The sequence below is a fragment of the Ruditapes philippinarum genome, unplaced genomic scaffold (genome assembly GCF_026571515.1).
Source record: "Ruditapes philippinarum isolate M1 unplaced genomic scaffold, ASM2657151v2 ctg5224_1_1_1_1, whole genome shotgun sequence".
NCBI classification, from domain to species: domain Eukaryota; kingdom Metazoa; phylum Mollusca; class Bivalvia; order Venerida; family Veneridae; genus Ruditapes; species Ruditapes philippinarum.
In genome coordinates, this window is record NW_026860392.1 from 226 (window position 1) to 69,000 (window position 68,775).

Below are 68,775 nucleotides of genomic sequence, written 5' to 3' on the forward strand. Positions count from 1 at the left end.
CACGAGATACTATGTCGTGGCCACGAGTTACTAAGTCTTGGTCACGAGATAGCTAAGTCGTGGCCACGAGATAGCTAAGTCGTGGACACGAGATACTATGTCTTGGCCACGAGTTACTAAGTCGTGGCCACAAGATAAATAACCAATCAGATTACACCATTTATATGAATTTCCCTAAATAACTATACATGTGCTATAGTACAAGGATGCCCCTAATTCACCAGCCTGTAAAAGTGCCATTTATACAACTTATTGACTGGCCAATAATTTTACATTTAGCGTCACTGTGACCCTGATTTTTGACCCTCGAAATTATTAGATGTCATCTACTGATCAGGTGCAATGATCTTTCTGGGCTATATAAACCTTGACTTATCCATTCTAAATTATTCACCAGACAAGGATTTTACCTTAATTATAGGCTATCTACTGTCCATGGGCAATGTCCCTTCCAAATAAAATAAACCAGGACTTATTCTATTTAAAAAAGGTTAACAGGTCATAGTCCGTACAATTTACCAATTCGATCACAAAATTGTCCCAACAAAGGGCAATAGTCAAAATTAATGTCTGATGGGCCCTGGAAGGTGACTTAATAATATGATCCTAAAGACAAGTTCAAAGTGAATATCTTCAGTATTTTCAAAGATTAATGTTGCATGTAAAAGTAAATTTTTAAGTTTTAAAAAATTCATAATATATGTAGTGTATTCTGATTGGTTAATTATCTCGTGCCCACGACTAAGTTATCTTGTGGCCACGACCTAGTAACTCGTGGCTACGACATAGTATCTCGTGGCCACGACTAAGCTATCTCGTGGGGCCCCACGACTTAGTAACTCGTGGTCACGGCATAGTATCTCGTGGCCACGACTTAGCTATCTCGTGGCCACCACTTAACAACTCGTGGCCACGACATAGTATCTAGTGGCCACGACTTAGCTATTTCGTGGCCACGACATAGTATCTCGTGCGCACGAGATACATGTCACCTTTGTGCCACCGTACGGCTTGCAACGAATATCATCTATTTATTGCGAGCATGGGCCGTTTGGTTGAGGTGTATGTTATGGCGATGTAAGAAGGACGTCATCACACTTTTTGTACTTGATTTCGTTCGTCATCGCAAATAGTGTTATAAATTGCGTTGTCTATTACCACGACAGTGTGTTCCTAAAAAGGGGCCGTAAAACAGTGAGGTTACTTTATTTAAAGTAGGGCGGGCAAAAAGTTCTCTTTTCAGTCAAAGTAGTACATATTATTGCATTTTTAAATTCGTAGTGTTTTTGTTTTGTTTTAAATACTGACTTACACTTAACACCTTATTTTACTGTCCCCAGTACATGTTGCTGAGGTTGTAGTTGTTGATGGTGAAGTCGTAGTTGTTGATGGGGGTTGAAGTTGTTGATGGTAGGGTTGTAGTTGTTGAATTTGGTTGTTGTTGATGAGGTTGTAGTTGTTGATTCTAAGGTTGTAGTTGTTGATGCTAAGGTTGTAGTTGTTGATGCTGAGGTTGTAGTTGTTGATGCTGAGGTTGTAATTGTTGATGCTGAGGTTGTAATTGTTGATGCTGAGGTTGTTATTGTTGATGAGGCTGTGATTGTTGATGCTGAGGTTGTATTTGTTGATGAGGTTGTAGTTGTTGATGAGGCTGTAGTTGTTGATGAGGTTGTAGTTGTTGATGCTGAGGTTGTAGTTGTTGATGAGGCTGTAGTTGTTGATGCTGAGGTTGTAGTTGTTGATTAGGCTGTAGTTGTTGATGCTGAGGTTGTATTTGTTGACGAGGCTGTAGTTATTGATGCTGAGGTTGTAGTTGTTGATTAGGCTGTGATTGTTGATGCTGAGGTTGTAGTTGTTGATTAGGCTGTAGTTATTGATGCTGAGGTTGTAGTTGTTGATTAGGCTGTAATTGTTGATGAGGCTGTAGTTATTGATGCTGAGGTTGTAGTTGTTGATTAGGCTGTAGTTGTTGATGTTGAGGTTGTTATTGTTGATTTAAGCTGTAGTTGTTGATGTTGAGGTTGTAGTTATTGATTAGGCTGTAATTGTTGATGAGGCTGTAGTTATTGATGCTGAGGTTGTAGTTGTTGATTAGGCTGTAATTGTTGATGAGGCTGTAGTTATTGATGCTGAGGTTGTAGTTGTTGATTAGGCTGTAGTTGTTGATGTTGAGGTTGTTATTGTTGATTAAGCTGTAGTTGTTGATGTTGAGGTTGTAGTTATTGATTAGGCTGTAATTGTTGATGAGGCTGTAGTTATTGATGCTGAGGTTGTAGTTGTTGATTAGGCTGTAGTTGTTGATGTTGAGGTTGTAGTTATTGATTAGGCTGTAGTTATTGATTAGGCTGTAGTTATTGATTAGGCTGTAGTTGTTGATGAGGCTGTAATTGTTGATGCTGAGGCTGTAGTTGTTGATGCTGAGGTTGTAGTTATTGATTAGGCTGTTATTGTTGATGAGGCTGTAGTTATTGATGCTGAGGTTGTAGTTGCTTTGATTAGGCTGTAGTTGTTGATGTTGAGGTTGTAGTTATTGATTAGGCTGTAATTGTTGATGAGGCTGTAGTTATTGATGCTGAGGTTGTAGTTGTTGATTAGGCTGTAGTTGTTGATGTTGAGGTTGTAGTTATTGATTAGGCTGTAGTTTTTGATTAGGCTGTAGTTATTGATTAGGCTGTAGTTGTTGATGAGGCTGTAGTTGTTGATGCTGAGGCTGTAGTTGTTGATGCTGAGGTTGTAGTTGTTGATGAGGCTGTAGTTGTTGATGAGGCTGTAGTTATTGATGATGAGGTTGTAGTTGTTGATTAGGCTGTAGTTGTTGATGTTGAGGTTGTAGTTATTGATTAGGCTGTAGTTGTTGATTAGGCTGTAATTGTTGATGAGGCTGTAGTTGTTGATGAAGCTGTAGTTGTTGATGAAGCTGTAGTTGTTGATGCTGAAGTTGTAGTTGTTGATGAAGCTGTAGTTGTTGATGCTGAGGTTGTAGTTGTTGATTAGGCTGTAGTTGTTGATGCTGAGGTTGTAGTTGTTGATTTTAGGCTGTAGTTGTTGATGAGGCTGTAGTTGTTGATGAAGCTTGTAGTTGTTGATGCTGAAGTTGTAGTTGTTGATGAAGCTGTAATTGTTGATGCTGAGGTTGTAGTTGTTGATGCTGAGGCTGTAGTTGTTGATGAGGCTGTAGTTGTTGATGAAGCTATAGTTGTTGATGCTGAAGTTGTAGTTGTTGATGAAGCTGTAATTGTTGATGCTGAGGTTGTAGTTGTTGATGAGGCTGTAGTTGTTGATGCTGAGGTTGTAGTTGTTGATGAGGCTGTTGTTGTTGATGCTGAAGTTGTAGTTGTTGATGCTGAGGTTGTAGTTGTTGATGAAGCTGTAATTGTTGATGCGCTGAGGTTTTAGTTGTTGATGATGCTGTAATTGTTGATGCTGAGGTTGTAGTTGTTGATGAAGCTGTAGTTGTTGATTAGGCTGTATTGTTGATGCTGAGGTTGTAGTTGTTGATGAAGCTGTAGTTGTTGATGCTGAAGTTGTAGTTGTTGATGAAGCTGTAATTGTTGATGCTGAGGTTGTAGTTGTTGATTAGGCTGTAGTTGTTGATGCTGAGGTTGTAGTTGTTGATGAGGCTGTTGTTGTTGATGCTGAAGTTGTAGTTGTTGATGCTGAGGTTGTAGTTGTTGATGAAGCTGTAATTGTTGATGCTGAGGTTGTAGTTGTTGATGAAGCTGTAGTTGTTGATGCTGAGGTTGTAGTTGTTGATGCTGAGGTTGTAGTTGTTGATGCTGAGGTTGTAGTTGTTGATGAGGCTGTAGTTGTTGATGCTGAGGTTGTAGTTGTTGATGCTGAGGTTGTAGTTGTTGATGAAGCTGTAGTTGTTGATGCTGAGGTTGTAGTTGTTGATGCTGAGGTTGTAGTTGTTGATGAGGCTGTTGTTGTTGATGCTGAAGTTGTAGTTGTTGATGCTGAGGTTGTAGTTGTTGATGAAGCTGTAGTTGTTGATGCTGAAGTTGTAGTTGTTGATGCTGAGGTTGTAGTTGTTGATGAGGCTGTAGTTGTTGATGAGGCTGTAGTTGTTGATTAGGCTGTAGTTATTGATGCTGAGGTTGTAGTTGTTGATTAGGCTGTAGTTGTTGATGCTGAGGTTGTAGTTGTTGATTAGGCTGTAGTTATTGATGCTGATGTTGTAGTTGTTGATTAGGCTGTAATTGTTGATGCTGAGGTTGTAGTTGTTGATTAGGCTGTAGTTGGTTGTTGTTGATAGGATTGTTGATGTGGTTTGTAGTTGTTGTAGATATATTGATGAGATTGTAACAGTGGATAATGTGGTTGCAGTTATTGATGAGATTGTAGTTGTTGTTGAGGTTGAAAGAATTATTGACATTTTCAAACATAAATAATTATATATGTACAATGTATATTAGTATAAAATATTAATATATAATAAATTTTCAATCATAAAGACTTTTATATGTAAATTAGTACAAAAAAACTATAAACATAAAGAATTTTATATGTGTACTAGTATTTAAAACTTTCAAACATAAAGAATTTCTATATGTACATTAGTATAAACTTTCAAACATAAAGAATTTTTTATGTAAATTAGTATTAAAAACTTTCAATCATAATTTTATATGTATTTTAGTATTGAAAACTTTCAGGCATATGTCAACGTAGACAGTAGACAGTAGACATTTTATTTTATTCCAATAGGCTATAAAGCCCATGCGGACATAAATCATGCACAATAACGAACAGTGTAATGACATAAACATATATACATAATATCAACAATCATGAAAAGAAAAAGACAAAGTTTGGAGAAGATCAATTTTGATTGATAAAGTCATTACCAGCCGAAAATATTCTTAAGTAGTTACATAATAAACATTTCCAAATCAAAATTGATCTTTGAACCACTAACTTATAGATCTATTATATATACATATAAACATACATACACACATATACATGCACATACATACAAAAAACAAAATATCAATTACATGAGCCATTTATGCAAAATTTGTTGTAAATTAATTGAATTTTAATACATAAACGCATTGCCATATATTTATACACACATCCTAAAATTTAAAGTCCCTTCGCATCAATTGCAGATTTAATAATTGTAACAAATCTTTATCTTTCATTTTGGATTTTTGAAAACTTCGAAAGTCCAATTTCAAAAGTGATTTGGCTATTCATGTTAAGTTGCAAAGAGACCTTTGAGCTGACTTAATTGCTAACCTTATCATATAAACATGACATTCATATCAATAGAAAACATATTATATATAATTATGTACAAACGTTTTAATTTTCTCCATAATTATATCTGTCTTGCCGAAACGAAAGTGCAAGACAAATCATATGGATATTATGTATTTTTTTTTTTAACATGAACATTACAACTGGACAAATTTGCATTGTTAATCATGTAGCAAAGTATTTCTAATAATAAATGCTTTGTTTATATATATTCCTAAGTTTTTAAGTATGTTCTTATTTTCTGAGTTCATAAGATCTACAAATTTATACATGCTAGGCCGTATCCAAATATTTTCTGGCAATATATTTTTTCCTAATATCAATGTACATTACACATTCAATAATAAAATGATATTCATCTTCTACCTTATTACATGTTATACATTTTCTATCACTAATAGGTGTTCTGGTGGGTCTGGTCCATCGACCGGCTTCAATGTGTAATCTGTGAGATGATACCCTTAAACGAGTAAATGATTGACAAAATTTATGAATATTAAAGCATTCCAAATATAGTTGAAATCTAAATGATGCAATTGTTTTATAAAATAGAGCCCTACTTGATTGGTTAAGTCTTGCATTCCAGTTCTGTATAAATTGATCACTTAATCTTTGTTGAACAACAGAAAGAAACATTTCGGTATTACCAACGCCTTGAAAAATCCACGCATCAACAAATCCAAGATAACATAGTAAATCTTTCAATAATGTACACCAGTTTGTTTTATTTGGACACAATTCTACATCCGTCTTCAATAAATTATAAACAATAAAGATATATTTGTTTTGTTTTGCTTGCAAAATTCGTAACCAATATTTGATAGCCTTAAACATTTGTATAGTTTTAAATGATACTCTGCCTAACTCGCCATATATGAAATCATTCTGTGTAGACTTTTTTACACCAAGTAATTTTTTGCAAAATTGCAAATGTACTTTCTCAATAGCTAAATTATTTGCAAAAACAACAACTTCACAACAATAGTTCAAGATAGGGGATACAAGCTTATCGAACAATTCTAGCTTATGTTTTGGAGGTATATAGGTAAACTTATGTAAGTATTTATTCAAAGTAAAAATAGCTTTTTGTGCTTGCCCAGCTAATGTATTTTGAGCAGTAAATAGCGAACCTCCTGTAGTAAATACCACACCTAAGTAACAAAACTTACTAACAATTTCAATGGGATCATTATTATAATTAAATATCATGCTACCAGGAATAGTACCACCTTTTCTAAATATCATAATTTTAGTTTTAGAAACATTCACTTTAAGCTTCCATTTAAAACAATAATCATATAAAATATCTATACTACGTTGCAATTCTTCGGCTGAATTTGCAAAAATCACAATGTCATCAGCATACAACAACATAAATATTTTGAACATATCAACATCTATTCCATCTGCCTTGTTATGAATGAATATATCTTCTAGATCATTAACAAACATGGAAAATAAAAAGGGAGATAAACACTCCCCTTGTCTCACGCCCAGCATACATGTGTATTCATCACTTAACTTATTGCAATACTTAACTCTAGACTTAACAGACTCATAAATTGATTTTACAATGTTGAAAATATTACCTCTAAGCCCTAACTGTATCAACTTGAACCAAAGATTTTCACGAACTACATAATCAAAAGCTTTGTATAATCAACAAACAAAGTAAAAAGTTGTTTCCCTTGATTAAGAATATGGGTTATTAAGCCATTAAGTACAAAAATATTTATCTACAGTGCTCATATTCGCCCTAAATCCTGCCTGTGCTTCTATATATACATTATATTTTTCGGCCCAAAGTTTTCAACCTATTATTTATAATTCGTGTAAAGAGTTTACCAAGACTGCTTAATAGTGTAATACCACGATAATTATCCACATTGTTTACACTTCCCTTTTTATGCAGTGGAATCACAAAGCCTTCAGACTACCTTGTCGGAAAATAACCAATTTCAAAAATCTTGTTAAACAATATATAAAACACATTCTTCAAAACATCTTTGCCTGTAGTAAAAAACTCATTTATCAAACAATCTGGACCCCCTGACCTATTATTTTTTAGTTGTTTAATGGCTGTTGTTATTTCAGTAACAGATATACACGTGTTTAATTCATTGAACATAATTTTAAATTCATCATTTTCATATCTTTCAACAAAATATATAGCATCTTCATCAGGTGAAAAATAACATCATCTAGATTGTTAACAGCTTTAAAATACTTCTCAAACAACGACATTGATATATTAGACTGTTTAATACCGCAGCTTCCTTCAACATATTCCAATATAAACGTGCATTTTTGTGTCTATTACTTAACAATTTATTTGTTTTTTCTTTATCGTAATTGTATCTACATTTTCTAATGGTTGACTTATAATCTGACCTGGCTTTTACCATATTTACTCTCGTACACTCGTTTTGATTCATTCTGTATTGATTAAGACATATATAAAAATATTTTTCTTTTTCAAAACATTCTTCGTTAAACCAGGGCTGCGTGCTTTCAGAGTTAACATAACTGTTATTATTGAACAAATGTTTTTAACAAAAAGGGGAGGCTACTTTATTAAAAATGCCTTCAAAAACATGTATACAATTATCGATATCATCATGTGACGTGCTAGCTATTATATTGCTCGTTAAATCATGTAAATCTCTTAAGCTGTCATCGCTCTCTAAATTCTCAATATATGTATTTTTTAAATCGTGTTTTCCATACATACTTATGATTTATACTCTCAAAATTGTTTTCATCACAAATATCATCATTATTTTCCGTTATATAGTCAAATGAATATGTAACTGACAATAAACAATGATCCGATACAATATTTGGTAAATCAATATAAAACATAGAAATATTATCAAACATACTACGCTTGCATAATAAATAATCCACCACACTACGTCCTCTGTTACTTACAAAAGTATATTTCCCTAACATATTATCGTTTCCTTTTCTACCATTAACAAATCTGTAACTTGTTTGCCTACAAAAATCTAGCAAAAGCCTACCGTTATTGTTTACATGACCCTTATCTTTCAGAAAACCTCTGCATAGCAATATCAGACTGGTACCCTTCAGGCAAATAATCAATATTAAAATCACTCATAGTATCATTTTCCACATAATCAGGTAAAGTAGATGTACGTGCATTAAAGTCTCCAAAATGGCATAATAATTTTCGATTTCTGACATACTTTCAACATATATAACTGAGTCAATTAACCTATCAAAAATATTACTCTCATTCATAGATTGTCGGCTTCTGTCATCTGGAATCACATAGCACAACCCAATAAAAAAGTCTCTTTCTGTCCCCAACTTCATCTTAGAAATTTTAACCCAAATAATATCGTCTTGTGAGGTAAAAACTAAAGTATCATCTGTGACTAAATTATTTCTTAAATAAATTATAATACCGCCTGAATTACGTTTCGCTGAACTTTTAATGTCAGTTCTATTTAAAAACAAAATATTCGAAACCATCAACATGTAAATTTGATAATGCATCTGTCCATGTTTCTGTAAATAAAATACAATCATTATTACTAAAAATTTCCTTTAATATAGTCAGATTTTTAATTTGTCAGTCTTTTACTACATAATCCGTTAATGTTCATATACGCGCAACGAACTGTGATCTTCTCCGCTCCGTCCTACCTTTTAACCTCGCGCACGCGCTTTTGTGCAGCCGTGTTATTGTCGCTTCTATTATTAGAAATAGGGGAATTCCATTTCTGACAGCTGTCAAATCGCGTCTATATGGCTTGCGGAATGTTTTCGTCGCAAAGTACGATCTTTTGAACGGGGTATATGTGATCCACTGCTTCTATACTTCTTTTTATAAAATTTTAAATATCTGAACTTTAACTGTATGATGATTGCATTCCGAAAAGGGTTTCACCCCGATTTTTAGAAGGTATTATTTTCAATCGGGTTTACAAAATTTTGGCACTAAAATATAAATTTTTCCAAATAAGATTTCGAAGTAAATTTTTTAACAAAACAGGCAAAACTTCCGAAATGGTTCCCCCTTTCTTTCCCAGTTCACAAATTTTTGTTTTGGGGCTGCTAACCCAAAGTTTTGGGGACCATTTAGCTTTTGGGCTCACTTCCTTGACAACTGCTTGCATTTAACAAGGCGGGAAAACCGTTAAATTTTCATCATTCCCGGGATAAATTTTAATTGGGGCCGGTTTCTTTTAAATCAGCATGGTTTAAATTTTGGGGTTTAAAATTTTCCGCAGATATATTCCATTCAAAGAATTTTTTATATGGGACATAATTCCCCCGTCGGACTCAAAAGTTCTTACCACATTTGATATTGATTTATATGATCAATTAGAATTAGACATAATTAAGTATGGGTGTTTAGGGAAAGTTTACATTTCTGGCGATTTCAATAGCAGAACCTCTGATATGTTAGATTATTTCATATTTGATAAATATATTGACCACGATTTTCCGTCAAATGATATTGTTGACATTTTGAAACGTGTAAATAAAGACCACGTGGTCGATAACAGTGGGCGTCGCTTAATAGATACCTGTATCGCTACCGGGCTTTTAATAGCCAATGGCCGCTTGGTAAATGACCGTGACGAAGGTTGTTTTACATATTGCTCGTGTAGAGGACAAAGCACGGTGGACTATTTGTTACTAAATCAATGCGACTTCGAAACTGTTACACATTTCGCTGTACTGGAATTTAATGAACATTCGGATCACGCACCGTTAACATTTAGCATAATGACTAAACAAATTCAGTCGCAGAACAACGACGCGCAGGAATACGAAAATAAATCGACTAAAATTATATGGGATAGCGAAAAATCCGAAATGTTCCGCACACACATTATGAATAATCATGAATACATTGAAAGGTTAACCAATGATGCATTAAGCGGTCCGATTGACCAGACGGTAAACAACTTTACTCAATTTTTATATGACAACGCATTAATCATATTTGGGAAAACTTGTAAAACAAATAGATATGAATCGAATAAAAAAGCGAGCTGTAAATGGTTTGATGTTAATTGTTACAATGCCAAACGAGAATTTAAAGCAGCTCGAAATAATTTTAATAGAACAAAAAATGACGAAATGCGACATAATTTTATACACTCCCGAACTAAGTACAATAGGATAAAGCGAAAGGCAAAACGTGATTTTAAAATAAAAGAAGGGTATCGTATTAATAATTTAGCAAAAAAAGAACCACGTAAATTTTGGAAAAATATAAAAAAATCTTTAAATAGAACACATACAAAGGCTGAAACGTTAACAGTTAATGAATTACATGACCATTTTAAAAGTCTGTTTGGGGAGTCATTATTGAATAATCAACCGGACCCGGACTTTTCCCAAAATACAATCAATGAAGACTTAGATATGAATTTCACAGAAGCAGAACTCCGTGCAGCAACTTTTTCTCAGAATAATAATAAAATGCCAGGTATCGATAATTTAACTAGCGAAATCTTTAAATCGACATATGACATTATCTCGCCATTATTACTAAATTTATATAACAGAATTTTTAATACAGGAGAATACCCGCGCTCGTGGGGGGAAGGGATTATTACTCCAATTTTCAAAAAAGGTAATATAAATGATGCAAAGAACTATCGTGGAATTACTTTAATTAATGTTATAGCAAAAATTTATTCACAATTATTACTTAACCGTTTAACAAAATGGACTGAAAAACACGAAAAGATTACACAAAGCCAATTCGGATTTCAAAAAGGAAAATCGATAATTGATTGCATTTTTATCCTAAATTCTATAATAGCTAAAGTTTTAAATTCTGGTGAAAAACTATATTGTGTGTTCATTGATTATCAACAGTGTTTTGACAAAATTGATAGAAACTTTTTGTGGCGAAAACTTTTGTCAGATAATGTCAGTTGTAAATTTTTTATGGCCATAAAATCAATGTATAAAACAGTAAAGTCTTGTGTAAGGTATAAGTCAGATACATCTGCATTCTTCAACTCAGACGTGGGCTTGAAGCAAGGTGACCCCAGCTCACCTCTGCTCTTCATGCTCTTTGTGAACGACATTTTAGATAATATAAATACTGATCTTGATGGCATTTTTACTATAATGAATTAAAACTGTTCATTCTTATGTATGCAGATGATCAGGCAATTTTTGCTAAAACACCTGAAACTTTACAGTCTATGTTAACTGATGTGGAAAATTATTGTAATTTATGGGGTTTAAAAATAAACATTTCAAAAACAAAAGCGATGATCTTTGAAAATGGGAGGCACACCATGTATAACTTCAAAATTTATAATAATATTATAGAAACAGTAACCTGTTTTAAATACCTAGGTATTACATTATTCAAAAATGGTAATTGGTACCGTACGCAAAAATGCATCGCCCAACATGCATCATTTGCTATGAATAATCTATTTCGTATATTTAACGATGTAGAACTACCAATGGATCAGAAGTGTAAGTTATTCGATACACTAGTATCTTCAATTCTAAATTTTGGATCCGAAATATGGGGTATACATGAAGCAAAGGATATTGAGTCTATTCACACTAAGTTTTTAAGACGCATTTTGGGTGTCAAAAAGTCAACAAATTTATCTACACTTTATGGAGAATTAGGAAGAATTCCTTTGTTATTCATTCGAAAAATAAATATGATTAAGTACTGGATAAAAATCTTAAAACAGAATGATACTGCTCTGGTTAGAAGAAGCTATTTAATTTTAAAAGTAGATGCAGATCGTAATTTAAAATATAATGGGAAAAATTGGGCTTTTCAAATAAAAAATATTTTACAAGAACATGGTTTATTGTATGTATGGAATGATCAATTTGAAATCGATATTCCTTTTTCATTGATTAAACAGAGAATTATTGATAACTTTTTACAAAAATGGTACTCTGATATCAATAACTCTAATCGTTTACAGTCATATTGTGTCTTTAAGTATGAATTCGAACTAGAAGAATATCTGAAAGTGATTACTGATAAGAAATATAGAATTGCTATGTCAAGATTTAGAACTTCATCACATAATCTTTTTATAGAATCTGGAAGATATAATGATACTCCACGAGAACAGAGACTCTGCAAATCGTGCAATTTCTTGCATAGCAGACTGGCGTTTCCGTTAGTTTTACCCATGCCGGAAATTTCATCTGGCATGGGGGGTTCCAGATGAGTCGCGTGCTGTACAATGGCACGCTTAGGATGACGTCATTTTACCGTTATGAATGAAGTTGCAATTTCATACGCTGTTGTAAGAAAGTAGTTACGGTTGTCATGATATAAATTTCTATTGAAAATAAAGATAAAGAATTTAAAATATAATGGAATATGGTAGAATATGCAAGAAAAAATATCTGACATATGTTTGCGGTTCGGATCGGAATATCCGTCCCTCGGTTACCCGCCCATGGGCGGTAACTCGGCAAGCCTCGTTACCGCCCAATGGGCGGGTCACCTCGGGACGGATATTCCGATCCGAACCGAAACATATGACAGATATTATTAATGAAAACCATTGAAAATGAGTACCATTTTTTGCTAGTATGTCCATTTCACCGTGACTTAAGAAGTAAATTTTTTAAACAATATTATTGTCGTTGGCCAAATATCACTAAATTCGAAAAATTAATGTCATCAAAATCTAAATCTGTTCTACTGAACTTAGCAAAATATATTTATTTTGCAATGAAAAACCGCATCTCATAATACACTCTCTAAATTTAAATATCTTTATTACTAATTCTATTTTTTCCTTAATAACTAGAACTTTTTTTAATATATATATGTAACAATATATTTAGTTTTTTTTTTGTATATCTAGACAGTTTGTGAGAATTGTTTATGTAATTTGAACTACTCTCTTCGGATAAAATTTCATATCTTTTGTCATGTCTGTCGCTGAACATTTTTGTTTGTATTGGCTCTAAACATATGTTTATGTTTTATGCTGAATAAAATTTTGTATTGTATTGTATTGTATTGTATTGTTATTATTTTTGTTATTGCTAATTTGATCAATTTGCTGCATTCCTAGTTTACCGTTTGTGTAATGTGACCCACTTTTGTCAACGTATCACTGCGACGTGATTAATAGGTGACTGACACCTTCGTATAATGACCTTTCCTCGAAAACTGTTGTGACTCTTCTGTACAGTTTGTAATTTGCAAACCATTCCAAGAATAACATTTGCATTAATGCATTTAATTTCTGTAACAACGAATTTAAAGAATTATTTTATACAACGACCTTAAGTATTGTCTAAAAAAGCGAGACATTTACACTATAAAAACATAACAAACAAACAAAACAAAAAAAAAACAGAATTATTCTTAATGGTGAGTCTCCCGTTTAATAGTGAGTCTCCCGTCAATACTTTCATAAAAAGTAAAGGGTAACAATAGTAGATGAAAGACAAAACAAATAGCCACAACTGTGACAGTACTTTCAAAGCTAATGGCATAGTGTTTTAATGTCACAAGCAAAACATTTTTGTATCAACTAAGCAGGCTTTTAACAACTTTACAAATGCCATTGCTATTGTCGTTATCGCAGCAAATAAGTCCCTTAGATTAACAAAAAGGTTGAATTACTTTTAAGAGATTCAAGGCGATATTTAAGCGTCTTAAATTAAAATAGCTTATCACTTGAAATAGTTCATGCAGTCTTTAAATTTGATTTTCATGAGTGTTCACTTAAAAAACTTCGTCTGCTCATGAGAAGTAATGAATAGTTAAGCATCTTTTTTTTGCCGTATTCAAGTCTTCAATTTAATATCCCTAAATTATTCATTGAGTAAACTTAAACAGACCTGCATTACTCATTGTAATAGCATTGTATCATCTGAGAGAAATAAAATCCCACTTGAAACCCATCAGACTCATGACATAACTTGTATTTATCTTTTTGATCTGACGAATTATTTTAGAACGCGGATGTATTATTTTAAGAATCAATAACCAGTGTCTTGATCTGATCATTTCGACATTTTTTTCTAGTATTTCATTAACTTTAATAAAATAAGATTTAAAATCGTTTAACCAATTTTACAATTCGACTCTGAAATACATATGAGCCGCGTCATGACAAAACCAACATAATGGGTTTGCAACCAGCATGGATCCAGACCAGCCTGCGCATCCGTGCAGTCTGATAAGGATCCATGCTGTTCGCTATCCGTTTCACTACTTGTTATAGGGTTTAAAGCGAACAGCGTGGATCCTGACCAGACTGCGCGGATGCGCAGGCTGGTCTTAATCCATGCTGGTTTCAAACCCATTATGTTGGTTTTGTCGTGACGCGGCTCAAATATTTACCACAAAACTGTCACGATTTTAACCAAGTTAATTTTCTTATATCTTTAAAAACATTTTATGTTTGTATGTTGCTTCTTGTAAATATGCTGTCCTCAAGAACAATCTTCAAAATCCTATTGAAAATATAAGGAGATGCTTATTAAAACTATACATGTATATTCGTGAAAGGTAAAATACACCTAAACACTTTTTCATATACATGTACTTCTTAAATGTCTTATATTTCAATAAGGAAGACTATTAGCCATGTTATTTTACAAGGCTCTGTATGGCAGACGACAAGGATCAATGCAAGCTACCATCGGGGCTTCTTAGCAGCACTATAAGCAGTCTTAAACACAGTACACATAGTGAAATCAAGAATTAATGAGATCTGAAAATGTGTTTATACGTGATTGTAACACTTGTGTGCTATTCCATGAAAGATGTTGTATTGTCATCAAATTAAATAATGTTTTGCAGCAAACGAGAAATCAATTGACAGATCCTTAGTGAATTTACCTGGTCTGGAAAGTGCAACATCTTTACTCTCATATAGAAAAACGTATTTTTATATATTTTTTTAAAATAAGAATATGCAAGTAAAAGAGTAATTAAAAGTACAAAAGACTTTTTGTTGTTGTTGTTGCTTCTCTGTTGTTTTACAAGTTTGAGTTCTATTTGATCAGCCCTAATGACTGTGATTTCGTAAAGGATTTTGAAATCATTTTAGAACAAGCAACCTTGTTAGCTCTACTAGGGTGCCGGGTTGTGCCTAAAATAATGCACTAAGCAGCAGCTGAGTTCTTCCTTAACCATTTGACATATAAAATATCGATGTGACGTCAAACACAAAAATGCAGACAAAAAACAAACAAAATCAAATAAACAACAACAAAATAAATAAAAAACAGGCTGATGGATAATTCTTTATTGAGTTGTAAACTCTGTTATAATAAAGAAATTGATTCGGAGAAAAAAAAACCTCTAATGTTTGTCAGATCACATGGCATAATTTGATTTCATAGGTTTTCTAAAGAGACATTGACATCAACATTTCTGTAAAAAATTAAGAGTGATAAAAAAAGCAATGACATATGTAAAACAAACTACAGATTAGTCTTATTAGGTAATTACACATATATAGATCAAAAGAATCATGCACTCTCGCGTGTACATAAGCAATGTCTATCTAGTATTTTCTTCCGTCATTATATCACTAAAGAAATGAATACAACGGATGTTGTTAATCTTTTGAAAGTAAGATTTATTTGTACGACTTTAGTGGCGGTGGAGGGGGGGGGGTACTATGCCGTAGTGCTTTACTGTCAATGTTTCACATAAACATTTACAACAAACAAAATAATCACTTTAACTTGTATTTAACTCATTTTATTTTGTGAAAATAACATTGTTTGCCATTGTGATTTTCTTTCAATACGCTTGAGTATATTAAAAAATATAAGTTTTATATATATTTGTCCAAGCACATTGTTACAAGAATAGATTGAAAGAACCCGTTGATTCCGGATTAATTCCGTGTTACAAAAGGATCCAACTAATCCGGATTACTGGGGAAATGTTTAGAGGTACACTAATCTGTTCTTTGCTACATCTTTATTGTGTCATAATAGTGTTTGACCTGCGATTATTCCGTAAAAGTACATAATGTATGATTGTCAAAGAATCTGGCTGATCATTGTTCCATCTTTACTCACATCACATCATAGATACTGTTTTATACTGTTTTTTAACCTGACTAAAAATTTTACCTTCTGCACAACAACTTTGTCTCTATAAATGTATATTATAGTTTTTTAAGGGCATAAGGTGCTAGGTACACACATGAATGTTGAAGAAGAAGAAAAAATAGACGAAAAAAGATGGCTTATTTATGATGATTTATTTATTAATGTATTTTATCATTTTTAATTTATTTGCACCGACAAGTGTAAATATAATTATTATATTTGACTTCATCTTTTGCATATAGATGATACATTTACTATTGAATTGTCAATCATGATCCGAATACTTTTTCATAGAGAAATAATTAAAAAAAATGGCGCTTATGTTATTAAACATTACTAATTTTGATTATTTTTAATAGAAAATATGTATATAATGATTTTTAACAATTATTTTGACATGACTGAAAGTAATAATATAAAGTTATTCCAGCAATAAACAACATATTACATGTAGATACTAATAAAAACTAAAAGAAATAGTATAAAACATAATATGAAATAGAAAATAATGGCATTGTTTCAAAGAGTTTTTTGTTTTTCTTTTGCAATAAAAAAGACCTTTGCAATAATGTTTGGTAAAATTCGTAGTGATGACATAATTTTATTACAAAGTCGTTCCAACCATTAATGTCATAAAAGCGACGAAATTGGATATACATTACGGCATAGTTATCTCATATTTCAGGAATATATAATATGTAATTAATAATTTCATAAAATAAACATTGATTGGTATAATACTATATGGCTTGAAAACCAAACAACAACAAAAGACACAATAACTGCAACAATAACTAATGAAATCAATGGAAGAATAAAGGCAATTGAGAGATAGCAATAAATATATGATTTCCAGTCCATAGCACTTAATTAAGAAGTATTTTCTGAAATGAAATATCAAGGTAGAACTATGATGGCCGATTTGTGCCGTTCGTGTTTTCACCCAGCGACCCCGCCAAGCAAAAAGTCGAGAATTAACAAGTTAAAATTTATTATTTATTAAACTTTGCCTCGCACAACGCATATTAGCGTGTTTCGCACCCCCCCCCCCCCCTATTTTAACTTGACAAACGAACAAAATAGCTTACCTTCAAAATTGATAAAACATAGTTATGTTGATTCTGGAAACAAAATTAACTTAGATATGTAATATCGCATAATTGCTTTGTTATAAACGTAAGCGCACCGATTTTGATACATTAAAGTGACATTATGCTAATTTTATTGCTGTCAAGTTGTATTGAATTAGTAAAATATTTCATATGATTGACTATTTATATGGTGACTTACAAACTATTGATAATGAAAAAAAATGTTTATGATACAATATTACAATAACTTAAATTATAAAAAAGATGCCACTCTTGTTTAAGAATTGAGCATTAAAGATACATTCTCAATAAAATTTCTATAAATTTGTATTGGTCACATGTATTATTTCTTACTATTTCAAAGTAAAATTTAAAATTAATACATTCAGTTACTTTGACTTTCACATGTTCACTGACCATTTACTCCAGGATGGGCATAATGTCACTTCAACAAATATCATTTTTGAATCAATATAGAATTGAATAACAATGTCATTATCAAAGGTGAGGCTAAAAGGATCACTAATGGTCCAGGATATCTGACAAGCAGCCTTATTTGTTATATGTGCTGCATCGGGTAATTCCAATAATATAGTCATAAGATATTCTACAAACACGACGCTTTTATTCCGGTGAAATTTATGAATACTGTCAATTAAGCCCGACCATAAAAGGATGGTTCTTTTTGTATCTTTTCTCATCCAAAATATGAGAAAATGGTTTTCTTTGTAAGTTTTTTTTAGTAATATCACATTTGAAACCTTTATTTAAAAAAGAAATTCTAAAAAAGAAGATTCGAAATAATCTTGACTGTTTGTTTGATGTCATAAAGCAATTAAGATTTTATATTGACTAAAATGATTTACTTGCAGTCTAATGTATTATTGTATAACGTGTATGAATACTAGTTGCTAAATTATTTCTAATATTACATCAAATATGATCTAAGGTTATTAATTTTGATATTTTGTTTGTTTGTTTTGGGTTTTACGTCACATCGACACAGTATAGGTCATATCGCGACGTTCCAGCTTTATTGGTGGAGGAACACCTCAGGTGCCCTTCAGTGCATTTTTTCAGACACGAACGGGCACCTGAGTAGAACCACCGACGTTCCGTAAGCTAGCTGGATAGCTTCCTCACATGAAAGAATCCAAAGTCCCCGTCGGGATTCGAACCCAAAGCGGTGAGGGGCAAGTGGTTTGAAGTCAACGAGCTTTACCACTCGGCCACGGAGGCCCCAATTAATTTTGATATGCACGTGAATATCTACCTAGTTAGAGCATGACAATCTACGAATTAACAAAAATTGTTTTCTTTTCTCAAGCGACAGCTCTTTTGGTTTGGATAGTTTAGTAATTTTTCTGTTTCGTTGATTGTCATTTTTTTGCTACAACTGTTTGCATATGACATGATACTATTTGAAATTTATTTTTTATTATTTGAATAAAGTTGTGATAAAGTATTTATTTGAGATTAAACACTTCTTGCAGTGTCAGACACTGTCAACAAACTAGCGTATTTGTATTGGCCCAATTATAGACTGATTATGACACAAATTGACAAAGAGCGAAATATACCATGGTATTAGTCGATATTTGCATAATATTGATGGATCAACGCCAACAAAGAAAATAGAGAGAAATAAGAAATCTCTTGAGAAAGCCCAAAACGACAAAACTGAAGATGTTGCAGATTCGATTTGATTGACGGTAGTGGAGAGTGCAAGTTACCGATCACGCCCCTAGCACCGACTTAAGCAGAATTAAACATTTAAAGATGAAAATGGTGACATTTTGAATTGAGAAACATAAGTTAGGTTTGATGGTAAACTATTGTCAAGAATATTTGTTTAGGTTTGACTAAACCATATATGGAGACAAACTGACATGGAATAAAGTCTTTCTTTCTAATTGGCATGTGTACGTGAATGTTTCATAAGGACTTTTCTTGATGAATTTAGATGGAGTATTTATAGATTTAAATTCAACCTCTTGTTTAACGGAAATATGTGTTTTTTAATCGTTATCAACAAGAGTTCCTCCAATGTAAGAAAATTCTTCTCCGAAATCTATCATAAACTTTTGAAATGTTAATTTCGTTGGTTATTTTTTTCAAAGGTCTTTACATTTTTGATAGTTTTATTAAGCTTAATAAATATCTTATCACTTGTCAGAAATATCAAGGCTAGTTTTTATTATTACTACCATTGTATAACCGGCTGACTTTCTTTAATTGATAACCCTGCTCTAAATTCAGAACATCCTTTCAAAGGGTTTTCAGTTTTAAAATAAAACCCAAACAAACAAGAAAGCAACAAACAAACCACAGGCTGGCCTGGTTTTATACTGATGACAAAGTCTAATCACAAACTATCGGGTCTAAGCAGGGTAATAAGGTATATTAATGATATCGCGATATCTCACCACAATAAATTTCACAATATGTTCTATATAAACATTAAACCATGTACTCTCCAACCAAATCAATGTCACTTGTGCTTACAGTATTATCCAAGATATATAATTCCAGCTATATCAAACTAAGGGTCATGCGGCATTTTTTCACAACATTTCAGTTCAAAATACACCAGTTCGACAGTTTTCAGTAATCGGCTGAAACCATGTGAATTCTGCCATGTAGAAAAACACTCAAAAATACTTAATCACATTAAAACTGGATCAAAGTTGGCATTTACCAGCTATTTGAAATGAACTCTGTCGGAAAATGTTCTTTTTTCTATCTCTTGCAGTCAATTATTCATTTATATCTGGCATTAAACACAGGCTGCGGATTTAGTTTCTTACTGTGGTCAACGAAAGGCAAATAACTTGGGACTATTTCAAGGGGTCATACCATGCGCGCGCATCCTCAAATTTCTGATACCGCGAACATTTTTTCAACCGGTATTTTGAACAAAATCGAGTCATGATAAGCAATTAAAATAAATTTGAATTCAATTTCTTTTGCAAAGAAGATGTCCTTACTTCTAGTTTTAATATTCCAAATGCTTTGACACAAGACTTAACTGTAGAACCTGTTTCATAAATATATTTTAATAATTTTTCTATGTAAGAAAAATGTCTTAAAACGTTGCGTTTCATGAAGAATCTTAGATCTAAATTTAGTCGTAAGTGGAAAACTTGAATGAAATTTCGTTTCAAGAAAAGTCCTTAGCGTAATTTTATTCCAGTCCAAACTTTAGTCTTATGTTATACACTTACGCTTCTTTATGAAATGCACCAAGATGTACACAACAATGTCATTAATATCTGTTAGTGTCCCTTGTCCTAAAATGACATTCAGTCAGACTATTATAATTAAGTAAAATATAAAAATGTTGTTATTTTTTTAACTGTGCACTTATAACTTCATTAGGACCAGTGTTGTAATTCAAACTAATTAGTTACTTATTGACACAACTTACTTTTCTGTTTAATTGATCAGCAAATGTTAATTTTCAGCAAAATAGTGCTTCGGGGAAATTAAGACCCGACCGGAATTCTTTTATGAGATAATATCAGTATTTTCTAGAGACATTGACATCAATTATAACATTTTTGATGTGCGCAGACCTAGTTTGATTTGCGTCAGCAAATCTATATTTTTAGATGAAATTAAAGTCAGCACGTTCAATAAGTACCAGAATTAGCGTTTATTACACATACATACTAACATGCAAAGAAATGGTTCATCGGAAGGACCAGAAAAAAATGACGTAAGCTTTCGCGATTCTCTATATATATGAGTTTTACTAAAATGTAAATAGATATTGAACTGCCGTACACCAAATGATCACACATAATATATCAGTCAATTAAATGTATCAATTAATGGAGAATTAGAGTAAATTTTTAATCGTTGCTTTATTAATAATGTATAATTCAAGTTACAGTGATAAAATACAGACCAATATAATTATTTAATTATACTTATGATTTACCTCTCAATTAGGCTAAACAACACAAGAATTATGCATTTACATTAGGAGATCAGCGAACTTTTGCATACTTAATCCAAAATATATTGATACTTATCGGATTAAAATCAAAATGTTTACCGTAAAGAAAAGCCAAGCATGTGTTACTATTTACTTTAAGTAACTAATTAACTAATTAAGTAACTTAGTAATGATGAATTTACGAAGAAACAATTGGAATATGTAAAGACTGTATACAATGATTCAGTCCGTGGCCGAGTGGTTAAGATCGTTGACTTCAAACCGCTTGCCCCTCACCTCTGTGGGTTCGATTCCCGACAGGGTCTTTGGATTCTTTCATGTGAGGGAGCTATCCAGTTAGCTTACGGAACGTCGGTAGTTCTACTCAGGTACCCGTTTGTGTCTGAAATAATGCACGGAAGGGCACCTGAGGTCTTCCTCCACCAGTAAAACTGGAACGTCGCGATATGACCTATACTGTGTCGATGTGATTAAGTCATTTGTTTATTAACGTTACAGAAAGTCGTCTTCATTTTTGTAATTGTTAAGTTAACAAATGTGTTTGGTGGAGAATGATGGTAATCTGTTTTAAGATGGCTTTTCCGAAGAAATAAAGATAAAAATAGCTCTCAACAATGGATGGTAGGAAATCGTTAAATACATCGAAACGGCGGCTTAACTTATACTAGTTTATACAGAAGTGTGGAGATGTTAAGTCATTTAGTTATTATAGCTACTTTTATAGAATATAGTGATTGCTGACAGCCAGCTGATGTTTTTAAGAACTTTATGATATCATTGTTTTGCGGGTCGTTCACTTTCAATCTATTTTATTTAGTGTTTGGCTACAAGAAATTTCTTACAATAAATCAAGTGCGTAAAATGTAAAGTACATTAATGTCTAAGCTAAACTATGCAAATAAATCCCCAATGACAGTTTTCTTTACCTAATAATTTCATTGAATTTAGTATCATATATTCAATGACATAATTATTTGAATAAACATGTATTATTATGAGAATTAAAACGTCATGTTTGTTTGTTGCTTCTTTCTTTTTTAAGTTTTTGCTTATTTATTAAATTGTACAGTTTCGTTTATTTCAAATGCAATTAGTTTATTGCTAAAGAGTATTGCTAGAAAGCAAAAGGACTATAAATATTTGTAATACGCCGATCCATATATGACAAGTCTGTTTAAGGAGTTGTTAACAAATAAGAACACACCCTTTGTGATGATAAATACATTTTTTCAGTAAAGGTTCATTTTCGTAAGGAATCAAATGAGCCGCGTCACGAAAAAACCAACATAATAATTGGTTTGCGACCAGCATGGATCCAGACCAGCCTGCGCATCCGCGCAGTCAGATCAGGATCCATGCTGTTCGCTATCAGTTTCTTTACTTGTTATAGGGTCTGTCAGCGAACAGCATGGATCCTGATCAGACTGCGCGGATGCGCAGGCTAGTCTGGATCCATGCTGGTCGCAAACCCATTATGTTGGTTTTGTCATGACGCGGCTCAAATGTACTCGTAATATACTTTAGTAGCACTCGTTTGTTTTCATTTAACATTAAAGGTGTGAAGTATTAATCAGGAAAAATGAACTTTTTTCAGATATCAGTATACATTCAACGTTATTGAATCAGAATAACATTTTTTTTATCAAAAATGATTAAAGTACATGACATACTGAAGGATATCTGGCAAGCACATTCATCAGTAGTTTCGTTTACTAATATTAAGAATAAAGTTGTTAACTTCTATGTGATTTCTGCAAATACAGGAGGTGTTTTTATTCCGAAGGTGATTTATGAATACTGTTAATTATGACAATCCGTACATGGAATGTTCTTATTTCCTATGATGTTTTGATACAAGATATGTGAGGAAGTTTCTCTGTAATGAAACAAAATTGTCCTTAATCTTTCATATTGTGCAAATTGATTCGACTCAATCTGACTGTTGATTTGTTAATTTACTGTTTCGATTGACTTTATATATGACGATTTTGTTCTATAAACATTTAATTTTGAATAGCTAAATAATGTCTATCAATATTTCATATTTCACCAAAGGTAATGCATTCTGATACAAATCTAGTTCTGGTCATGTGATTTGCTAGTTATAACATGGTCATAAATCAATTAGTATGACATCTTTATCTATCATTTGAAAAAAACAAGGTTTTATCCACAAAATGTCATTTTAATTAATTGGACAGTTTGGTAGTTTGAGTTGTCCAACTTTGTGTAATCCATTATTATATTTGCTACAATTACTTTGTAAAGGAATTCGTATTTGATGTTTTGTTTACGTTTTAATATAATATAAAATAATCTATAGGAATAGATTAATAAAATTTGATATTTGTTTTAGCCTAACTATAGACTACGACTCAAATTTACTTTAAGGAACACATAGTAGGTAACAATAAAACATTAACAAAACATGATGTCTCAAAACAAACAAGTAAGGTTCAATATCAGTAGCTATTGTCAAAGTTTTTTTCTTTATTGGACTATGGAAACAAATTGACAATATATAGTTCCATTGTATACAGACAATATGGTTAAACAGAATTTTCCAGGTTGAATTACAATCTCTTGTTAAAACAGACAAATCTTTAATTATATCTTTATACAATTCCATTGATGTAAGACAAAGGGGTTAATGATATCGATTCATTATAATCGCGATATATCTAATGTACACAACATGTCATAAGTATTTTCGCTATAATGACAATTAAGATGAATAATAAAATGTTGTTCTTTGTTAAACTGTGCACTTATTTATATCATATGACTTCATCAGGACCAGTGTTGTAATTCTAACCAGTGCTCAGTTCTTCTATTATCGGTCCCTGTCCCGTTCTGTTATCGGTTCTCGTCTTCGTTCTTCGCCGTTATACTGTCATCGGTTCTCGTCTCTATTTTTCTGTTATCAATCCTCGTCTCCGTTGTCAGTTCCTTGTTAGCTTGTTGCCAGTTCTTCTATTATCGATCCCTGTCTCTGTTCGCTTGTTGTCAGTTCTACAGTTATCGGTCCTCGTCGCAGTTTTCTTGTTGTCAGATGTTCTGTTATCGGTCCTATTTTCTGTTGTCTTGTTGTCAGTTTTTCTGCTTTCGGTCCCTGTCCTGTTCTGTTATCGGTTCTCGTCTTCGCTCTTCGCCGTTCTTCCGTCATCGTCTCTGTTATCGTCCTCGTCTCTATTTTTCTGTTATCAATCCTCGTCTCCGTTGTCTTGTTGTCAGTTCTTCTGTTATTCTGTTCTCCTTGTCCTGTTCTTCTGTTAGCAGTCCTCGTCTGTCTCTGTTCGCTTGTTGTCAGTTCTTCTGTTATCGGTCCCTGTCCTGTTCGCTTGTTGTCAGTTCTTCGGTTATTGGTCCCTGTCCTGTTCTGTTAGCGGTCCTCGTCTGTCTCTGTTCGCTTGTTGTCAGTTCTTCTGTTATTGGTCCCTGTCCTGTCCGTTTGTTGTCAGTTTTTCTATTATCGGTCCCTGTCCTGTTCTTATGTAAGCGGGCCTCGTCTGTCTCTGTTCGTCTCTGTTCGCTTGTTGTCAGTTCTTCTGTTATTTGTGACTGTCCTGTTCGTTTGTTGTCAGTTTTTCTATTATCGGTCTCTGTCCTGTTTTTATGTTAGCGGGCCTCGTCTGTCTCTGTTCGTCTCTGTTAGCTTGTTGTCAGTTCTTCTGTTATCGGTCCCTGTCTTTGATCTTCTGTTATCCGTTCTTCTTTCTGTTATCGGTCGTCGTCTTCGGTACTTGTTTCCTGTTCCTTTAAGGTCTTCTCTTGTATCTATCGTTGACGTCATTCTGTGTCGATGTCCTGGTTTTGTCAGGCTTGTAGTCATTTATTCGTTCAGTGGAGTAGCGGGGGATCGAACTCACGAACCCTGGATTTGTAAGCAGACAGTGTTACCACTGCACCATAGCGCCCGCTCTGAATAATAACCATTTTTTAAAGTCCTTTATACATTTAATACTATTTCAATGGCTAACAAAGGGCGTATTACAATTATATTTTAACACCTCTACTATGCATCCAACCCACGTGACTTTTATATATGGTCAAAGAAAGTATTACTCGATTAATTACAAGTAATATTTTTATAGATAACTTTGCTGTTACTTATCCTGGAAATTTATTGGAGGGTGCCCGGAATTCTAATGTATATCAAATGATGTGATAATCTTCTTGTAGAATTTTCTCAAAACCGTGACTGAATTCCAAAATTTTCGAGAGCTGCCATGGTATAGCAAGCACACGTAGCAATCTCCCGGTTTCAGACATTTTATGACTCGATGAAAATATGGTGTTGTTATTGTTGTTGTTTTTGACTTTAACTTTAAATTTCAAATTAAATCGCCACTTATTTTTAAACAAGATGGTAAACATTTGTTGTTTTCTGTATTTTTGTTAAGAATGTGATAAAGTATACACTTCTAAGTTTAAGATGACTTTTTAATATTATCGATTATCCATCGTATACCTTAATGCAGTTATAATTGAATCTAAAAAATGAATTATGCAGATATTATTTTCGGCAGAAAACAGCAAATACAAACAAAACAACACACAAAAAACTTACATGCAGCATACATGTGTAATGTTCACAATGTGCTGAAAAACGGCTCTTTATTAATTTCAACATTTCAGCAAGTGACACATTTTATAAAAGAATGGGACAGAAATGTTGTTGTAACCATTTAAAAAGTAGGATTTGTAAATTTGTAAGTTGGATATTTTTTACCTAGTTTGCTCAACACTCAATTAATACATTTTTATATATAAACCTGAGGTACAGAAAATAGACAGAAAACAACTTTCATAGATTGAGATAGAGCCATAATGTCGTAGATATTTGGGTTACAAAAGGAGTTTTTGATCCTGATAATGTTTTAAGTAGGATAAACATAATACAAGCTAATATTCTTTTATATTCTTAAAATTTTGTACTGCCTTAATTCATTTTTTTCAATTTGCAATTATGTAATTATGTTCTTAGTTAGTTTCTGGAGAAAAGGCTTCACAAAGGTGATATCTCTTATTTTATAGATAAATTTGATAATGTGTCACATGTCGCCTTTAAAAAGATTTTGTGGTGATTTTGCGCATACAATCCCGCGTTTGCATGTTGGAACAACAATATTTTATTTATTTGTATACATAGCCTAATTGCTTATTTTGTATAGTCTTATTTTATTGACCTGTCAATTATGAATACATTACAGCACTCATTGAAATATTAAATTCCACTTCGATTTCGTTAGTAAAGTTTACGCGAATTAATATGGAGTATATAGAGGATATTTGTTTGTTTGTGTGTAAGATGAAATTTTATTTCATCGAGTGGGCTTTAAAAACAGTATGTGTGAGTGGTCTATGGTTCGATTCCTACTGTTGCCTTTTTTTAAGACCTACTGTTTTGTTTTTTGTTTTTTTTTTATTTTGTTTTGTTTTTCTTCTTTGCAGTATATATTTTAGAACACTTTTTTTTCTCGGTTTGTGCTGTGATTATGGCATTGAAATGATATTTTTTAACATTTCCAAAAAAAAATTTAATATTAATTTTAAACCATAAATACCATAATTAGTGCAAAATATATGAAAACAAAATGAACAACTTAAAAAAATCATAGCTACAAAGGATGTTGAAAATTACGGAACATCTGAAGTGACATTTTCCAAACTCTCTCCCGGAATTGAATTCGTTTTGACGAGATAATACCGGTAATTTCCAATTAGAAATATTATTTCGTTTTAACGAAATATAAAATTTAAATTACGAAATATTGATTCGTTATTACCAAATATTATTTCGTAATTACGAAATATTAATTCGTTATTACGAAATATTACTTCGTAATCACGAAATATTAGTTTGTCATTCCGAAATATTTATTCTTTGGTAATATCTATACAGAAGGATTTGAAGTTTATTGTTAAATATAAGTCAAGTAAACAAAACATAAAAGTGTGTTTTTTTTCCAATGTAAATCTGTTTATAACTGTTAATTGAGCCATTAGGCTTATAATCGTTATATTTGGTGGCCACTTTCATTAAAATCAGATCATATTGAATAATAATCATTTGATTTTGACAAGAATAAAAAATCCTATCATATTGTATCTTATTTTTAATGACCTATTTCAGTATTTTTAAGCGGCCATTTTGAATTGACATTTTGGAGGTCAAGGTCAATTTTATTTTCTTGGTATCCACCCTCATCGTCTTCAGCATACCCATTGTTAGGTCAAAACACTCAAGATATTACTTGTACTATAAAATGCCTCTAACATTCACATTTTTTAAAATCAGTCCTGTCTTATTCAATAAAATTTAGATCTCCACCGGAGTTCTTTAACGAGATTGTATCAACAGTGTCTAGAGACATTGGTATCAATTATGAAATTTTTGATGTGCGCAGACCTAGTTTAAATTGCTGCAGTACACCGTATTTTTACATAAAATGAACAGTAAACACGTTTTATGAGTACTAAAATTACACGTTATAAGATGCAAATAACTGATTGAGCGGAATAATTAGAAAAAGAACAAACAAGCAATGGTAAGCCTAAAGACATTTGTTTTGCTCCATGACTCCTTATATATCAATTGTACTTAAATATAAAAGACAGACAATACATGTCAAGCCCTTAAATATAAAGTTAACTTTTAACTGTACTTTTTATGTGGGATGTCCGGAGAATTGATATATTTTTCATTTTTGCGACGGACGCGCCCTCAGGCGCGTTCAGAGCTAAGTCATCTACACATGGGATTTCGTTGGCTACACTCGCGCAATGTGTCCTAAACCAATTAACAGCCCAAGAAATAGTACATGAATTTGATCCTTCAAAACTCCCATACTTTGTCTGGATATCTTAATGTCTTCCATATTTAGCCTTTTCAATTTCAAATTAAGTTATCCAAGTTAAAATATGAACGTATATTATTGATAAAAACGTTGTAGTCCCGTAGTATTATTGCGCAATATGCAAATTACTGCTGAAACGATTTACCGCTGTCGAAAAAGTAGGACAGCAAATTATACTCCAATAAAGGTGTAACCTCTGAGTTCCAAGACAATATTAGTAGGAAATAAATATTTCTACATTATACAAAACATAATTATTAACAAATCAAAAGTTTTTCGTGACTCTAGGATAACTCGCGCATTAATAAAAGAAGAACTATTTTCGTGACTCATACCGCGGGTTTAGCTGAATATTCAGCAGTTATTAATATATTAGATACAGTACAATGGCTAGTATAAATATCTATTTTTGAAAATGCATGTAAGACACTTTACCGCCATGTAGTCTTTCATGGTAAGGAACTTATAATATCAGTTCTACTTCCGATTGATTCTTGTGGTTTGTTTACATATTTTACTAGGTCATGATATGAGTTAACCTTCGCTATTCTAAAAATAGATTCTGCTTCACCTGTTCTGATTTTTGGACAGGCGATTATAGGAAGTACACATTAAACATGTAATTAATAAACCAGCGGATTGTAATGCAATACTTTTAGAAATGCTATACAATTGTAAGAAGCAAACAAGTTGAAAATGGAATTTAGTGTGAAGTTGAAAAGGACAACTAAACACTGTAGTGCTTAAGTGACATTTAAATTAAAATAAAAACGATGTGCTCTGGCCTCTACATCTTTACCTTGTAAATAAAAAAAAATCTAAGAAATACACTATTAAACATTTTGCTGATGGTTTTAACCAATTTTTTTTGTAATGAGACATATCCAAGAGAAATAAAAATACAAATGACTTATATTTTATTGTCTGTATGCCCACTATGATATAACACGAAGCAATTCTAAATAGCATTCTCAAATGTATAATGTATTATGTTTGAAGTTTATTTGCCTGGATTTATTCTAGAAATATTTCGTTGATAGTTTTTTTTCTATTTACATATCATTTCTTAGAATAAATCGATAAGGACACTGATTTACAAGTTTGACCAGAGTTTTTAGGCATAAATTTCATTCTGTATTTAAGTGCTTGAAAGTAGAAAATCTGAATTATATCAATTTGGGACACAAAATATATTGCTCTACAAATCTCGAACTTGTATGGAACAAATTTTCTCTGTTATATATTTTGTGTTTTGTTTTTGTTTTGGTTTTTTTTTTCTAAAAGAAGCCTTAATTAATGTCTCTCCGGTTGCATGTCCGTCGCATTCAGTGCTGCAGCACTTTGATTTATTCTAAAACAACAATTTTTTTTGTCAGCGAAAATATACATATCAAGCGTACACATTTTACAACAAAATACTTAAATCGTACATTAGTCATCAGTGCGTAGTTACGCTGAATCAACAAACTTTTCCCTGTGCTTTTCCCCAGAAAATGTCATACTTCTTTGCATAATATTCTATTAAGTACAGACCAATACTTTTTATTGTATTTTACTTTAGCCGTTTCAGTAACACTTCTGCTTTACATTACAAAGTTTATTCGAATCACAGGGCTAAAATGCCAAGGATATACGTAATGGAGAAAAGAAAATGTTTTCATATTTAAACCAAAAATGATATGTATGGATACTTAAAGTAGCGAAATCAAATTTTTTTCTTCAAAAAGAATCGAATATGTGTTACTATTTACAGTTTTTTTCATCTATTTGATAACGTATATAATCGCCGGGAAAATCACTACACAAAATCGCATCGATTGAGTATATTGTTTGATAAGGGTTATCAAAAAAAATCGGACGGTTATTACGGATCGTTGCAGACTGACTAAAGAAAAGCTACTGATGTATTACGGACGTATTGAGAGATTTTGTTAACGTAATCAGTGTTTTGGTATTCATTCGATATATTAATTTAAGGCTTTTAAAAAATAGTTCAAGATAAGTAACATGTATTGAAAATAGTATTTTTTTTTGTTATGAGAAATGTGCCCATTCTGTAACATTGTACAGTAAATTTTCGTTATTATTTAGCTATGAAAATATATAAAGATTTTCTGATAAAGGCAATTATTTATGAAACATTGACCATCTTGTACAAATAGCACTAATGCGGTTGAAGTATAGTATAACAAAAAGCCGGATAAATTTTAGACTGTTTGTAGTGATGCGGAAGAAAATAGTCACTCATTTTCCGCAAAAATGTCTCAAGCTTCAATTAGTAAAGACACCATCAGGAAAACAAGTATGGATATGATAGTGGGGGAACTGACGGTATAATATATTTGACGTCATGTCTGGTGTTGAACTTAACTATGTTAAATTATTTGTTTAGATCTGATGAAAATATACCTTTTAAGATATGAAGTCTTCCCTATTATATAATTTTGTAAGTTTAAAAGCTCATACGCTCCCTTAACCCCCCGCCTCCACACACACACAAATTGGGTTTCTGTTACCGTATTCTGAAGGGTACTTATTCTCAATTAAGCTGTTTAATCATTTACTTTTTACACTAATTTGATTTTCAGTTGTATAAAACAAGTATTTAATTTGGGGAAAATTTACCATTTTAACCATTATTTTATATCTCGTGTGAGCTTCTCGTATTGTATTTGGAAATATATTTGTACTTTCTAGATGAAACATTTTAATCTCTTTTAAAACGAAGGTAATTAACATATTGTCCATAAGTTTTATCCTTCACTTTAACTTTATTGCAATGAAACATATTTTGATTATGACAAAATGATAAAATAAGAAGAATGGACGGCATTGTTGCATTATAATGCCGGTTTTCTGTTAGTCTTTAAACCATAGAGAATAGCCAATTATACGGGCACGATGCTCGTAGAAATTTATGTTATAAAGAAAAAAGAACAACATTTTCCATGAAACTGATATATACAAATTATGTCTTATTCAATATTATACATAATCAAATTACAGTACAATAATCAATCAAAATTATAGAAGTAATCAATATAAATTATGAAATTATACATCATGGGTTGGGCTTTTGAATGTTCGGTGAATTTAGACCATCTTGAATCAAATATACTTGTAATATATTTAAGGATACAGTACCCGTTATTCATTTTCATTTAACATGTAAATTTATTTTTCTAAAGATGTGAATTATAATCAGAAAAAAGAGAACTTTTATTAGTTAACCACAGATATTTAAATTTCCCGATGCAATATAATTGAACTAAGCACCTGTCACTTTGTTGTTTTTGTACTTTTAGGACATAACAATGCACTTCACAATAGGAAATATACTGAATGATCACATGATACAAAACAGAACCAGTGATTGGACGTAAACATTGTCTAAAATACACATTAAATTGACAATATATCTTTAAGATCTCTTTGTTTGAATGTGATATATTCCTATTTTAATAAATATTCTTATTCTATGACCATACCCCGCCATTGAATGTATAATTCTATGAATACGCTTTTAATATAACAACAAAACAGTAAGAATGATAATCTTTGAGGCAGGAAAATGTTGCCAGTCCTGTTCATGTGTGGTACATCTACTGGTAGATACAATCCAAGCTTCCTGGCACCGGCTGAAACAGAATTTAACATTTAAAAAGTATGAAAATGAAGTATATTTAGCAGCAGAGTTTTAAATTTCAGTAGTTTTATATTGACATATGTGTGAACATTACTGCTATGTATTCGTTGATTATGTTTAAGAACGAGATCATCAGCTTATTCAATTCTTTAATATACACGAGTGGCATTATTAATAATTATTCGTTTGCGGCTCATACACACATTTTCATTGAGCTTCCATCTTTAGGGAGGATCTGGGAAAGCAAATAAAATGAAAACTATTTGTCGTTTCTATGTGAATATTTCGAATGACGCACATTTCTACCTTAAAGTGACATTATACCGATTTGAAGGTTTATAGTGAATGAACACTTGAAAGTCAAAATATTGTATGTTTTGTCCTATAGACAGGACTGATTTTAAGAAAATATGAATGCTAGAGACATTTTATAGTACAAGTAATATCTTGAGTGTTTAAATCTAATATGGGTATGCTAAAGACGATGAGGGTGGAAATTCAAAATGGCCGCTTAAAGATACTAAAATAGGTCATTAAAAACTATGATACAATATGATGCAATTAATCATTCTTGTCAAAATCAAATGATTATTCAATATGATCAGATTTTAATGAGATTGGCCACCAAATATAACGATTATAAGCCTAATGGCTCAATAAACAGTTATATACAGTACTGTTTTACTAGCGCGTTAAAGTATATGACTTACTTGACTTATATTAAACAATAAACTTAGTTTCAAATCCTTCTTTATAAAAATTACCATAGAATGAATATTTCAAAATAACAAATTAATATTTCGTAATTACGAAATAATATTTCGTGAACTAACGATAAAATTTACATTTTTAGCAGATATGAATGTTACTAACATTAGTTTTACAGTTTTTTTTTATTTTATGCTTTTCAGTGGATTACTGATTTATCCGTGAAAATCATATTTGATAATTTCACAGTGAAATTTATCAAAATATAATTTCACACTTTTCAATGACGAAACTACTTTCTTAAGATTTTCCCCATGTGGTACCTCAATTTTATTTTTGCTGACCATTCTGACAATGTCAGGCTGTTTAGTGAAAAGCAAAGCTGAAATTGATAAATAACTCAAATGTCAAAAGTAATAAAAAGAAGAAAACTTACTTCTTTTCATCCAAATTACCAATCAGCAAATATCGTCTCTTAATTTTTTTGTTTCATTTTTACAGTATACGATGGATAAAAAGTCATCCTAGACTTAGAAGTGTATACTTTATCACATTCTTAACAAAAATACAGAAAACAACAAATGATTACCATCTTGTTTAAAAATAAGTGACTATTTAATTTGAAATTTAAAGTTAAAGGCAACAACAACAATAACAACACCATATTTTCATCGAGTCATAAAATGTCTGAAACCGGGAGATTGCTACGTGTGCTTGCTATACCATGGCAGCTCTCGAAAATTTTGGAATTCAGTCACGGTTTTGAGAAAATTCTATAAGAAGATTATCACATCATTTGATATACATTAGAATTCCAGGTACCATCCAATAAATTTCCAGGATATCTTAAAGTAACAGCGAAGTTATCTATAAAAATATTACTTGTAATAAATCGAGTGATATATTCTTTAACCATATATCAAAGTCACGTGGTGTGGCTACATAGTAGAGGTGTTAAAATATAATTGTAATATATAATATATATTGTTAGCCATTGAAATAGTATTTAATGTATAAAGGACTTTCAGAAATGGCTATTATTCAGAGCGGGCGCTATGGTGCAGTGGTAACACTGTCTGCCTACAAATCAAGGGGTCGTGAGTTCGACCCCCCCGCTACTCCACTGAACGAATAAATGACTACAACATCGACAAAACCAGGACATCAACACAGAATGACGTAACGATAGATACAAGAGAATACCTTAACGGAACAGGAAACAAGTAACGAAAGTAAAAGATCGACCACCGATAACAGAAGAAAGAACGGAGACAAGAACAACAACAAGCGAACAGAGACGTGGACCGATAACAGAAGAACAGAGACAGGGACTGGTAACAGACTGATAACAGAAGAACTGACAACAAGCGAACAGTGACGTCCACCGACAACAAAAGAACAGTGACAGAGGCCGATAACAGCAGACAGACCTGACAACAACCAAACAGTGACAGGGACCAATAAGAGCAGAACTGACAACAAGCGAACGAGACGAGGACCGATAACAGAAGAACAGAGACATGGACTGATAACAAAAGACCTGCCAACAAGCGAACAGTGACGTCGATCGATAACAAAAGAACAGAGACCGATAACAGCACAACTGACAACAAGCGAACGAGACGAGGACCGATTACAGAAGAACAGAGACAAGGACCGATAATAAAAGAACAAAGACAGGGACTGATAACAGAACAGAACAACATAACAACAAGCGAATAAAGACGTCGACCAATTAAATAGCAACAGAGACAGTGACCGATAACAGAAGAACTGACAACAAGCGAACAGTGACGTCGACCGATAACAAAAGAACAGAGACAGGGAGCGATTACAGAAGAACTGACAACAAGCGAACAGTGACGTCGACCGATAACAAGAGAACAGTGACAGGGACCGATAACAGCAGAACTGATAACAAGCGAACGAGACGAGGACCGATAACGAATAACATAGACGAGGACTGATAACAGAATAACATAGACGAGGACTGATTCCAGAGATGTGAGCCGATAACAGAACATCTGACAACAAAAGAATTGAGACCAGGACCGATTACAGAAGAACGAAGATCACGACCAATAACAGAAAAACGAACACCAAAACCCAAGAGTACTCAGAGAAAGGTGCTTTTAATTAATGTATATTTTGCATGCACATGTTTAACCCCCTCACACATACGCAGTAGGAATCTGAGTAGCCACGTTATATGCTTGCATAGAGTGCCAGATAAAATACATGAAAGCTCTATATCTAGCAGATAGGGCAGGGAAGAGTGTAGTGTTCGCTGCGTTAACCCTAAAAGCCTTAAAATTTTCAGTACTATCTTTAATATTACTTCTATATTACTATTATATTGGCCTACAGAATGTGCGCCATCTTGGATTATTCGGCCATATTGGATTGTTTTTTTTAATTCTGTTTTGGTGTCTAATTTGTTTTTACCTGAACATGCTTTGTGACAAATTCCAGGCTTTGCCTTTCCTTAAAAGTTTTATTTGATATATCATTCGTTTATGATACAGAAATTTGGCGCCTATTTTAGTGGTCATTTTAAATGGCCATTTCAATGGTCAAGATCAAGTTTTTCAATTTGGTATCCACCTTTACCGGATTCAGCATACCTTAAATAGGTAAAATACACCAAGATACCACTTGTGCTGCAAAATGCCTCTAGCATCTTATAGGGAGCCAAATTCTCAAAGTCAGTCCCGTCTTCTAATTAATTTTAGTTTTATAAATTACTTCGCGTTAACAACAAATAACTCGCCTAGCTTAAGGAAATTTCGGTTAATAATCACCGGAATTTATCTAAAACTTTAAATTCATATAAAAAGAGGGACAGTTATTTTTTTATAATTAAGGTAGGTTTATATTCTATTCTAAACATTTTCCATTGTTACCTGTTAGTCAATCATCATTTTGTCGTATTATAAATTTTTGAAATATATACAAATGTAGTCAAATCAGTCCAAATTGACAATGAAAAAATAGCACATCGAACAGTGGTTTAAGATTTCATTTGTTATTGAAGGCATATTACAAATAATTTCCCATCTTTCTCATAATTTTAAACAAAAATAGAAAAGAATGTTTTTACTCAAATTAGTTACTATACGTGATATACAATAATTCAAACATAGTTAAAATCGCCTACGGTTTAATCATAGCACATAAAGTCATGATGTGCATCACAGTACATGTATATACATATTTACATCCATTTAATATACAAAAATATACACATGTTTTTATTATGTGACAAAAAATATACAATTCATTGTTTATTTAAAAATGGCATAGACCATTCCATTAAGATTAAGTGCTTTTACGAAGCAAAAACAAAAATACTATTGATAGATTTACATTGTAAGTACTAAACTGATTAGATCTGCTTGTTGTTTCGTCAATACGTTTCTCTGACAGTAGAAATGGCTGGTCCTTTCAGTAGGGGTGACACTATAATAAACAAGACCTTTACCTTTTTACCTTTATCATAGTGACAGAAACACGTGCGAAATACACCAGGTGAAGCAGGACCATAGTTTGTCCTTACCACAAACAATATTCTATAATTGTTTAAAAAGTATTGGACCTAAAAATACGGTATTCATTGCACATGGTTTTATTTATTTTTTGTGTTTATTTATTAATTGTTACAAAGCAATGCTATGTGAACATCTTTGAAAATAGCACCATTTTGCTTAGAGAATCATATTGTATAACATATAAAATTTCATTATTTTCTTTTATTTTGATGTTATATAATAAAGATGTAATACGCGAAAGTAAATTTCCATTTTATGACACAACTGAGATAATTCAAGAAGTCATTCGCTATAATTTTAATGAAAAATTTCATTGTTTTAGCATGATTTGATAATACATTTAGATTCTATCAAAAGTAGGAGGAAAAACACTTGAGAAATAGTAGAACTACATTATAAAATGAATACAAAACACTATTCAGTAAGGTACCATTTTTACTTGGACTATAGCTCTAGCAAAAATGTTAAAGGTCATTTTTCTAACTCTTTGAAAGATTTCAGTTGACGCATCTAATTTTAAGATTTTACTATAACTCACTACGTGTGTTATTACTGTGTTAATGAAATCAATCTTATCATAATAAATAACGATAAGATGATTCTACCTTATTTCATGCGATTCTACTAAGCTTGTGTCAAATGGAAAAAAATAATAACACTGGAACCATATAACTTTTTATGAACACTTTCATGTTAAAAAAATGATACAAATGCATGATTTATTAAATCATGACCTGTTGCTTACAGACAAATATACCACACACAGTGGAAAGGATCACCCAGCTAAAGAACTGACTTATGTAGTTGTCAGCTGTCCTAGTTATGGTATTCGAGATTCGTATGCGCTCATATCTAAAACTTACGCTCAGCAAAATTTCAGTAACGTTTTATGCTTTAATCAACACTTCCAGATCAGCCCTTAACTGAGGACACATTGATACGAAAACGCATTACAAAAGATCCTGATCTGTGTTAGATTCAATGTCGCTCCGCATTTAAATTACAAACATACGAGAATAATGTTCCTTAAACAAAGGAGTCGATTGACTTGCGCAATTTGTACCTTTTAGTACTGGAGTCCGGCGTTGCGAAATCTAATCCATGAATGAATTTTGATCGTAGAAATTATCTTTGTTGTATAACTTGTTATAGAATGTTATTGTCCTTTATTTCACATTAATATTATGAAATTAGTCTGATGTCCCTGTCCCTAGGTAATCACATACAAAAAATAGAATGATAAAATGGTCATAAAGCCAATTAGTCGAGTTCGAATTACAGAGAAAACAAGTTTATGTTTCTATTATATAACTTAATTTAGATGTTTCGTGCACAAAATGCCATAAAGTATGTAAGAACTGATGAAAAAAATAGACAAATATCTTTCTTTTATTTCTATAAACAACATAAAGATATTTTTAAAAAAAATGCAGTCACATAAAATCAAGTCGTTCAATAAGCAGTGAACACCTCAAGGAGCATTTTTATAATTTCCGTTAGTTATGTAAATCCATTTGTGTCTTTAATAAATAAGGTATTAAAACAGTCTTTTAACAATTTAGCAAAGTAATATTGAAATAATTGAAACATAATTACCATAAACGCTGTATATTAATTGAATTAGACAAGTCCAAGTATTGACTTATATTTATTTTTATCGCATTGAGCACACTTATTGGCCAATCAATACGCCTGATTCTTGTATAAAAACCACTTTCAACACTCTTCTCTTTCATTTCAGATTGAAGATTTGAGCTTTAGAGATCATTGGCAGAATGTGAATGAATCAACAGATAAATTTATTGCAGGAGTGTTTGCGAATATTAGAGGAAAATGTTTTTTTATTAGCATTTGAAATGCATCGCCTACAGATGTGAAAACTTTGTTTCCTAAGATATGTAAAATATACTTGTATTTGAATGCTGTGAAAATTATTTGTTGAAAAAAAAAGTTCTTCGACACAACATGTCGTATAACAACAGTACATCGAATTTTGATGTACTTGCTAACATATCAACTGAGGGTCCAATAATGTTTGAAACATTTGAAAATAGCAGCAACATTACGGAGTGGGAACCACCGCCGTTTGACGCCAGCGTCTCAAATATTTTACTGGCAATAACTCTCGCGCTTCTTGACATTCTTACCATTTTCGGAAACCTTTAGGTACTTTTGGCGTTTGTAATGGAGAAACGTCTGCTGCAGCCGTTTAATATGTTTATTTTGAATTTGGCTGTGACGGATTTTAGCGTTGCTATTACGGCGATGACGTTTTATACATTAGATACGCTGTTGGGATACTGGCCATTCGGGACAATCATGTGCGGCGTCTGGATTTATTTTGACTTTGCAATGACATTTGCCTCAGTATTTACACTTGTTGCAATTTCAGTTGACAGGTTCTGGTGCGTCACATGGGCTATTCATTACAGAATGCACAATAATAAAAATAAAACAGCACTCATAATTGCAATCATATGGTAAGTAAATATCACTATTTTTATTTTCTAATTTTCCTTCACAAAAAATATTTCTTCAGTACTGCCATTGCATTGAATCATACATCTTAACGTGATAAAAAAAATTGACATATTCAAAAATTGAATTTTATCTGACTGCTTACCAAAGAAATACTTTTTTATAATTGAGGTAGAGATCATACCGTTCACTGCATATGACTCGCTGCGAGTGTCAGAGTGATATGCATTGCCAAACATGTGTCTGCAAGCGTATTTGTATGGATTTACGTTCATTAAACGCCGCCTTTCATGGTTGATCTTGTTTATCATATTTTACATAAGAAATGTTTTTAAAATTTTGTCCTTTATGGAATATTTCTCGATATGAATATCAAAAGAACTATTTCACTAACAAAGTAAAAATATTACACCGCAATGAGAGCTATAATCTTCAATTACTTTTGCCCTCGCAATGTTAACGCAGCCGTTTAACGTTTGACGTCATTTTTATATGCGTCTTTTTCCCACATTTTCTTTCTAGAAAAATACCTTTCTTGTCCTTTTAGTTAGTAAGCATTATATAGTAGAAAATTAATATGAAATACGGATACGAAATATATCTCACATCGAAATTTATTGTTCCCAGCATTAAATTTTGTTAAATAACATGTCTTTTTTAAAGGAAAAGAAAGCTGTAAATGATTTTATAGTGTTCCAACACAGGTTGTCTTAAAAGTTGAACAAAAATGAAACACTTTTTTAATAATAAATTATGTATTTAAAAGAAATCTGTAAAACGGGAGAACCCTCGGAAGCAATGACAACAACATAGTTACATGGAAAGTAACTCGTTTTGATTTAATCTGTTCACCAGAGATAATAGGAAATGGCAACATCTGTCACGCCCCCTAGCACCGGTTTAAGCAGTACATTCAGACTAACGTGCTAAAATTAATAATCCCGAATGTTCAGAAAAAATATAACACTGAAGTAAAATACGGGACTGATTCACCCCTTCCTGCCATACTTAAAAATCGAATCATTAAGTTATTCGTGCTTACATTAATGAGATTTATCTATGCTTCACTTCTTTAGAAATATTTTGTATGATTCATCAATTAGGAAAAAGAAAAAACTTGCCCGAAATCAAAAAATAAAATAAAAATCAGTCTTAAAAGATCAAAAAACGTATATACAGAAAATATTCTACGTGTGTTTTGTATTGCAGAGTACCTGCCTTTATCTGTGTCTGATTTGCTTTTGATGACGCAGTACCGAAAATTTATTGCATTGCAAGCACTAATGTTTTTACGCGTTTAACTAAAAAATATAGTTCTTACGACAGAACTGAATGCATTTATGTTTTTCTTTCGGGAATTATCAAATTAATTTAATTACTTTTTCTCACCTTTGTAGCACATTTTTTCAAAATAAACTTCCTACGCTGTAAAAATATCTTCTCAACTAGACCAAAATGCTAACAAAATTGTTAAATCCCTATAAAATTTATTTGTTTCCACTATTTAATCGACTTTGATGTTTTCCTATACAGAGCGCGCACGTGCAAATTATCAATCACGTTGCAAAGGGATTAACGAACAGTAAAAAGATTTTTATATATTTGCAATTATTATTATTTCTTAAATCGGTACAAAATTTCAATCGTCAGGAGTTTCATGTGGAATTGTTGATAATTAATCGTCATTTATAAATTGGTGTCAACAAACAAAATATGAAACTTGTCTTTTTTAGACGGTTTGTTATTGCAATTTGAAAGTCTTACTAGAAATATAATTTAGCAACACCGAAAATTACAACATTGTTCTTTCTTCTCGGTTTTTGTAATGAATACAATACATGTATATAATTTCATATGTGACAAAAAGGACGTCGAAATTTGCTAATAGCAATTTGTTTTCATGTAGGCGTTCCTCGACAAATAATGTAAATGAAAATGAAAGTTTTTATTATTTTCAGGTTTTGTGTTATTGCAATTTGGACACCACCATTTATAGGAGACCGTTTGAAGCACAGCGAACCTCACTCGTGTATTTGGGAACCTAACGATAACACTGAATTTGTTATATTTGTAGCAGTAATTGGCCATTATATACCATGTGCCATTATGGTTTTCTGCTATATAAAGGTAAATTTATACTGATTAATCATGATTTTCTGCTATATAAAGGTAAATTTATACCACGTGAAATCATGGTTTTCTGTTATATAAAGGAAAATTTATACCATGCGACATAATGTTTTTTTGTTATGTAAAGATAAATACATGTATATACGATGTGCCTTCATGATTTTCTTCTATATAAATTTACATGTTTTATCATGGTTTTCTGATATATATGAAGTTCGTCGATAGTTGGGACTGTTAACTTTTCATCACGAGTCAGAATCATATACACGATCTTGATTAGTCTAAAGACATTTTCCTATACCTAAACAACAGTAAAAAGGCAAATTAGAAATAATTTTTTAAGCATACGCTCGTCTAAAGTAAGTCTATTTATTAATGTATTTATCGAATAAAAAAACACTGAATAAATTACTCATAAAAATGTATATGAAACTCAATAATTGTCACACATTTTAACATTTTTTTTCTCAAGGTCTTTACTGTTATGAGAAGGCAAACATCGTTCGTGGCCAGATTTGCCGCGAAAAATACTGCTTCAACGGCGAGGGAACCCACACAGTCAGAGGTACCAAATCCGCAAGTCAGTGTAATCGAGACGCCTCAGTTTGATGACATTAGCACAGTTGAATCTTCTAATGCTTGTTATTTAACCCCCGCAACCACAACAACCACTATAAGTCCCAGCTCTTCTCCTTCCCCTCAGCCAAAGCAAACAGGCAATGGTATGGCAACAAACAGATCTCAGACGGTCTCTCAAAATCAGCAACGCGAAAGAAGGATCTTCATCACACTATCATACGTTTTGTTCAGCTATTTGATATGTTGGTTCCCATTCTATATAGCGTTCGACACATACGCCTGGAAGCCTGACCTGGTACCAGCCGGATTATATTCGTTCTTCTTCTGGTCAACTTACGTTAATTCTACACTCAACCCATTTATCTATGCTTTCACTAACACTGAATTCCGTTTGGCGTTCATAAAAGTAGTCAAGAGGATTTGTGGATGTTCAAAACAGAAGAATACAACGTGAAATATCTTAACTGCAACTCAAGTTATATATATGTATATATACATGCAGTTGTCCATTGCAGGTACAATTTATAGCATGTACGCATATCAATCTTATACCCGAAAATCAGTGCTGCCGAGTGTCTTTGAGGGTATAAATTCATTGTATCAAAAAGATTTATGAAATGATTTTAAGCATTATTGTTTTAATGACCATATTCAAACACACCAAGATTGTTATGCATGCTCATTGTTTTTATACATTTTTCTTGAATGGTCAGCCTAATTTGATTGTCAGTATTTGTAAGTAGAGTTCTACATCCATCCATCCATCCATCCATCCATCCATACTGAATGAATGTCAATTCAAAAATTTGATCGTTTACATTTAAAGATCATATCAATCTGACAAAAGTTCAGATTTACTTATATTTTAATGTAGATCTGATGACAACCGTATATGTGTTGCCTTCTTTATAATTGGGATTTCCCTTGAAAGCTATTTTTAGCCATGCAATCAAACCAGTATTTACATAGGCATTAGGAGAAGTATCAAAATACCGTCATCCGTGGAAGTTAAATAAATTGTTGCTTTTTGTAAGAAAAATAATGTTTGAAGTAATTTTTAACAAATTAACTTGAAATAATAGTGGCAATTTTTAATGGGCAAGATTTTTTTTTTCCAGTGTACCTGTCGGCTATATGGACAACGCAATGTTTGTTCTCGAAATCGTTAAAATTATCTACTCAGTATTAGTTAACCCAGGGTTAAAATTCAAAACCACATCGCTTTCAAAATTATGAAAGCTCGCCGATGATTGGCGGTGTGAATGGTCACCAGAATCGATTTCGTATTTGGTCACGGTCAGATCTAAAAGCGGAGCGTTATTTAGAGATAATTTTAATCAGAGGAGAAAATATGTTCTACTTTTAAGTCTGTTTTATATGTAGTAATTGATAAATTTTATCAATGTCATGTTGATAGTCTTTGATGTATACAAAAATAGCATCTTCAACAGGAAATCGATTTACAGAACTCAGTAATTTGGATTCGTTTATAATGAGGCTCACTTAAATACCAATGACAGGTAATGAATTGTGTTGATCATTACCAAATATAACACCTGTGCGCTTTTTCCACATTAACAAGCGAATATGACCATATCTATGACACATTCTAGCATTAATGAACTGGATCTTTTTTTTAATGCACATGCCATTTAAATGCTCCGATCTTCAAAGCAATAAGGACTATTTTTCACATAATGGAGAATATGGAAATAGACTGATTATGATGTTTGTGTTGTTTTTCACGGAGTTAAAGTTGGAAAGTAATAAATGTACATGTATAAAATTTCAATTTAATAAAAATATAATGTATTATATATGCCCTAAAGTATAGCCTAATCTGTATTTACCTACATTGAATCACGGCTTTTGGGTGACATTTAAATCGTTGCTGAATTGATCATTTTATTTTAACATCGAAATTTTTCACTACAACGTATTTTTAAAAGGCAAATTTTACCTCCGAAACAAATAAAAATTCCCTTTATTTAGAAATGACAAAGATGAGCTTCAATTAAAGCCGGGCAATTCCGTTTAAGGGTCTTATACGAATTGGTTTGTTTTAATTTTCTAGAGTTCTGCTCAAGGCCGTCGTCGATGGTCCGGCCGGTCCGGCCTTGGCCGGACCAATATCTTAGCCAAAAATGAGTAAAAACAAACAAACGAAAAAAAAAAAACACGCATCGCTGATAAGCAATTTGACACTTAACTGGCCCCTTATGCAATACGCGGTTACATACAAACATGACGCAAAGAAACAACTGGACACTGTTAATTGACCAGGTATATGTAGGGGTCCTACGAAGTCAAGTGTGAAGTTAATTGACATCGACGTGGCTTCGGATTGTTCACCGTATGCATTCATATATGCATTATGAATATCTTAAACTGGTATGCCTGAATTCTCCGAGAACTTGATAACATTTTATTGATTGTACACCGTGTAACCATTCAAAAGTCAAATTTTCATCACATATCCGTGCCGTTTTTGCGACTCCGTGAAAACGGTATTGCACGGCCGTGCATATATTTTGACCTCATTTGCGTTATACGCAATAAATGTTAGCGTTTTTCTATGGGCGTCAATAAAAAAATGTTGTTGTTTTTTCACTTCAAAAGGTACTTATTTTTGGTATGTAATAAACAGAATATTAAATTACTGAATTTATTGGCAATGATATTTACCGAGACATCTTAGAAATGCAGCTTCAGCTGCTACGTTCACAGTTTGACAAATCAGAAAATAGTACTGTTACTCTACCTGACGTTTTGAAATTTGTGTCAAAACAGTCGGTGCTAGAACAAGCACTGTTCTCTGAGGTCGTTGTGCTGTTAAATATTTTGTTGATTGCTATTAATGCTACCAGTGAAAGGACATTCTCGGAGCTCAGAAGAATAAAGACATACCTGAGATCGACAATGTCTCAAGTACGCATGAACAATCTGACAGATTCATTCAACTTACGTGTAATTGCCGATGAGTTCACAACCACCAGAGAACGACGGCAATGTGTTTTTGGAAAATTTACATAAAATGAAACTCTGTGTTTTGTAAGATTATTGTGAACAAAATACAAGTTTCTGCTAAACAAAAAGCGATTATAGTTGACTCTTTATGTACTATTCTTCCATCATGGCATCGATTGTTATTTAAGCTTATACCATTGTGTGATTTATGTTAAACAATAATTCACGTAGTGTAATATTTCTTGTATTTGTTTTACTATAATTATCAGATAAAAATGCATCTAAAGAATTATAACAACATCAGTTATTGTTTATTTTTCATTTGCCAAATATCAATTACATGTATTCATCTTTAATGTACACCTGCCCGTCCGTTATGCAAACCTTAAATTTCACCGCTTAAATCTGTAAAAAAATCACTGACATTTTACTATAAAATGCACTAGCGACAGGCTGTAAACTGTGCCAAAAATACGGGAAAACGCCTCTGAGAGCATCCTAGAATACAAAATTTTCCGGGGGAGCATGCCCCCGTACCCCCCTAGATTCTGGCTAAAACATACCAAATTGGCCGCACCAATCACAAAATCGTGACGACGGGCCTGCTGCTTTGTAAACGCTTACATGTCTTACAATATGTCTTATTATATATTTGTCAAGTTTTGATGCGTCAAGTCGGTCATACTTATGCCATGTAATTGCTTTATATGGAATAAAGTAAATAAAAAGTTTCGTGCATTTCGTCCTTTGTTGATCATAGATTTCATTGCTTAACACTGTTGAAAACTGCTTTAAGCCGTTTTAGTTTCTCTGGTCATTGTTCCTAGTTTTTAGTTGTATTTAAATCTAAAATTAAAGACTTGAAGCAGTCATTATTATTATGACAATCAGTTTTGTGCATACATAATCAGTTTGGCTTTCCATTAGTTAATAACGAAAAAAAAAAAGACAAAATATTTTGAAATATGTAACTCCTTATAGTTTTTCATACTAGAACGTTTTCAGATTTCACAATTAAATTCAAATATGATTTAGTGAATAATATTCAATTTTCAGATATTATTTTCCAGAGGTTAATATGGATTTTTTTTAGCAATATCAGTTAGCTATGTAGCATCAAGCACGGGAAAGGGCCTTCCAACCACTCTTTTAATCTCATATAATTTGACTTACGATCTAAATTAATAAACATAGGAAAGCACAACATTTACTACTTAATCTTTAGAAATAGAGAAAGCTTTACCAAGGTTTTAATCAAATTACATGAATTTAATCGCTTGGTATAACTAGAAAATGATAGGAACTACCTTGGGCGAAAGGAAGCGGTAGGAAGCAAATGCAACTATAATAATAATAATAATAATAATAATGATAATAATAATAATAATATGGATTTGAAATATGTTTTCCTTTATATAACAGTTTGAAGACTTATAATATCAGTAAAAAATAACTACATTTTTGTATTATTTGAAAATAAAACTATTCAATTAACTTCTTATTTTTATCCATAGTTATTTTACTACGAGATCGTAGAAGTTCCTTTCGCTCTTAGTAAACTTTACTAAAGAAACTCGATAGTCAATAAAAATATTTCGGTAATCTTATTCAAAATGCCATGGACAATACGAAAGAAACTTAGGATGACAGCCGGTTTATACAGACATAGCTTGCATATGCACAATCGGTTATTTGAAATATCTCAATAATATTGTAGGAGGGAGTAACGTAAAATTAAAAATTGTTGTCTAATATGTGCCATAGTTCATCTCGTTATCTTTTTAAACAACTTAATTTTGTGAAATTTAGAGAGAGGGTCAAATGTTTTAAGCCTGCTGAATATTACAAATAGCTGTCAGATATCATTTCCATTTACATCATTTCTATTGAGTTTTAATAATCCTTAATAAAATTTGCTTTAATATGTCATGGAAATTAACCTTACCAAACCAATGGACAAAATCAAATACGTATTTATATCTTTTTTTGCTTTAATATGTCATGAAAATTAACCATACCAAACCAATGGACAAGATCAAATACGTACTTTACTTGTGTTAATCTCTTTTATGAACAGAAAAGAAAAGAGAAAAGACATTTAATATGTCATCTTGAAACTCATTTAAGTACAGAATTAGGTTCAACCTTTTCGTAAATGTAAGGGACTTATATTCTTGCGACAGAACAATGGCATAGTAATGTCATTGGTAATAATCTTAAAAGCCTGATTAGTTGTAACAAAAAATGTTTTGCCTGTAACATTAAAACACTTATTGAGATTACCTTTCACATTAGCTTTGGATGGTGAAATACTTGCATACTTATAGAATTATGGCAAGTTGTTTTTGTCATCTACTCGCATTTCAATTCACTTTTTATGAGTGTATTGACAGGAGACATTCCATAAAGTTTGTTTTTGTCTGTTATACATTTTTTCACAAACGTTCAAGATGGTGTACAACAATAAGGGTAAAACGCACGGTATCGATGTTTTCCAAACATACCACCTAAGCTTTATTTACATTTGGTTGAAAGGAAATACATTTTGAAATACTGAAGAATAAATTGTTATTATGATGTAAAATGTATATTATCTCTACTTATGTTCACTATTGATACTCCAGGCGCTGTAACAATGGCCAGATAATGGAGATTTACCTCATTTTCTAAATCACAAAATACGGTGCCAAAACCTCTTCACCTGCTGGAGCTAAGGGATGGATAGTCTCAAGTAATTCGAACCAATTTAGTGGCATCTTACGATCACGCAGGAATAAACGGTGGCTGCTGGGTACTTATACAACGACTGATATATTTGTAATAATTTGACAATATTGTGCATTTATTGCCTTTAGATTTTGTCTGTTTATCATGCTTTTATATGTTTGACCATGTCTCTGCAGCCAGTCCATCTAGCAGGCTTTCTTGGATAAATAATCAGTACATGTATTACAACTTTCTCTACAACTGACCGACTTATAATCCCACATGATTTCTGAATCAGTGGTGAGAGAGAAAAATGACCATTACAATCAATGTCCAAGATGGTGTTGCTTTAAGTTTGTAACACCCGATGTTAACCAAAATCATCTTTCCTGTTTCATATTACCCAAATTGCGTTGGTGTACTGTAAAACCAAACCAAACAAACATGTGTTTACCAAAAACACATTTTTTTCTCTTTTCAAACACAAATACATTTCTATGCATCTAAATATGCATTGAAAACAAAGCTTCACTAAAGCATATATGACCTTTTAGCACCGCACCGAGAGGTCTTGTTTACTCTACTGTGATATCTATTAGTTTGAGACAAGGTGAAATTAATGAATCGTCAATTTACTAGAACCACCTGTGTATGTATTATTCTATAGGAGTTCTAACAAATTGAAATATAAGACCTTCCATTTGGAATAATTAGACCATTTCTTCCCTGTCTCTGCGTACTTTGCTTAATAGATCCGACAGTTTCCGACATTTTAATGTGTTATCCGATCAACATTATTTGTAAAGAGCTATGTTCCATTAGCAAATCTGACCTTTAGCTATAGTTTAAGGCATCATATAATAATAATATACAAATGCTTAAAGAGGTAGTTAATTGCCCAGACACATTGATATAAATGATATGGTGAAGTTGTTTTGAATATATTATATTAAAACATTATATGCAAATAAGCTATAAAATACATGTTACAGTACTTATGACTGACTTAAATTATTCTTTTTTAACACAAATTGTTAAGGCTTTACCATAAATTAATATTAATCATTGTAATAAAAATAGTTGTACATGACGTTGCAGTATTCATCAAATTTATTTGACAGCATTTCATGTTTTATATTTTCAATTATTCGCAACAGAAAAAGAGGAAAATGTGGACTCGGTTTTATTAGTTACATTGAAAAATGTAATATCGCCCACGCTCTCCCTAGCACCGCCTAAAGCTTACTCTGTCATCAACAACACAACTGGAATGAATAATCCCAAAAGAGACCAGAAAACGATAGAACAAGACTTATTTATATTGAAGAAACATGATAATCGAAATATCAAAGAAACAGCTGCAATCATCTGGTACATAACATTGTTCTTTCTAATTTACACCAATAAAAGTTTGAAAACTAGATCTATATCCTCCGTTATAAATTGACAAGCTTACTATCTTGACAGAATCATTTCTATTGTTTGAAATTTCTTGTTTTTGTATATGACAGTTCTCTACAGGTTTTGACGAATCATTAAATCTTTTGTTAAGTGATTATATAAAGAAACATTTTATTCTAATTGTTTCTCTTAAAATTACACCTGTAATAGCGTAATCTTTGGTCATTTCGTTCTAATGGTTCAGTTTGTTAAATGTGCTTTTTATGCGAGTCTGATTTTGTACACTTCTGTGAAAATATAGCTGTAAAAGCATTTTCATTCTTTCTTGAACCATCAGTTTTTCTTTCCCTAGAACAGTACTGTAAGGTTTTGCATAATAATTATGATCCTGCATATTCGTATTCAAATGTTCAGATTTGGAAAGAGTAAATCTACTTGTGTTGTATCATGCGAATCAATATTTACTGCTGTACAATAATTGTGTATTTGATGGATTTCATTTAAATATTTAACTCCTTTTTTTAATTCTTGTTTTTATACTCTCATTTTTCTTGAATGGTCAGCCTAATTTGATTGTCAGTATTTGTAAGGTGAGTTCTACATCCATCCATCCATCTATCCATCCATACTAAATGAATGTTAATTTAAATATTTGATCGTCATTTCAATCTTACTAAAGTTCAGATCTACTTATATTTTTATGTAGATCTGATGACAACCGTTTATGTTTTGCCTTCCTTATAAGTTATTTTTAGCCATGCAATCAAATCGGTTTTTACATAGGCATTAGGAGAAGTATCAAAATACCTTTATCCGTGGAAGTTAAACAAATTGTTGATTTTTTAAGAAAAATAATGTTTGAAGTAGTTTTAAACAAATTAACTTAAAATAACAGATAAAATTTTCAATGGGCCAGATTATTTTTTCAGTTTACCTGTCGGCTATATGGACAACGCCATGTTAGTTCTAGAAATCGTGAAAATAACCTACTCAGTATTAGTTTCCCAGGGTTAAAATTCAAAACCACATCGCTTTCAAAATTATGAAAGCTCACCGATGATTGGCTGTGTGAATGGTCACCAGAATTGATTTCGTATTTGGTCACGGTCAGATCTAAAAGCGGAGCGTTATTTAGAGATGATTTTAATCAGATTGGAGAAGATATGTTCTACTTTTAAGTATGTTTTATATGTAGTAATTGATAAATTTGTCAATGTCATGTTGATAGCCTTTGATGTAGACAGAAATAGCATCTTCAACAGGAAATCGATTAACAGAACTCAGTAATTTGGAATCGTATATAATGAGGTTCACTTACATACCAATGACAGGTAATGAATGGTGTTGATCATTACCTAAATATGACACCTGTGCCTTTTTTCCACATTATCAAGCGAGTATGGCCATATCTATGACACATTCTAGCATTAATGAACTGGATCTTTTTTCTGTACGGAATCTGCTGTGTTCATAGTATTATTTTTTATAATAGCTTTAGCTCTTAAACTTGGTTTGCTATTGCTAATCATGGTCATGCAACTACATAGTTAGGTAAAGAAGCAGACGCTTGTTTTGGTTAAGTCTGTTATGATTTGTTTAGGGGGTGAGTTGTCATACACACATTTACAATTTATATGCATTTATTTTTTTCCAGTGATTGTTATTATCTTAAATGCTTCTGGGATCGTTGTTTTATCAATTCATTTGTAAATAAGATTGTTATATGTCTATTAACGGAATAATTTTAATGAACACGAAATTAGTTCACACCTACATGTGTATTGATAACGTGATGGTTTAAGCCAATGCAAAACACATCAATATTATTACAATCAGGCAGAGAAAAAGTAAATCGATAATCTTTATGTAGCAAACAAACTTTGAATTGCAAATATTTTTTCATATCTTTTCGGCAAGATAAACTGTCCGAGGAGGGCCAGGCATTTTCGTATCGTAAAATGGCTGCCATTTACAGTATCAAGTGGTTATCCCAAGCGACTTAGCGCGGGAATTATAAATATAGCTAGCCTCGGCCCGTCGCATAGGATGGAAAATACCTTTTTCATATTTTATTGTAATAAATATTTACAAACTGTGTCTTTCGGTTTTTTTTATCAATATATAACCAATAATGATGTTAATTTGAATAAATAATCATATCTCAAATCTGCGACTATGATTTACAATGAAGTTTTACCTTTAGTGTATTAAAAAGGTTTTTAATTTTCTGTAATTTTATTTGGTGATTATGCTTCAAAGCACTCAATTGACCGTGAATTTTCTTTTCATATTTTGATTTCCTTGAAATCATGTTTCTCATCTGAAGGCATGCAACTTTAATATGATGATACATTAATTACATTCCATGAAAATGTTTAAAGATATAAAATATGTCATGACATGTTTCTTCATTTTACATTACACCTTTTAATGCAGCAAACATAAAAAGTCTTCACAAAAAGTAGTATGCAATCGTACCTACATGTATATTACATACGAATGTATGTAATATCTATTATGTAAAGAATGTAACTTTTCTAATATCACGTGTTTTACCGTTAAATCTATGAATGAATGGAGTGACCATGCACCAATTACATTTTCACTCAGTTGTAATAATGTTATCGACTATGATGATGATATATATGTTGCTAAATATAAGTGGTCACAGGTACAAAGGGATTCATTTAGAGCCAGTCTTATTGGCCAATTGCCACTATTAAATCAATTAGTACATGGTATTAAACCAACACAAAATTTTATAAATGAAGTTGTATCAGGGTTTACGAATATTGTTAAAGATGCTGCTGACAAATATTTTTTGAAAACTTTATAAAGAATCAAAAACAACATGTTTTATAGATTCGCCTTCTGTTAGTAACGCTGAGTGGTTTGATGGAGAATGTGTTCACGCTAGAAACAGTTATCTAGAGGCTTTAAGGGTTTTCAACAATTGTAAATCAAATATTAGTAGAATTCATTATTGTGATTGTAAACAAAAGTATAAGAAGTTGATACAAAAAAAGAAAACTCAGCATAAGATTAGAAAATTGAAGCAATTGAAAAACTTAGACTTTGTAAACCAAAAAGGCTTTTTGGAAATATTTTAAAAGAAGAACTTTAAATCAGCAAATTAAATTACGCAAGATGAATTTTTTTCAATTTTTTTCAAAAATTGAAGATGACATTTTTTCATGTCAAAGTGAAGAAGCCGAACAGTTAAGTGGTGCTCATGATTTTGACAGTTTCTCTGTTAATGTCGAATTTGACCGCCCCATATGTTCTGGCGAAATTATGAAAGCTGATAGAAAATTAAAAACAAATACCGTAAAGCATATGGAAATGATTGTCTTTTAAATGAATATTTTATAGAAACTATTGATATTTTGATGCCGTACATATGTGATATTTTTAACGTTATTTTAGATTCTGGAGTATTTCCAGAAAAATGGAAAGAATGAATTATTATATGCATTTACAAGAAAGGTGATAAAAATGGCGTCAACAATAACAGAGGTGTCACACTGTTAAGTTGTTTATCAAAGTTATTTACATCAGTATTGAATAATAGAATCGTTTCTTTTTGTGAAATAAATCAGGGAATAACAGATGCACAATTTGGTTTTAAAAAGGGTAGTTCAACTATAGATGCAATATTTTCTTTATACACTTTAATTGAGCATTATCTTAATCATAATAAAAGTTTGTACTTTTATCGGCTTAAAGAAATGTTTTGATTCTATATACAGAAACGCACTATGGCTTAAGCTTTTTAAATCCGGAGTCCAAGGTAAAGTTCTTAGAATAATTAAAGATATGTATGGTGTTGTAAAGTCATGTGTTAAACACTGCAATTCTTTTTCTGAGTTTTTGAATACTCTATTGGATTAAGACATGGGGAGATAATGTCACCATTTTTAGTATCATTATTCCTCGACGATATAGAATTATTTTTACAGGATAGTATAAACAGCGGTTTGTTAATAGATGACATAGTTATTATTTTATTGTTATTTGCTGATGATATGGCTATTTTTGGAAAAACACCTGAAGAATTGCAGCACAATCTTGATTTACTATATAGCTATTGTACTAAATGGAGCATTGAAGTTAATGTGTCAAAAACAAAAATTATGGTATTTAGAAAAAGAGGAAGATTAAAAAGAGATGAAAAATGGACATATAATGGCACAGACATTGAAGTTGTAGACAGTTTTAATCATTTAGGAACGTTATTTTCCTACAATGGTAATTTTGACCTTAATAATGAATATTTATCTGGCAAAGCGTTAAAAGCTTTAAATGTATTATTATATAATTGTAAAAATTTACCGCTAAGATTAAAAGTACTCTGTCAATTGTTTGACTCTTTTGTAGGTTCGATATTATTGTATGGCAGTGAAGTATGTGGTTTTAGCAAATCTAAGGAAATTTAACGGTTACATTTAAAGTTTTGTAAACGTATACTTAAAGTACCTATTAATTCGAGCAATTATGCTGTATATGGTGAGCTTGAGCGATATCCTTTGTATATTTTACGCTATTGTAAGATTATCAAATTTTGGTGTAAAATTGTTAATTCTGAAAATATTATTCTTAACAAATTGTACAATTTAGCGGTGCAAGATAGTTTAGAAGGTCATACGAATTGGATAAGTCGAGTAAAAAAGATTCTAGATGATTATGGATTTTCTGATATATTTGTAAATAGTTATGATTGTTTATCTTTAAAACATTTCCAAGTTGTATTTAAAACTAGAATGATTGATTGTTTTAAACAAGAATGGTTTGGAGCAGTTAGCAGAAATGGTATCCTGGATGAATACACACATTTTAAAAGATCCTTTACATATGAAAAATATTTAGACATAGTACCCTATAATTTAAGATTTTTCATCACCAGATTACGTATTTCTGCTCACTCTCTTCGCATTCATACCGGAAGATTCGGGGAAAACAGAATACCTAGACATGAACGAATTTGTTTAAACTGTAACTTACATAACATAAAAGATATTTACCACTTTGTATGTATATGTCATTGTTATCGAAATCTTAGAGTAAAGTATGTCAATGATAATATATATAAAAGACCAACTGTATTCAAATTTTATGAATTGTTAAACAGCAATGACAAAAAAGATCTATGTAATTTAGCAATGTACATAAAAGAAGCTTTTAAACATAGAAATAATATAAATATGGTAGTACAATAATGTTACATGCAAATTGTATTTTATGTAGTCCGTTACACCATGTTTATTAACTATGATAAGTTGTATTGTAATATACTTTCACTCTCCTGTTATTTGTAGATCAGTTTATATGAAAACAAAAATTGTATTGCTCCGAAACGCTTTAATCATGTGCAGAATATTTAGTTGCTATATATATATATATATATATATATATATATATATATATATATATATATATATATATATATATATATATATATATATATATATATGTGTGTGTGTGTGTGTGTTGAAGATGTACTATGTACAAGTCTGAATAAAGATATGTTCTGTTCTGTTCTGTTATATATTTATTTTTTAAAATGCACATGCCATTTCAATGCTCCAATCTTCAAAGCAATAAGGGCTATTTTTCACATAATGGAGAATACGGAAACAGACTGATTATGATGTTTGTGTTGTTTTTTGTTTTTTCATTGAGTAAAAGTTGAAAAGTGATAAATGCATATATTTTCATTTTAATAAAAATAGAATGTATTGATATATACCCTAAATTATCGCCTAATCTGTATGTATGCCTACATTGAATCACGGCTTTGGGAAGACATTAAAATCGTTATTGAATTGATCATTTTATTTTAACACTACAACGTATTTTTAAAGGCAAATGTTGTCTCAGAAACAAATGAAAATTCCCTTTCTTTAGAAATGACAAAGATGAGCTTCAGTTAAAGCCGGGCAATTTCTAGAGTTCTGCTTTGTAAACGCTTAAATGTCGTGCAATATGTCTTATTATATATTTGTCAAGTTCTGATGCGTCAAGTCGGTCATACTTACGCCATGTAATCGCTTTAAATAGAACAGAGTAAATAAATGTTTCGTGTATTTCGTCCTTTGTTGATAATATATTTCATTGCTTAACACAGTTGAAAACTGCTTTAAGCCGATGCAAGGGGAGGGGGCATGAGGGACGATGCATTTTATGTCATTTTTTTATGATTCAACCCTATCAAACCGAATTTGCAGATCGGGTTTGATTCATTCTGTTTTTGTTTTCATTAGCTTTCGAAGGATCTCAACTTTCCAGATACGTTTGGTCAAACTTATTGGAGGGAACATGATCATGAAGTGCTGTCAAAAGCAAATCGGGTCAACGTTTACAAAAAAATCAAATTCTTGATGATTTAGTTTCTCTGGTCCTTGTTCCTAGTTTTTATTTGTATTGAATTCTGAAGTTAAAGAATTGAAGCAGTTATAATTATTATGACAATCAGTTTTGTTTTGTGTTTACATAATCATTTTGGCTTTCCACCAGTAATTAACGAAAGAAAAATACATATTTTGAGATTGAAAAATGTAACTCCTTTTAATTTTCAGACTAGAATGTTTTCAGATATCGCAGTTAAATTCAAATATGATTTAGTAAATAGTATTAGATTTCTAGATATTAATATCCAGTGGTAAATATACACAATTTCATGCAATATCAGTTAGCTGTACATGTATAGCATGGTATTTCATACCACTCTTTTATTGAAACTAACGATCTCAATAAATAAACAAAGGAAACACGTCATTTACTACATTTACTTAAAGTGAAATTATGTTCATTTTTTTCAATGTCAAGTTGAGCTGAATTGACCATATATTTTTAAAAGATTGACTGTTATAACAGTTGATATTATAAAATATAAATATTAAAAGACTATCTCACTCTTTTATAAATTGAAAGTCAAAGGTATTTTTCGACGGATTGATTAGGCCACGTGAGTTATTATCGTTCTTGCCAAGTAAATTATAAAATTGAAATGACTAATTGCTAAATGTTAACTTATATTGACTTTCACCTGTTCACTTTCTACAGACCCTCGGATTGGTATAATGTCACTTTAAATTACATGAATTTTAAAACTCAAGACACTTGGTATAACTAGAAAACGAAAGGAACTACCTTTGGCGAAAGGAAGTAAATGCAACTTTAAAGCTAATAGATTTTGATTTGAAATTGACCTTTTTTATCTTAATATAACAGTTTGAAGATTTAAAATATCAGCAAAAAATACTACTTTTTTGTATTACATGAACATGTACTTGAAAATAAAAGTCTTCACTTTAATAATCATTTTTATTCATAATTATTTTATGACGAGGTCATAAAATGTTCTTTCGCTGGTTGTAAACATTACTGTCAATCAAAAAAATTCGTTAATCTAATTAAAAATGACATGGACAATACGATACGAAAGAAACTCAGGAAGACAGTCGGTTTGAAACAATTGTCAACCTTTAGCTTGCATATGTACAATTGGTTATTTAAAATCTCTCAATATTGGTTGGAGGTTATGAAATTGAAATTGAAAATTGTTGTCTTATATATGTGCCATAGTTCATCTGGGTATCTTTTTAAGAAATTAATTTTGTGAAATTTAGAGAGAGGGTCAAAGGGTTTAAGCCTGCTGTGTATCACAAATAGCTAACATATGTCAATTTCAGTTACATCATTCCTATTGAGTTTTAAATAATCCTTAATAAAATTTGCTTTAATGTGTCATAATAATTAACCTTACCAAACCAATGGACAAAATGAAATACGTATTTATCTTTATTTACTTTATATGTCATAAAAAATTAACCTTACCAAACCAATGGACAAAATCAAATACGTATTTACGTATCTTTTTTTGCTTTAATATGTCATGAAAATTAACCATACCAAACCAATGGACAAGATCAAATACGTATATATCTTTTTTTTTTGCTTTAATATGTCATGAAAATTAACCATTCCAAACCACAAGACAAGATCAAACACGTACTTTGAGTATTAATCCCTTTGATGAACAGAATCGAAGAGAGAAGAGACATTTTATATGTCATCTTGCAACTCATTTGTGTACAGAATAAGGTTGAACCTTTTTCGTAAATGTAAGGGACTTATATTCTTACGACAGAACAATGGCATATCATGTCATTGGTAATAACCTTAAAAGCCTGATTAGTTGTAACAGAAATATGTTTTGCCTGTAACATTAAAACACTTATTGAGATTATCTTTCACATTAGCTTTGGATGGAGAAATACTTACATACTTATAAAGTTGTAGCAAGTTGTTTTTGTCTCATCTACACGCATTTCAATTCACTTTTTATGAGTGTATTGACAGGAGACATTCCATTAGGTTTGTTTTTGTCTGTTATACATTTTATCACAAACGTTCAAGATGGTGTACAACTATAAGGGTAATCGATGTTTTCCAAACATACCACCAAGCTTTATTTACATTTGGTTGAAAGGAAATACATTTTGAAATACTGAAGAATAAATTGTTCTTATGATGTAAAATATATATTATCTCTACTTATGTTCACTAATGATACTCCAGGCGCTTGAATATTTACCTCTTTTTCTAAATCACAATATACGGTGCCAAAACCACCTCACCTGCTGGAGCTAAGGGATGGATAGACTCAAGTAATTCGAACCAATTTAGTCGCCTCTTACGATCACGCAGGAATAAACGGTGGCTGCTGGGTACTTAGACAACGACTGATATATTTGTAATAATTTGACAATATTGTACATTTATTACCTTTAGATTTTGTCTGCTTATCCTGCTTTTATATGTTTGACCATATCTCTGCAGCCAGTTTATCTAGCAGGCTTTATTGGATAAATAATCAATACATGTATTACCAATTACTCTACAACTGATCGACTAATAATCCCTACTGATTTCTGAATCAGCGGTAAGAGAGAAAAACGACCATTACATTCAATGTCCAAGATGGTGTTGCTTTAAGTTTGTAACACCCTATGTTAACCAAAATCATCTTTCCTGTTTCATATTACCCAAATTGCGTTGGTGTACTGTAAAACCTAACCAAACAAACATGTGTTTACCAAAAACATATTTTTTTCTCTTTTCAAACACAAATACATTTCTATGCATCTAAATATGTATTGAAAACAAAGCTTCACTAAAGCATATATGACCTTTTAGCACCGCTCCGAGAGATCTTGTTTACTCTACTGTGATATCTATTAGTTTGAGACAAGGTGAAATTTATGAATTGTCAATTTATTAGTACCACCTGTGTATATATTATTCTATAGGAGTTCTAACAAATCGAAATATAAGACCTTCCATTTGGAATAATTAGACCATTTCTTCCCTGTCTCTGCGTACTTTGCTTAATAGATCCGACAGTTTCCGACATTTTAATGTGTTATCCTATCAACATTATTTGTAAAGAGCTATGTTCCATTAGCAAATCTGATCTTTAGCTATAGTTTAAGGCCACTATATGCAAATGCTTAGAGAACTAGTTAATTGTCCAGACACATTAATATAAATGATATGGTGAAGTTGTTTTGAATATATTATATTAAAACATAATATGCAAACAAGTTATAAAATACATGTTACATTACTTATGACTTACATTGTTATTTAACACAAATTGTTAAGGCTTTACCATATTAATATTAATAATGTAAAAAAAGAGTTGTATACGGTATGACATGGGAGACGTTGCAGTTTTCATCAAATTTATTCGACAGCATTTCATGTTTTTATATTTTCAATTGCTCGCAACAAAAAAAGATTAAAATTGCGCACTCACTTTCATTAGTTGCATTGAAAAATGTAATATCTCCCAGGCTCTCCCTAGCACCGCCTAAAACAGTATTCAGTCAACAACGACACAACTGGAAAGAATAACCCAAAAGAGACCAGAAAACGATAGAACAAGACTTATCTATATTGAAGAAACATTATAATCGAAACTTTATAATCTATTGCCCACAAGAGAGCAGGTAATTATCAATGATCAACATTTTTCTAAGGATAATAAAAAGTGAGTGTCTGTGATGAATTCATCTTTCAAAATAAAAAAATACTTAAAAGTGTTTTTATATCGATCATTTAACAATCGTTTTCTTTCTTTATAAGGATAATCTTATAGGTCTATGCAGCACCGAACAACGTTTTTGTTGTACGACACTAAATAAACTCAACCCAAAATCATTGTTAAGGTTCTCCTATGAATTATGAATCAAAATCGAAATAAAGTTTGTATTACTATAATAATGGTAAAGTGAGTGAATGACGTCATAGGAAGATAAATAACCATAACTATAGAAAACTGATGTTTGAAACATTGATATCTAGGTATCATAATGTAAAATATATACGACTAACCTGGGTTACATATCTAAAGTAAAAATCAAAATGTCCAGAAACTCGCGAAACCCCCGTATTAAGTTAAAGGAAAATTTAGAGAATCTTTTTTTCGCGATTTTCATTGCACGCGAAATGCAACGAAAATAAGAAAATAAAACCCTTATATACGGTCCATTAACACAAATCTTACCACAATAAGTTCGTTCATGTTAATTTGCTTTCAAATTGAATCTTCTTTACAATTCAAATGAATATTAATACTATTTGTATTTTCAAACAACAGTTGTTGTGTTTTGAGATTGTTTTATACAGCATATATATAGCAATTAGGAACAGCATGATTGTGAATCTAATTATTTATGCTACATCATGAAAGCAGTAATTAACTTTTGTATTTGAATTCACGAAAAATGCACTTCTGAAATATTCATTGATACAGAATATCTCGGAAATTTGTTTTCAGTTGACCCAAAGTACTTTAACATATGCAACAGTCTAGTAGTAGGCTATTTCAATGTAAATTTCAATTATTTAGCCATTCTATCAAATACATAAAGTGTTAACCCTTTACCTCATATATACGCGAAACAACGCACTTTCGACCCCCCCCCCCCCCCTTTTAGGCCTCAAAAGTAAAAAAATGTCCTATTTGGGCCCCAAACACATGTTTTCGTTTGAGAAATATTGCTGAAAAAAGTGAGCACTTTTTCGGCGCCGCCCCCATCCATAAGATACATCAGGGGGTTGACAGAAGGGGGATGTGCTCCGTTCTGTTTGGGGGGTTTGAAGGGGGGGGGGGGCGGTAGTCCTACTCATCGCGAAGAAAACTTTGGACTTGTGAGAGGCTAAAAATGACCCCAGGTCAATCATAAGGTAACGTGTAACCAACGCTGAAAAGCCTTTGACTCTATCTCTTTTCCTTGAGAAGTTGCAGCACTTTGATGGAAAAAATCAAGGCAAAATAGTGATTTTGGCAATTTTAAGATGTCCCCTCGTTGCCATGGTAACAGGAAATTTAAGGCTGAGCATGTCGTTACAAAGGCAATGATCCAGTCAACATTTGTGCCTAGTTTGATTAGTATTGAAGCATTTGTCATAGTTTCATAGCAGTTTGAACTTGTAAGAGGAGGCTTTTCAATGAAAACGGCCATTTTTCACAATATGCTCATGAGGGAAAGGGTTAACTAAAAAAATTTAAAATGTTCCAACAATTTTTCACCAAAATTAGGTGAAAGGCCACATGTTAAATTGGAAAAACTAGATTTTGGGTAATTCCAAGGTTTTTCATCATTTTTGTTAACCCTTTACCTCATATATACGCGAAACAACGCACTTTCGACCCCCCCCCCCCCTCTTTTAGGCCTCAAAAGTGAAAAAATGTTCTATTTGGGCCACAAACACATGTTTTCGTTTGAAAAATGTTGCTAAAAAAGTGAGCACTTTTTCGGCGCCGCCCCCATCCATAAGATACATCAGGGGTTGCCAGAAGGGGGATGTGCCCCCTTCTGTTTGGGTGGGGGGGTTGAAGGGGGGGCTGTAGTCCCCCTCATCGCCAAGAAAACTTTGGACTTGTGAGAGGCTAAAAAATTGATCCCAGGTCGATCATAAGGTAACGTGTAACCAACGCTGAAAAGCCTTTGACTCTATTTCAATCCCTTGAGATGTTGCAGCACTTTGAAATAAATTTTGATGGAAAAAATCAAGGCAAAATAATGATTTTTGGCAATTTGAGATGTCCCCTCGTTGCCATGGTAACTTGAAATTTAAGACTGAGCATGTCGTTACAAAGGCAATGGTCCAGTCAACATTTGTGACGAGTTTGTGAAGCATTTGTCATAGTTTCATAGCAGTTTGAACTTGTAACAAGAGGCTTTTCAATGAAAACGGACATTTTTTTCACAATATGCTCATGAGGGAAAGGGTTAAAATATCATTGGGAAAATTTGTCATGCTCGCACGTAGAGCTCGTTAAGTTTGATTGATTAGACTTTATAGGGATAAGTCAATACAATAAGTTAATAGTGTAAATGGAACTTATCTATCATTCTAAATTATTTACTATTGTCAATGATAATTTTTATGGTACGTCAGATGATGGATAGACCTTTTTATTTGTTTTCCATTTTTCCGATGATTATATCAATTATTCCATTAGTGATAAAGTTGCTAAACGTTAGTGTAAAATATATAACGTATTGTAATGCATTAGTTCAGAAGGTCAATCATATTTGCAAGTTTGAAGGCATACTATGCCTCAGAAATCCATATCTAATAAATTCTTTAATAATGTCAAAACATGTGTTTCATAATGTTTTAATAATGAATTCAGAGCATGTTATATGTTAAACAGCTGTAGAACTGGAGAAAGTAAATCTGAATGACAGTAATGTGTCGAAAAGGTAGCAAAAAGTAAACAAAGTAGTATTTTGACGTCCATACAAAATACTAATTCACTATAATCATACTAATTGTTAACAAAAGCAAAAGAAAGAAATATAATACATCTATATGGGTGTTGTTTGTTTTGTGTGTGTTATTGTTTGTGTTTTTGTTGGGGTTTTTTGATGGTTTTGTTTTTGTTTTTTTGATGTTTATTTGTTGTTGTTTTTTTTTAAATTGTAACAAGGTACCAAAAGCAAAAGGTGCAAGAAACCATATAGGAATTTGAACTTTTAACTTTCTCCCGTCTTAGTTACAAACGTAATTAAATAGAAATTGTAGACAATTTTCAATTTGCCATGGGATTCAAATTGTGACAATAACAGCGGTGCTTGTGACATATTAACACTCGTCTTCATGGAAGTTGTCAGCTATGTCACTTTAAATCCTTCTTACCGACACAGATATATAAAATTAGCTCCATGTTACCGATTAAAAACAAAAATAAGACGAAGTTCACAACAGGATAACAGATTTTCCAAGAAAAAATATGTACGGTCATTAACATAGTCGTACGTACAGTGTACTTTTAAAAAACAAAAGACGACCCTTTGTGATCATGACATTATAAAAAAAATACTGTAATGAATTAATTAGTTTACTTTTTTTATAATTTTGCTTGTTATATCTAAAATCATATATGTGGCGCCGTTATATGTCGCAACGCCGCTAAATGTCGCACTTACCGCTAAATGTCGCACCAATACCGCTAAATGTCGCAACTGCCGCTAAATGTCGCAAAATCATTTGCCGTAAAATGTCGCAATGTTAACGTTAAATGTCGCACGAATTTCCGCTACCGTTAAATGTCGCAACACTACCGTTAAATGTCGCAAGATATAAATTCATGTTAAAATCATGATTAAAAGTAGTAGTATTTTAATTTAAAACGCTCTCATAGTTATTTTTACTGTTATTGCCATTTAACAAAAAGTATCTTTGTTTTAATTGTTTTCTTTTATGAACCTAAATATCGAGGATTTGAGCTGCTATATAATGTTTTATTACCCTTCCAGATTTTTTCCTCCTTTTTGATTGGATATTTGTCACCCGAAAGAAATTGATAAACGAGCCAGACGGGTAATATACACACTAAATTTCCCCGTTGGGTACCCCACGTTGTATGCGCTATGGCGATGCGCGTACGGTTTGATTTTACGCGATGTAAATTCCGATTTACAAGCACTTTTTAACTGTCAAATGATAAATATTTACCAAAATAGAGTAATGATACATATTCTCATCAGTATAGAAAACAAATATGACCTTGTGAAAGCTTGATATTAATTCCAAAAAAGTGCGCTCAACAGCCTAACGGCTCGGGTGATATAAAATCTTGACAGGTAATATATCCACATATATCCCTCCAAAACCAAAATAATAATTTTATTACCCTTCCCCTGCCGAGTTTAGACGATTTTTTAAATAATCATTGCTGTTTCAAATGAAACGTCGAAATAAGATTCCCTTTAGGATACCTCTTCGTCACAACATGACGTCACATAAATACATGACGTATTTTTCCCGTACCTTACAAATTAAATAAGAGAAAAGGAGTAGTCTATTGAACGCACTTTTTTGTAATTAATATCAAGCTTTCACAAGGTCATATTTGTTTTCGATACTGATGGTTATATGTATCATAACTCTACTTTGGTAAATATTTATCATTTGACAGTTAAAAAGTGCTTTTAAATCGGAATTTACACCGCGTAAAATCGAACCGTACGCGCATCATCTCCGCGCATGTTGTTTACAACGTTGGGTACCAAACGGGGAAATTTAGTGTGTATATTACCCGTCTGGCTCGGTTATATCAATTTCTTTCGGGTGATCAATATCCAATCAAAAAGGCGGAAAAAATCTGGAAGGGTAATAACATATAATATTGACGCTAGGACGCGTATTCTAGAAAGATACAATTGAAATTCAAGTCTCAATAGATAAATATTTTCTTTTGTCTCCCTTTCTCATTTATAACCCTGATTGACAACATCTTAAAAGCATTATGATATTGTCGCGATCAGAATTCGGTTTAAGTAATTTCATTGATTTGAAGACCTTTTTTTCTTGCTAGTACTAATAGTAATACAGTCATACTAGGGCGGTTTAGTCAACCATGATCAACCGTGGTAAACCGGCGTTGGGTCGTTGAAATTCCGTGAAGTAAATGGGAATCGGAACAAACTGAGAGCTTCAAATGTTTAATACAACCGGGGCTCACCGGCACTCACCGAGAGGAAGCCCAAATCCGTGTTCTATCGGCTTCGAACAGGGAATTGCCGGGAAACCACCGTATCTATACTGCATTCATACCGTGACAAATCGTAGTAAACCGGGATGCGTGTCAATCAATGTCCAAACGGCAAAGTCCCGGTAAAACAGGCAGAGCTACGGTAGAGCCAGGGTACATTGAGGTCACTGGCAACAACGCTCCGGTTGGAGCCGGTAATGTCCCGGATATTGCAGACATGTACGGTTATACAACGATGATAGACGGTGGTGTCACGACCTCATGCCGTTACAGGAAATTTAAAGAACATGAATATATAAACTTGAAGTGCTACTTTGGATCATTTTGTTTAGAGAAGGAACACGAGCATGGACAATTTGTTAAATGAGAGAAGGAAAAATTCTTCAGCTGGTGCATTTTCAGCTTCAGGTACCTCAACCTCTGAAGGTGTTCTAGACACAGTGTTTTTCTAACTTCCCTCCCCTTTCCTTCGGATGGCATCTCTGCTGTCTTTTTACCAAATGACTGATGCCAACGTGGTCAGTCAGTTTTATTCTCATAAATTTGAACAAGAAGCATCGGTGCATTACCAGGGCGTCACCGGCACAGTACCGGCATCACCAATAGCATTACAGTGGCAAAAAACGGCGAAGGTCGGGATGGACCGTGATGAAACCGTGTCTAGTCGGGTTTCCACCGGAATCAAGCGGGAATACACCGATTTAGCATCGGCGCTTATCGTATATATCCGGTGCTATATCGGTTTCTGAACCGGGAATACACCTGGGCTCTGTCGGGGATGTGTAAACGCAATTTGATTTCTCAGAAAAACACCATGGAACACCTCGATTCACCAGCTTAAGACACAGTAGCGATACCGTGGCCATTACCGGGACAGTGTTAATTTGGGCTTTATCAAACGGAACCTGCAACATTTTCAATTTTGCCGTTTTGGACTTTCTTTAGGGGTTCTTTTTTCGCTATTTTATCAATGACTGATGTTCCTCAACACACATCTGAACAACTTAAATATTCAAGGAAAATATAGCATTCAAACCTACTGATCCGGGCCCAAAGACCAAACAATTTTCATACAGTAAACCAGTGACATAACAATTAAGCTGATGCTTATGAAAGATTATACTTGAATGTCGAATATGATATCATTTAATTGTGGTTACTTTGTTTCGCTAATATGTTTGTGAATACAACCGCAGCCAATGCATTTAAATTTGATAGACTACAATGTACAGTTAATTTCAACATGATAAAAGTTGAAATCTTATGTTTACTTGTAGCGTATCGTTAGTTAGGAGCTGATTTTATTAATCAGGTTCACTGTTGTACAGCGTCCACCGGATATAGCCCCTAAAAACACCAAAAACGAAAGTAGAAAGCTGCACAACGAGTACACCCAAGGTAATGTTTTAACTTATTTCTTCATCATAACTTCATCGATTTGTCCAAACTAAACAATTTTGTGAAGCTTAATGATTCTGGTTTTAGAGCAATATTTGCTTTTGTCTGCACATTGACTACTTTTTTGTTAACTTTGCGAAAAAGTGTAGCGTATTTGTTGACATGTGCGAACGATGTTGATATTTACCACTTTAGCAGCTCGAGTTGAAGGGTGAAAACTCAAATATAAGTAGAGGGATGACTATAGTTTGTATTAACGGCGGAATTTGATACAGCAAATGCGTTTTGTGCTTGATTTAGTGGTAAATATCAACATCGTTCGCAAATGTCAACAAATACGCTACATTTTATCACCAATTTAACAAAAAGTATTTAATTGCAGGCAAAAGCAAACACTGCTCTAAAACTAGACATATTTAGCTTTACGATATTGTTTAGTTTGGAAAAATCGATGAAGTTATGATGAAGAAATAAGTTAAAACATTACCTTGGGTGTACTCGTTGTGCAGCTTTCTACTTTCGTTTTCGGTGTTTTTAGGGGCTATATCCGGTGGACGCTGTACAACAGTGAGGTTGCTCTAATAATTAATGTACATGCGGTTGTTATCTATCTTCCGATAATGTCAAACCCCTCGCGGGGACGTAAAAAATGGTTAACTTGGGTTTTGACATTGCCTTGTTTTGAAATATTCAACGGGTTTTCAAATGCAATCACTTATGACTTGCATACTTAAGGGAATTAGGCGGTGGAAACTGATATGTGTTTGATGTTTGCTATGATTGTATATCATATGTCATTACTTTCAGCTATTGTTTAACACAATATTTGCATTTATATCAAAAGGTATGAGGGGCCTCCGTGACCAAATGACAGCTAACTATTTACTCCCGAGAAATGATTTTCATTAATGAAAAGCTAAACGTGTCGGCATTGGTTAACCTTTTTGGTTATGTTTTCGATTATGTCTTCGCCTTGATTAACCTTTTTGTTACGGCTTATTGCTCAAAAATTCAAACATATTCACTTATAACATAAAATACTTATTTTATATAAAGTAAAATGCATTTCTAAAGGAATTGAGATAATCTTGAAAGGCATTTCTCCCTTTTTATATTTTTCCCCAAAACTATCACAAATATTCATTTCAAACTTGAAATATGGATTGAATATCAAGACAAAAATTTCATTTTAACAGAAACGGCAAATACGTGAAAAACATGCACAGTATGAAATGCACGGTCAACACGAAAATCGACAGACAAGCTTGGTCTTATTCGAAATGGGAAATGTTTTGGGCCATTTTGAAATCTTGCATTTAGCATTCGTATAGTACTCCTTGATCATTTAGTATTCCTCACAGGTTTGCCGATCCGCGGTCGGATGTAAGATATGAGCGAATTTCACGATTAGCAGATATTATCATATTATATGCCGGTGTAACATTAAATTTTGACCCTGTTGAGAAATGACCCTGGGGTCAATTTTCAACGGTCACAGGGTCAATTCTCAACGTTGAATTTTGAACCACCTGTTGAATTTTGAACCACCTGTTGAAGGTGTTGAGAAATGACCCCGGTTCATAATTTAACGTTTAAAAATGACCCCGGTTCATAATTTAACATTGAAAAATGACCCTGAATGTTTATTATATTAGAAGGCACAGCATCTATAAATACGTTTTCAATCCTATCTTTTTAAAGGCGCCTAACTGAGCTACAAAAACAGACTTTGAGCTGTCATGGTCAATTGTGAAAAGATAACATTTGAATTGCATAAGAATTGTGAGGAAAATTGATTATTTTTGCACTTCTACATCAGAAGCTTTTGGTTTTTGGCATTCTTTGCAACATTTAAATTTAGTTTAATCATATTTTATTGCTTTTCTTTATGTACAATATAGATACAATTTCACATGCAATACAAAGTTATTTTCAAGAATTTACATGTATGATGCAGTTTTTAATTATAAAGCAAAAGGGTCGGGCCACAAGTTTTAACAACATTAGAGGGTTGGCCCTTCCCAATTAGCCTCAATAAAGGTAAAAAGATGTGCGTGAGTCTCGTTATAGTATTGATATTGATAATAGTATATATAAGCAATCAAAGAAAAATGTCTGGAAATAATTAATATGATGCTAAAAAAACAGTGACTAAACATGATTTTGAAAGAAGAAAAAAAGACAATAGAGAAAAAAATGAAAAGAGTAGAAGAAGCCGTGTGTCGAAGTTCCCGCCCGTCCGTTTTATCCTTGGTATGAATATAGTAAATAAGGACAACAATTAAGAGCACTCTTTAGGAACTAGGATTTAAACATTTTGAAACCTTCTTGATCGTTTGATAAAAATTTGAACATGATGGAATAACATGTTATTTTCTTCATCACTAAGGTTATTGATACCGAATAATAATTTATAGGCACTTAAAGGATGGTAAGTACGTGTATAAATAAATAAGGTACACCTCTGATCAGTATACAGTGGGCATTTGAAAAAGTAATGGTCAGCGTCTTTAGAACGAAAACCGCATTCACAAATTGGATTGTCGCGTAAATGGTTATAGTGTAAATCGGCATTAAGATTGCTACACTTATTTCTAATTCTTGTGTGGTAATTTGAAGAAACCTGTCACCTGTAAGAAAGTATGACGGAGCTTGAGGCCGAGATAAAAATAATTTTAAGTCTGGCTTTGAATGCTGAAAGTGACTATTACGAGTATCTAGGTCTAAACTATTCCATACTTTAATAGAAGAGGGTATAACTGATTTCGAATACATTTCTAATCGTCGGGCAACCGTTGCATAATTCTCGTTGTTTCTTAAATTATATGTACTATTATTACCAACTATTTCTGGGAAGATGTCGCTCAAATAACAGGGAAGCTCGCCTCGACTATGTTTAAAAACAAGAATCAATTTTTGCATTTTCCTTCTATCTGCAAGTGAGACCCAGCCAATTTCGCGTATGAGATTTACGATTGATACTGATCTTGTTAGACCAGTCACAATTCGCGCAGCATCGTACTGAATGCTTTCAAGGACATTCTGTTCATACAAAGTACAGCTATCCCATACCAATGACACGCCCGTTTAACTCACAACGAGTGAAAAATGTCCATCGGTAAAAATGTTGTGAGCAACTTCCGTTCCTCGTTGTGAGCACCCATCTATGACGAGTGACACGATAAACAAGGTGAGTTTTTCATAATTTTTGAAGATTACAGACATTTATGTAAAAATATCGGAATGCAGTTAGCTAGCGATGTGTTTTCCGAGTATGCACATGTAAAGATATTGCCTGTTGGTGGACAATTTGATGGAAATACCGTGCGACGCAGTCACTCGGGGTAGCTGGAAAACTGGAGACAACTTCTCTTTGGACCTAATTTAACATTGAAAACGTCGATTCTGGTGACGTTTTGTGCATTCTAACATAAAACAGATGCCCACAAGTCTTCAGCGTAAATTATTATTTGAAAGTCTTCATAGAAACGAAGATATACTCTTTTTTGCTTTAATCCTCGTTGTGAGCACCATAACATCGTTGTGAGCAAGACAAGCGCAGTGCTTGTCTGGTTTTAATATGTAATTCAAATGGCAAGAATATAATTTTCAATCTACCAAAAGCAATCAAAACGTTTTTGTACAATAGTTTTTCTTTGCAATAATTCTTCTTTTTCTTTTTTTGAAAATTATTCTTCATATTCGCAAGTCATCAGATTAACAGAAGAACTAATCAGTGGAGGTAAATCAGGTATTTTATTTCGTATACTCTAGTGTGACACGAGTGAACATCACGGGGTGTTTATGAATATTTCAACAATTTCACAATCTGTGTGATACACACATACATGTGTTTATCCTGAGCTGAAGACTGACCAAGTTATG

The 68,775-nt window shown here is 32.4% G+C and overlaps 3 protein-coding genes across 3 annotated transcripts; all 3 read left to right on the forward strand.

Annotated features, from left to right (window-relative positions):
- Positions 1-1,456: 1,456 nt before the first annotated feature.
- LOC132759900 (uncharacterized) lies at positions 1,457-2,994 on the forward strand (the record flags this gene model as incomplete). Its single annotated transcript, XM_060751774.1, has 4 exons — positions 1,457-1,728; positions 2,363-2,422; positions 2,671-2,787; positions 2,863-2,994. Coding segments are annotated over 4 exons (581 nt in total), but the record flags the coding sequence as incomplete, so codon positions are not given.
- Positions 2,995-3,066: 72 nt separating this feature from the next.
- Positions 3,067-3,396, forward strand: LOC132759901 (uncharacterized). Its single transcript, XM_060751775.1, has one exon. The coding sequence runs from the start codon at positions 3,067-3,069 to the stop codon at positions 3,394-3,396; it is 330 nt and encodes a 109-aa protein (XP_060607758.1).
- Positions 3,397-30,515: 27,119 nt separating this feature from the next.
- On the forward strand, positions 30,516-41,887 carry LOC132759902 (alpha-2A adrenergic receptor-like). Its single transcript, XM_060751776.1, has 4 exons — positions 30,516-30,587; positions 37,900-37,970; positions 40,595-40,763; positions 41,239-41,887. Exons 1-4 carry the CDS (start codon positions 30,516-30,518, stop codon positions 41,797-41,799), a joined length of 873 nt encoding a protein of 290 aa, XP_060607759.1. The 3' UTR covers positions 41,800-41,887.
- The last annotated feature ends 26,888 nt before the right edge of the window (positions 41,888-68,775 follow it).

Bases quoted from the DNA above. Each gene is read 5' to 3' on its own strand.
- LOC132759901 (XM_060751775.1), top strand. From the start codon at position 3,067: ATGAAGCTTGTAGTTGTTGATGCTGAAGTTGTAGTTGTTGATGAAGCT.
- LOC132759902 (XM_060751776.1), top strand. From the start codon at position 30,516: ATGTCTCAAGCTTCAATTAGTAAAGACACCATCAGGAAAACAAGTATG. The intron at 37,971-40,594 runs GTTTGCGAATAT...TATTATTTTCAG, and splicing joins GATAAATTTATTGCAGGAGT to GTTTTGTGTTATTGCAATTT. The intron at 40,764-41,238 runs GTAAATTTATAC...TTTTTTCTCAAG, and splicing joins TGGTTTTCTGCTATATAAAG to GTCTTTACTGTTATGAGAAG.